Source organism: Cavia porcellus, unplaced genomic scaffold (assembly GCF_034190915.1).
Source record: "Cavia porcellus strain 051 isolate PalLab524CR breed Dunkin Hartley unplaced genomic scaffold, mCavPor4.1 scaffold_4, whole genome shotgun sequence".
NCBI lineage: Eukaryota > Metazoa > Chordata > Mammalia > Rodentia > Caviidae > Cavia > Cavia porcellus.
Genome location: NW_026947487.1, coordinates 75,126,087 through 75,198,175, shown reverse-complemented (window position 1 = coordinate 75,198,175; position 72,089 = coordinate 75,126,087). Strand labels below are relative to the sequence as shown.

General features: G+C 35.4%; 1 long non-coding RNA gene across 1 annotated transcript; it reads left to right on the top strand.

Annotated features, from left to right (window-relative positions):
• The first annotated feature begins 41,194 nt into the window (after positions 1–41,194).
• LOC134475613 (uncharacterized) lies at positions 41,195–43,842 on the top strand. Its single transcript, XR_010046793.1, has 3 exons — positions 41,195–41,658; positions 42,766–42,952; positions 43,119–43,842. It is a non-coding gene; the product is annotated as an uncharacterized LOC134475613 (long non-coding RNA).
• The last annotated feature ends 28,247 nt before the right edge of the window (positions 43,843–72,089 follow it).

Sequence of the window (72,089 nt, the reverse complement as noted above, 5' to 3'; positions counted from 1 at the left end):
TTCCCTAACTCATTCTTGGAGGCAATTATTACTCTGATACCTAAAGCAGTGAAAGACCTAAACAAATAGAATTAATGGGTCAATCTTTTTAAAGAACACAGATACAAATATTCTCAATAAAACACTAGCAAATAGAATGCAGAAAATCATCAAGAAGATTATAAACTACGGCCAAGTGAGATACATCCCAAGAATGCAGGAACTGTTCAACAAGTGCAAGTCAATAAATATTATAAACCATATCAACAGAGACAAAGACAAAAATCACATGATTATCTCAGTACATGCAGAAAAACTTTTGATAAAATCCAACACTCATCCATTAAAAGTCCTACAGAAAATCAGAATAGGTGGTCTTTACCTCAATCTGATAAAAGCCATCTTTGACAAACCAGCAGCCAGCATCTTACTAAATGGACAAACACTGGTCTATGACTGTTGCTGCATGGTGGAAGGTGCCATGCTGAGGAAGCCACCAAGCTCCACCTTCGATCACATGGCTGGGCATGCCTGAGTGCCCCAGTGCTCCTGGCAGTTGCCCTGCCATGGGGAGGAAAAACACCAAGCTCCACCCCAGCTCAGGCAGTTGTGCTGGACTTCCCACATCAGTGCCTTTCCACTGCCACCTCACAGAGGATGACCAATGTGCTCCTTCCTGGTTCAGGCTGCTGAGCCAGACCATACACCCAGCATGCTCCTCCAGTGTGCTGACCCACAGAACCACCACATCCACCCTGGCTCAACCCGCAGCCTTCAGCTACCCTCTCAATCTCTTAGACCAAGTTCTGCTGTGAACATTTGGCTCCCACTCTCCCTTGAACTGTGGTGGACTGGAAGTGCTGGTTTCATGAGAGACTTGGTGGCCCCTCGCCCAGACAGAGGATCCTGATAGGTACTGGTCAATATATACCCAACAATTGGGCTGGCATCAACCACACAGTAGGACCCTGGGACATATGCTGCCTGCAGTTGTGACTGCTTGGATTAAATATTGGCCTAGAAGGTGAAAATGACAAAACAAAAAGCAAAATACAATCTCAGAAATCTAGTCCATCAGGTGCAAGAACAGGCAACAGCAAGTGGAGGCAAATGGAGGACTTTAAAAGTCATACACCAGAAATCTCTGAAAAGACAGAAAATGTAGTAAAGAAACAAATCTATGAGGCTATAGAGGAAATCAAATTAGAAGTAATGTCTTACATAAGGACAGAAATAACAACCTTAGTAAAGGATTTACTCTACATAGCTAGAAAAGAAATAGACAAAAAAAAAAATACGGGAGCATGGGAAATTGCTTGAAACTTTGAATGAACAATGTAGAAAATAAGCAGAATCCATGAAACAAATTCAAAGAGATATCCAAGAAACAACAACAAAAAAATCTATTGAAAGCTGCAAAAATCATTTAAATGAAGCTGGGGATAGAATTTCAGACCTTGAGGACAGATCACAGATAGTGACAATGAAAAGATAGAATTTATAAAAACAACAGGGCAGCATGAAATGACAATCCAACAGCTTCAAGATGACGGCAAGAGAAACAAAGTAAGATTAATAGGCATCAGTGAGGATGTAGGAGACAATGTAAAGGACATAACTAAGCTATTCACAGAAGTAATAGAAGAAAATTTCCCAAACATGGGGAAAATCTAACATACAAATAAGTGAGGCATATGGAATGCCAAACAGTCATAATCAACATAGTTCTATACCCAGACATACAGCATTAAAACAGAATACTAAAAGTTGTTAGAGAAAGGACACAACTCATCTATCAAGGAAAGCCTATTAGAATCATGGCAGACTTCTCAGCACAAAACTTCAGGTTAAGATGAGCCCTAAAAGAAAACAACTTTCAACCCAGACTGATGTACCCAGAAAAACGCTCTTTTAAATTTAATGGAGAAATAAGATACTTCCGTGACAAAGAACAAATGAAGAAATTCATATCTATCAAACCAACCTAGAAAGAGTATTTAAAGACATACTAGAAAGAGATAAAAATGACCACAATCTCTAGAACAACAGAAAGAAACCCCCAGGCTGGACAAGAAATTAAACAAGGGAGGAAAGCAGGAAATCAGCAACAGGAGCATAATATGGCAAGGTCAAGCCAGTATATATCAGTGGTATCCATAAATGTAAATGGGCTCAGTTCACCTGTCAAAACAAGCAAGTTGACAGAATTGATCAAGAAACAGAACTCCACTATGTGCTATATACAAGAAATTCATTTGACTCAAAAAGAAACTCATAGGCCAAAAAAGTTAAAGGATGTAAACAGTATTTCATACAACAAGAACCCAGAAAAAAGCAGGGGTAGCTAATCTGTTTGCAGACAAAGTGAACTTCAAACCTAAAATGAATAAAAGAGACATAGAAGGCCACTACACACTCATAAGTGGAAAACTAGAAGAGGAAGAACTAACAATTATAAATATGTATGCACCAAATACAAGAGCACTCAACTACATAAGACAAACACTAATGGACATGAAAAACCAAGTACATAAAAACACAATTGCAATAGGAGACCTTAACACCCCACTGTCACAAAGAAGTAGATCAACTAGACAAAATGTCACCAAAGAAATAACAGAACTGAATCACACCTATGAATGAATGGACTTAGTGGATGTTTACAGAGTGTTCCACCCAACCACATAAGAATATACATTCTTCTCAGCTGCACATGGGACATTTTCCAAAACAGATCACATATTAACTCATAAAACATTCCTAAGTAAAAGCAAAGGACGTGAAATTATTTTATGCATAATACTGAATCATAGTGCACTAAAACTGGAAATCAATGGCAGAAAACCCCACAAAACCTGCACAAATACATGGAAATTAAATAACAACATTCTGAACAACCAATGGGTTACAGATGAAATTAAATAAGAAATAAAACAATACCTACAATGCAATGAAAATGAAGATAAAACATATTGCAACCTATAGAATGCAATGAAAGCAGTCCTAATAGGAAAATATAGAGCAATAAATTCACATCAAGAAAATGGAATGAGCACAAATAGATAACCTAATTCTGTATCTCAAACTCTTAGAAAAGGAAAACTAAAGCTCATAGAAGAGAGGAAATTGTAAATATTAGAGCAGAAATTAATGCAATTGAGTCCAAAAAAATACAAAGAATTAATGAATCAAAGAGCTGGTTTTTGAGAGGATAAACAAAATTGATAAACCTCTAGCCAACCTTACCAAGAAAAAGAAAGAAAAAACTCAAATCTATACAATAATGACTGAAAAAAGGGAAATTATGACAGATTCCCTGTAAATTCAAAAGGTCATAAACACCTACTTTGAAAATCTCTACCCACATAGGGTGGAGAAAACAGAGGAAATGGACAGATTTTTAGAAACATATGAGCTGCCAAAACTCAATCAAGAAGATACAACAATCTTGAATAACCCAATATCAGCTACTCAAATTGAAAATGTGATTAAAAATTTACCAACAAAGAAAAGCCCAGGTCCTGATGGATTCATGGTTGAATTCTGTGAGAAATTTACAGAAGATTTAATGCCAACTCTCCTTAAACTATTCAATGAAATCAAAAGAAACACAGTCCTCCATAAATCATTCTTGGAGACAAGTATTACCCTGATACCAACCAGAGAAAGACCCAATCAAAAAGGAGAACTACAGATCAATATCACTAATGAACATTGATTCAAAGGTTCTCAATGAAATACTGGTAAATAGAATGTAGCAAATCATCAAGAAGATAATACATCATGACAAAGTGGGATTCATTCCAGGAATGCAGGGATGGTTCAAAATACATAAATCAATAAATCTAATACACCACATAAACAGAGCAAAGAATAAAATCACATGATAATTCCAATAGATGGAGAAAAATCTTTTGATAAAGTCCAACACTTGTTCATGATTAAAAAAAAAAACCTACAGAAACTCAGAATAAATGATATGTACCTCAGTCTCATAAAGGCCATTTGTGACAATCCAACAGCCAACATTATACTAAATGGACAAAAACTGAAAACCTTCACTCTAAAGCAGGAACAAAACAAAGATGTCCACTATCACCACTCCTATTCAATATATTTCTAGAAATATTAGCCAGAGCAATCAGGCAAGAGGGAGAAATAAAAGGAAAAAGAATCAGAAAAGAATTTAGATTATCACTATTTGTAGATGACATGATACTCTACATAGAAGACCCCAAAAACTCCATTAAAAGACTGCTAGAGATTAAAAACCAAATTCAGCAGTGTAGTTGAATACAAAGTCAGTACTCAAAAATCAATAGCATTCCTGTACACAAACAAGAACTGACTGAGAGAGAAATTATGGAAGCATTGCCTTTCACAATAGCATCTAAAAAATCAAATACCTGAGAATTAACCTAACCAAGAATGTAAAAGATCTATATGCTGAAAATTATACTGCTCTACAATATGAGATTAAAGAGGATAATAGAAAGTGGAAGGATATTCCCAGCTCTTGGTTAAGAAGAACCAACCGTGTGAAAATGGCGATCCTCCCAAACTGTTATACAGATTCAATGCAATCCCAATCAAAATACCATCAACATACCTTATAGACCTAAACAAATATTTAGAAAATTTATCTGGAAACAGAAGAAACCTAGAATAGCAAAGGTGATTCTGGACAACAAAGGCAAGACAGGAGGCAACTCAATTCCTGACTTGAAATAATCAGCATGGTACTGGCAAAGAAATAGATCTGGATCAATAGAACAGATTAGAAGATGCAAACACTACTACAAAGACAGTCAGCCACCTTGTATTTGACAAAGGGACCAAACATGTTCACTGGGAGAAGGATAGCCTCTTTAATAAATGGTATTGGAAAAATTGGCTCTCTAAATGCCAAAGACTGAAACTAGACACATGCATATCACCATGCACAAAACTAAAGTCTAAATGGATCAAACACCTAAATATTAAAACATAAATACTAACTTTACTGGAAGACAAGGTAGGTAGAAGTATTGAAGACATAGCGATAGGCAGAGAGCTCACTAACAAAATGCAAGCTGCTTGTGAAACACTTCAAAGAATTAACAACTTGGATACCATATTACTAAAATGGTTTTGCACTTCAAAAGAAATCACCAACTGAGTGAAAAGAAAACCCACATAATGGGAAAGAATTTTCGCTAACAACCCCTCAGACAAGGAGTTATATCCAGAACATATAAAGAATTGAGGCTCAACATCCTGAGCCCAGGGAGAGTATAAGATCGTAGCTCTCTGTGGTCAAGGACACACCCAAGCCTGCAGCCACACTAGACTGGGCTTGGCACAGTTCAGGCCTGCCTGGGCCATGCCCAGTGTCCTTCTTTCAATCTGGAAACTGTGCTGCCTGGAGGAGGGAACTGGGAAATCTGCCAGGTAAGTTTTTGCTCATTATTCCAAGCCCCAGGAGAGTTTAAGATCATCACTCCTCATGGACAAGGATTCTCCCAGCTTGCAGCCACACTAGACTAGGCTCAGAAGGCTTTGAGGCCCGACTAGATTACACTCAGTGACCTTCTTCAACCAGGGGAGTTGAGAGCACGTGAAGTGAGTTCCAGGGCATTGGTCCTTGCCCAGGACCATCATCCACAGTGTCACAGAGCTGAGGGCATAGGAGATGATTTCCAACATGCCCAGGGGAAGCCTTGGACCACCATCTGAAAGGCAGAAATATAGGAAAATGACAAAATGAAAGACCAAAATGCAATCTCAAACCTCCAGCCCATCCCAAGAAAGCCTAGGAACCAAGTACATAGAAGAAAAATATATGCCATATACCTGAAATACCTGGAACAATAGCAACTGAAATAAAGAAGCAACTCCGGGAAGCATCAAAGGAATTTAAATTAGAAATAATCTCCGAGGTAAAAGAAGAAGTGCTAAAAGTACTGAAAGAGATGCTGAACACATTTAAAGAAGACACAGTTAAAAAAAGTAGAGGAACAAAACAAAAGGATAGAATCCCTGGATGAACAATAGAAGAAACAGAGAGAATACATGAAGCAGATTCAGAGACATACAGGAAATCAAAAATTCTATTGAAAGTCGTCAAAACCGCCTCCACAAAAGTGAAGATAGAATTTCAGACCTCGAGAACAAGACTGCAGCTAGTGAACAGGAAAGGAAAGATCTTTTAAAAATAATGAGGAATCTCATGCTCATGTAAAACCTATAAACAGTTAATGAGAACTGATTTTATGACACATGATGAAATGAACAAGTACTTTGAAGGAAAGAAAGGGGCACTGCAGTACCCAGTGCTGATTCCAGAGTGTTATGATGCAAAATCCAGCAATATTATTATTCTTTGTTCAGAAGAATCTTCATCTGTTAAGTTTTTTTTAGGTCTCAACATAAATGAAGATATGGATAAATGCATACATGTCTAAGTGTATAGGATTGATAGCCATATTACTTAGTTTTTGCTGGATAGTTGAACAGAACTGTTTGCAGTCTCCCTGGTTGAATTCCCATTCATATGGCCCACTTTTGTATCTTGAACAACTATTTGTGGGGGAACAATAAGTATACATCAACTGGTGATTTTATTACTATTTATTTCTTTTCTTTGAAAGCATGTATTATTATTGCCTATTTTCTATTTTGTTTTGTGTTTCTTTAAATAATAAAAAACAAGGAATCAGAAATAACAGTTCGACAGCTGTAAGTTGATGCAAAGAAAAACAACATAAGATTGATATGGATAAATGAAAAATAAGAGGATAACACAAATGATATCAAGAGGCTATTTACAGAAGTAATAGCTGAAATTTTCCCAAGCATGAGAATGGAAACTGACATATGGATTAGTGAAGCATATAGAAACCCAAATAGCCATAACCAAAATAAAACTACACCCAGACATATAATAATCACCATCCCAGAAATCCAACATAAGAACAGAAAATTAAAAGCTGTTAGAGAAAAAACACAAATCTCCAATGAAGGAAGGCCAATCAGAATTATATCAGAGTTCTCAGCACAAACAATGAAGTTAAGAAGAGCACGGAGTGAAGTATTTCAGATCCTAAAGGAAAATGATTTCCAACATACCTGATGTACCCTGCAAAACTGTCTTTCAGAATGGATGGAGAAATAAGACACTTCCATGACAAAGAACAGCTGAAGAACTTCATGATCACCAAGCCAACCCTGCAAAGAATACTGAAAGGCGGTTTAGATTCACTTAGGAAAAAAGCACTAAGCAAAGCAGACAATTAAACAGAACAGAAAGATAAAGATGCAACAGCAGAAAGATAACATGTCAACCATAAACCAACATATAACAGTTATAACCATTAATGGAAATGATCTCAGTGCACCAATTAAAAGAAACAGACTGGCAGAATGGAACAAGAAACAACATTCTACCATATGCTGCTTTCAAGAAACACATCTAACCCAAAAGGAAACTCACAGACTGAAAGTCAAAGGATGGACAACAATACTTCATGCAACAGGAACAAAAGAAAAAGCAGGGGTAGCTATCCTGTTTGCAGAAATTATTAAATTCAAACTAAAAATGATCCTAAGAGATAAAGAAGGTTACTACATACTGGTAAGAGGAAAACTTCAAGAGGAAGAGATAACCATCTGAAATATATATGCACCGAATTCCAGAGCAACCAGCTATACAAAGAAAGTATTAACAGAAATTAAAAATCAAATTAGCAATTAAATAATTATAACAGGAGATCTTAACACACGATTGACACCAACGAACAGATCAACCAGACAGAAAATCAGCAAAGAAATAATAGAACTTAATCATATCTGTGAACAAATGGACTTGATAGACATATACAGAGTATTCCATCCAATAACATCAGAATATACATTCTTCTCAGCAGTACACGGGACATTCTCTACAATATACCAAATATTAGCCCACAGAACATATTTAAATAAATGCAAAAGACTAGAAATTATCCCATGCATGTTATCAGATCATAACACCATGAAACTAGAAGTTAATGATAAAAGAAACTATAAAAATCCCACAAACACATGGAAATTGAATAGTACAATCTTATTCAATCAGTGGGTCACAGGGGAAATTAAAGAAGAAATTAAGTAATACCTACAAGCAAATGATAATGCAAATACCTTACCAGAATTTGTGGGATGAAATGAAAGCATTCCACAGAGGAAAATTTATTACACTGATTTCCCACATCAGGAAAACAGAATGAATACAAATAAACAACCTGATGCTACCCCTGAAACATCTAGAAAAAGAAGAGTAAGTCAAGCCCAAAGCTAAAAGAAGGGAGAAATTATAAAAATCAGAGCAGAAATTAACGCAGTTGAGACTAAGAAAACAATCCAAAGAATCAAAGAATCAAAGAGTTGACTCGTTGAAAGAATAAAAAAAAAAATAATTGAAAAGCCCCTAGCCAATCTTATTTTTAAAAAGGAAAGAAAAAGCTCAAATTCATGCAATAAAGAATGAAAAAGACAAAATCAATACAGACTGCGGAAATACAGATCATCGACACCTATTTCAGAAACCTCTACACTCATAACTTCGATAACACAGAAAAAATGGACAGATTTCTAGAAACATATGAAATACCAAAGCTGGGTCAAGAAGATGTAAAACTGCTAAATAATCCAATTTATATTAATGAAATTGAAAATGTAATTAATTCCTTACCTACAAAGAAGAGCCCAGGCCCAGACAGATACACTGCAGTATTCTACAAGATACACAAAGAAGACTTAATGTTGACACTCCTCAAACTCTTCAATGAAATTGAAAGAGAAGCAATTCTTCTTAAGTCATTACACGAAGCAAATATTATACTAGTACCAAAACCCGAGAAAGAGCCAATCAAAAAAAGAACTAAAGGCCAGTCTCCCTAATGAACACAGATGCAAAAATCCTCAATAAAATATTGGCTAATAGGATGCAGCTAATCATCAAAAAGATTATACATCATGACCAAGTGGGTTTAATCCCAGGCAGGCAGGGATGGTTCAACATACCTCAATCAACAAATGTAATCCATCATATCAATAAAGCTAAAAGTAAGAATCACATGATCATTTCTATAGATGCAGAAAAAGCTTTTGATAAGGTCCAAAACTCATTCATGATAAGAACCCTACGGAAAATTGGAATAGTTGGTCTTGACCTCAATATGATAAAAGCCATCTATGACAAACCAATAGCAGCATCATATTAAATGGCCAAAAACTGAAAGCCTTTACCTTAAAATCAGGCACAAGACATGGATGTCTCTTATCACCGCTCCTATTCAATATAGTCCTGGAAATACTACCAGAGCAATTAGACAAGAGAGAGAAATAAAAGGGGTAAAGGTAGGAAAAGTAGAAGTTAAATTATCATTATTTTCAGATGACCCCCAAAACTCCATTGAAAGAATCCTAGATATAATAAATAAATTCATCAATGTAGCTGGATACAAATTCAGTACTCAAAAATCAATAGTATTTCTATATACTAACAACAAAATTATGGAGACAGAATAAGGGAAGCCACACCCTTCACACTAGCATCCAAAAAATGAAATATTTAGGAATTAATCTCACAAAAGCAGTAAAAGAGCTATACAGGGAAAGTTATAAAATGCTGAAAAGAGTAATAGAAAATGATCTCAGAAAATGGAAAGACATTCCTTGTTCATGGATAGGAAGAATAAACATTGTGAAAATGGCCATTCTCCCAAAACTTGTATACAGATTCAATGCAATCCCAATGAAAATACCATCAACATACCTCATAGATTTAGAGAAATTACTCCTAAAATTTATCTGGAACCAGAAAATACTTAGAATAGCAAAGGCAATTCTCAGCAGCAAAGGCAAGTCAGGAGGCATCACAGTCCCTGATTTGAAGTTATAGTACAAAGCTACTGTAATAAAATCAACATGGTACTGGAATAAAAACAGATCTGAAGATCAATGGAATAGATTAGAAGATACAACAACAACTACAAACACACTCAATCACCTTATCTTTGATAAAGGGGCCAAACATGTTCATTGGAAGAATGACAGTCTCTTTAATAAATGGTGCTGAAAAAACTGGCTCTCCATATGCCAAAAACTAAAACTAGACCCATGCCTATTACCATGTACTACTAATCCAAAATCTAAATGGGTCAAAGATCTGAATATTAACAAATTTGTTTAATAAAGTTTGTTTATACTATCACACATAATAAAATCCAGTAATATATAATATGATAGAGCCAATGGAAATAAAACAAAAGCATGGTACGACTTCAAAGTAAGATGGTATTAAATCAGCCCTGGCTGTTAGTATGTCTTGGTTTCTTCAAAATAGCGGTTCATACCATCACAAATGATAACATCAAACAAATCAGGAAAACAAAAACATTCTAACTGATGAATAAAAACATTGTAAGGCTTCAAAGCAATGTAATGGGGAATAATGATTACCATAAACTCTTAAGTACTCTTACCATTTCTTACATTAGGGAGACTATATGATATTTATACATGTGAGTTTGATTTATTTCACTTATGAGTATGGTCTCAAGTTGTGTCCATTTATTTATAAACATCTCAATGTGATCATTCTTTGTAGCTGAGTAGTACTCTACTGTATAAAAATACCACATTTTTAATCCATTCCTCAGTTGATGGATACTTAGGTTGTTTCCAAGATCTGACTATTACAAATTGTGCTGCTATAAACCTGGGTGCACATATACCACTGTGATATGATGTTTTCAGTTCTTCTGGGAATATGCCTAAAAGTGGAATAGCTGGGTTGAATGGGACTTCTGTTACAGCTATTGAGGAGTCTCCAGATTGATATCCACATTGATTGCACCAGGCTAAACTCCCACCAACAGTGCAGGAGAGTTCACTTTTCCCCAAAGACTCTCCAGTGTTTGTTGTTGGTAGTTTTCTTGATCCTGGCCATTCTTTCTGGAGTGAGATGAGATATCAATGTTGTTTTAATTTGCATTTCTCTAATGACCAATGATGATGAACATTTTTTCATGTATTTATTTGCCATTTGTGTTTCTCCATCTGAGAACTGTGTATTCATCTCAGATGCGCATTTTTGGATTGATTCTTTGAATTTTGAGGGTCTGATTTTTTTTAATTCTTTATATGTTTTAGACAAAAGTTCTTTGTCTGAGAGACAGTTCACTAAGATTTTTTCCCAGTTTGTGAGATTTCTTTTCACTATGCTGGAGATTTTTTAAAAATTTTATTTAAAAGGAAAAGAGAAAAACAAAACAAAACAAAGCGGTGTAAGGGTACAAGTAATACAGAACTACAAATAAAAAAAAAACAGTAAGAAATCACCAGTTAATAGATTACACATTATCATCTTAGAGATAGTTGCTCAAGTCACAGTATCAAAGTGTACAAAGTGGACATTCAAACAGTGAGATTGCAAACAGTTGTGTTCAATGATACAACCAAAAACATTAATATGGTCAGCTATTTAACACCCCTAAACACACTTGCAGTTGTATCTTTTAGAGCTCTTTTTTCCCTTCTCTTTTTTACAACAAAATTTACACATTTTGGGTATTATTATTCCTTAGTTATTATTACTTTTTTTTGGAAGAGAATAAAGTCAAATATGGCTAAACAAAGCTGCAAGTCAAAACCAAGGATAGACATAGCACATGATGTAAAAACAGAGTACAAGTTTATCAACAATGGTTACCATAAAGCCTCTTGCTTCCTTAAAAAGAATTGTCTATCTCATTAGATATTATAAAATTGAACAAAACAGTAGAGAACAAGACCAATAAAACCTAAACATTGTAAACATTACAGGATTTCCAAAGGAGATAATAGTCAAACCAGGATAGGCATCATAGTCAATCTTATGCCTTCAAAGTAGTTGTCTATACCCTCAAACTTGATAATATCATACAGAATGGAACAGAGTCTAATCAGTAAAAACAAGATAGTGGGAGTATTACAGGACTTCAAAATAAGTTAATAGGAAATCAAAAAAGTTACTATAATATATCCTGCTAATTTTTTTATTTTACCCCTTAATTAAAAAATCATAAAAAATAGCTAAATAATTTTTTAATGAATAAGGGAAAGATTGAGATAAAAGAGGACATAACAACATAACAATACAGGTCAAATCATGACTGTTTCAGCAACCTAGTGCTTCACCACCAAATAAACTGACTTAATAGTAGTTACCATAGTGTCTTTTACCTTGAAATATTTGAATATAACGTCATATACTATAGCTGCAAATATTTCCATATCAAGTGGCCCAGAATAAAGCCATTCCAATTAATAAGTGAAAACTTGGGGCTGTGGATTTAGCTCAGCAGCATAAGCTCCTGCGTTGCAAGCAGGCAGTCGTGAGTTCTATCCCTGGTACCGATAAAAATGAAAAAGACAAAAAAAAAAAAAAAAAGTGAAAACTTTATAAGGCTTCAAGGCCACATAATGCGGAATCATGATTACCATATACTTTTATATATTTGAATCATTACTTACATTAGGGAAACTATTCAGTATTCACATATGCAAGATTGATTTATTTCACTTATGAGTATGGTCTCCATCTGCATCCATTTATTGATAAATATCTCAATGTGATCCTTCTTTATAGCTGGGTAATACTCCATTGTATAGAAATACCACAACTTTTTTTATCCATTCCTCAGTTGATGGACACTTGAGTTGTTTCCAAAATCTGGTGATTACAAATTGTGCTGCTATAAACATAGGTGCACATACATCACTGTGGTATGATTCTTTCAGTTCTTCTGGGAATATGCCTAGAAGTGGAATAGCTGGAACAAATGGGACTTCCAATCCCAGCTTTTTGAGAAATCTCCAGACTGACCTCCATAAAGATTGTACCAGTCTACACTCCCACCAACAGTGTAGGAGAGTTCCTTTTTCCCCACAGCCTCTCCAGCATTTGTTGTTGTTTTTCTTGATCCTGGCCATTCTTTCTGGAGTGAGATGGAATCTCAGTGTGGTTTTAATTTGCATTTCTCTAATGACCAATGATGATGAACATTTTTTCACGTATTTATTTGTCATTTGTATTTCTTTATCTGAGAAGTGCGTATTCATCTCAGATGCCCATTTTTGGATTGAATCTTTGAATTTTGTGGGTCTGAGTTTTTTTTAATTCTTTATATGTTTTAGACAAAAGTCCCTTGTCTGAGGGGGAGTTCACTAAGATCTTTTCCCAGTTTGTGGGTTTTCTTTTCACTATGCTGGAGATTTCTTTTGACATGCAGAAACTTTTTAATAAGAGGTGGTCCCAGTTATTGATTCTGGGAAGTATTTCCCGTTTGGTTTGAGTCCTGTTCATGAATTCTCTACCTACCCCTATGTCTTCAAGGTTTCTACCCAATTTGTCTTCCAATAGACTTAGTGTTTCTGTTTTAATATTCAGAACTTTGATTCATTTAGATTTTAATTTAGTACATGGTGATAGGCATGGGTCTAGCTTTAATTTTCGGCAAATGGAGAGCCAGTTTTTCCAACACCATTTATTAAGGAGACGGTCGTTCTTCCAGTGAACCTGCTTGGCTCCTTTATCAAAGATAAGGTGGTTGAGTGTGTTTGTAGTTGTGGTTGTATCTTCTAATCTACTGCACTGATCTTCGTCTCTGTTTTTATTCCAGTACCATGTTAATTTTACTACTGTTGCTTTGTACTATAACTTCAAGTCAGGGATTGTGATGCCTCCTGCCTTGCCTTTGCTGCTTAGAATTGCCTTTGCTATTCTAGGTCTCTTCTGGTTCCAGATGAATTTTAGAAGTGATTTCTCTGGTTGGATTTTGTTTCTTGATCCATTCTGCTAGTCTGTTTCTTTTGATTGCTGCATTGAGACTATTTGCATTAATGGTTATAACTGTTATGTGCTGGTTTATTGTTGACATATTATTTCTCTGCTGTTGCATCTTTATCTTTCTGTTCTGTTTAATTATCTGCTTTGCTCAGTGGTTTTTTGTATCTAAACTTTGTGTCTCTAAACTGTCTCTCAGTTTTTGCAGGGTTGGCTTGGTGTTCATGAAGTTCTTTAGCTGTTCTTTGTCATGGAAGTATCGTATTTCACCATCAATTTTGAATGATAGTTTTGCAGGGTACATCAGTCTAGGTTGGAAATCATTTTGCTTTAGGATTTGAAATACTTCACTCCATGCTCTTCTTGACTTTATTGTTTGTGCTGAGAAGTCTGCTGTGATTCTGATAGGTTTTCCTTTATAAGTGATCTGTCTTTTCTCTCTGACAGCTTTTAATAATCTATTCTTGTGTTGGATTTCTTGGATGCTGATTATTATATGTCTGGGTGTAGTTTTATTTTAGTTATGACTCTTTGGAGTTCTATAGGCTTCACTGAACCTCATGTCAGTTTCTGGTCTCATCCTTGGGAAATTTTCAGCTATTAGTTCTCTAAATATCCTCTTGACATCCTTTATGTTGTCCCCTTCTTTTTCATTAATCCCTATCAATCTTATGTTATTTTTCTTTACATCTTCTTGCAGTTTTTGAATTGTTATTTCCTGATTCCTTGTTATTTTTAAAAGATCTTTCCTTTTCTGTTCACTGGCTAGCTGCAATCCTGTCTTCAAGGACTGAAATTCTATCTTCACTTTCATTGAGGTGGTTTTTACAGCTTTCAGTGGAGTTTTTTATTTCCTGTATGTCTCTATGCATCTGCTTTATGTATTCTGTTTGTTTCTTATATTGCTCATCTCGGGATTCTATCTTTTTGTTTAGTTTCTCCAATTTTTTAACTGTGTTTTCTTTAGATATATTCAGAATCTCTTTCATTTCTTTTATCATTTCTTCTTTTACCTGAGAGATTATTTCGAGTTTGAATTCCTTTAAAGCTTCCTGGAGTTGCTTGTTTATTTCAGTAGCTATTATGTCCAATATTTGAGGTGTATGGCATATATTTATTTTTATATGCATTGCTCCTAAGGTTTCTTGAGATGGGCTGGAAGTTTGAGGTTGTAATTTGGTCTTTTGTTTTGTCATATTTCTTTATTTCTGTGTTTCAAATGTTATTCGAAAGCTTCCTCGGTGTCTGTTGGAAATCCAGTTCTATGTTCACAGCTCCTGGGACTCTGGCACCCTGTTACCCCAAGCTGCTGCATCTCTAGAAACAGTGGCCCTCTTCTGCCTGTTTAGAACTCCATCGTTCCAGACAAGCTGGGCTCCAGGAACACTGTGCACCTGCCTGCTTGCTGGAAATTCCACAGTTCTCTGAGAGCAGCCGGTATAGGGAGGCAGATGTAGATGCCTCAGACCCACTTCTGGAGATTTTTTTTGACATGCAGAAGTTTTTTAATAAAACATGATCCCAGTTATTGATTCTGGGAAGTATTTCCAATGCAGTTTGATTCCTGCTCATGAATTCTATGTAGCTCTATGTCTTCAAGATTTTTACCTAATTTGTCTTCCAATAGATTTAGTGTTTCTGTTTTAATATTCAGATCTTTGATCCATTTAGGTTTTAGTTTAATACATGGTGATAGGTATGGGTCTAGTTTTAGTTTTTGACACATGGAGAGCCAATTTTCCCAGCACCATTTATTAAAGAGACTGTCGTTCTTCCAGTGAACATGTTTGGCCCTTTCATTCAGACTTCTTGACAAGGGCATAATTCAAAACTGAAGCTTTGAATCATAATCTGAAATCATCTTGGTGAACTTTGAAAAATTTCAAAGATTTTTTTTCCATTCTTTACCACAATTGTAATGAAACTAGTTTTAACTTTAAAACAGATTTTATATGGCATTGTTTATGTCATAGTAGGGTTATTATAAAGAAAAAACTAATAAACACACAAGTCACAAGTAGCAAAAACAAATCAAGTTCAAATAATGACATTTAGTTGCTACTTAATCTTAGTTATATAAATGTACCTAGAATTTGGGCAAAGTTCCTCCAACTAAATATCCTTTCTGGATGGGTTGAATGCATACATTCTTTTCTTTCTTTCTTTCTTTCTTTCTTTTTTTTTTTTTTTTTTTTTTTTTTTTTTTTTTTTTTTTGTACTGGGAATTGAACTCATGACCTTGCACTTGCCTGGTGGGCCCTTAGTCCTCTGTGCTAAAATCCCTGCCCTTGAATGCATATTTTCGAAGCTTGATTGTTCTTATTATCTGCTTTTAGTGAATGACAATACAAGAGACATTTTGTAGGTGAAGTAATAAAGTCTCACTGGTAACATATTGTTACATTTTTAAAACTCTCTTTTTTTTTAAAGTAATGATATATTCAAGTCTTTAAATAAAAATATGCACATATTTAAAATCAAGCTTTTTTGCTATGTATCTGCTGACTTCATCCCTGAAAGAATGAACTAACATTTTCACTTTGAAGAAAAATTGACAATACCAGTTTAGAAGACCAGTTTCTAGCAGTGGTTGTACTTGTATTGTTGTTAACATGAAAGGTGGGAATGGGTTTGCGTTGGAAGAGAGGCTCCTCTTTTAAGGTGTAACTGTTCTAAAATAATTGTTATTACCAAGGACAGGTTGTGTGTCTCCCACCTCATCTCTTCTTTTACCAAGAAGTTCTCTTATTGAGAGTTCTTTTCATCTGATTTATTGTATTACATCTCTTCTTTTTCTCACTATTTTTTGTCTTTTCTTTTAAACTTTCCATTTTAGCCAATTATGTGCTCTTTTTCTTCCAAGCTTTCTTCTGATCTTAAACTGGATCCTAAAAATTATGTTCACATCTGTAATCCCAGCACTCTGGAAGGCTGAGATAGAATTGTAAAATTAAGCCTGATTTGGACAAATTAGTGATTTATGAGACTGTTCAAAAAAAAAAAAAAGTTAAAAATAGGCTGAGGACATAGCTTAGTGTGAAGTCTTGGTTTTAATTCTTTTTTACCAGAAAAGAAGTTAATGAAAACGAAACTTTGTACACTCATTGGCTCAGATATTAATACGTACAATAAAGTACAGTAATGTGTGTGGTGCCCACATAAATTTAGAAAATATCAAAGCTCAGTGTCCTTTCAATAAGACAGGCAGCTTCTTGTCTGATTACTTGATTCATGATACAGGTATTGCTGTAGTGAAGTGGAAGAAAGATTTTTTCTTTTTCCAATAAATGTTACTTAAAATATTGGCTCTTCATATGAAATAAATCCTGCCTCTATTTTACATAATATGCAAAATATATTTATAGTGTATTACAAATCAGAATGTGGCAAATAAACTGCTGCATTTCTAAGGGAAAATGAAGAAATATTTCTTAATGACATTAGAATTTGGCAAGATTTTGTATGAGCACCCAAAATACAAATAGATGCTAATTGGTACATTTATGAATATTAAACACCCAACACTTTCATTCTTCCAAAGACTTCACTGAAAGAGTGAAAATTCAAGCTCTATTTTGGTGGAAATAATTATAATACACCTAACAAAGATCTCACACCCTATATATTTATTGACAAAACTCCCTTGAATTATAAAGAAGAGAAAACTCAAACATAGCAAAAAATTTTGACTTGATCCTTTATAAATTCATTTATTAAAATGATTAATAAACATTGAAATTAATGGTAACCTGAATCGCTAAGGAGGTTCAGATTAAATTCCCAGTGTGATGCTGCTCTAGCTCCATTAGAATTGTAAAAGTGAAAAAGACTGACACCAAGTGTTGACAAGGATGTGAAGCAAGGCTAGTAGAAGTGCAAATTATTAAAAATATTTTGGAAAACAATTTGGTAATGTCTACTAGTGTTCATATGCATACTTTTTTGAAATAGCATATTCTCCAGTTATAAATGGAACAGAAATGTATAGCTACATGTACTGAAACACACGTTCAAGGATGCCCATAGGGGCACCATTTATAATAGAAACATGGTAAAGATGAGTAGAATTAATAAACACAGTTGTGTTTTGTGATGAACTATTGATAAGCAACCAAAGGCAATAGCTGTTGCCGAGTAGGACAAAACAGAGTAATCACATGCGGTGTTAGGCAGAACAGGGCAGTCACAAAAGAGTTCGTACTGTACACATGTACATAAAATTAAAATGTAGGCAGAACAAAATGACATAGTTTGTATTTGCTAGAAATAGAGCTAAAGACTGCAGGTGGAAAGGCAGAAGCTTCCAGAGTGCAGATGCTAATTTTGTCACTTGAGCTTGAGCTCATTACAGGGATGTATTTACTTTATTTAAATCTTTGACTTTTGACCTGAGCACTATTTTAAACATATAATTCATTAAACATTATGTTTGTTTCTAAAATGTCTTTTAAATTCCTTTGTTTTTCATATGGCCCTTTTTGTGAAATAAAGATGTATGTTTTTTCTAGACTCTCTTTCTAGAAAGATGTTTTTAGATTAATTTTCGTACACTCCTAAGACTTTCCACTTTATTTTGCTATTTAAGTTTATAGTCCTCTTTTCTGAAGATGAATTATATATATATATTAATTCAGGATTTCCATTCCTATTTAAACTGAGTCAGGGGAGGAAATACTACACCCGCAGTGCAGAGAATAGCTGATGCTCCTGCAAACCTTGGCCTAGGATGCATGAACTGCTCCCCAGCCAGTGTTGAGATTTCCCAAAGGCACTCTCAGGAGAGCTTTTCTGTCAGATGAACCCAAATGAGCTGCTTTGTTTCTCCTGAGATAATTAGTTAAATTAATTTTGAACATAATTTTGTTTTTGTCTTGGTTTGCCCAAGATTAATGCTTGGACACTGACTTTTTTCTACTTGTTGAAAGTGAGTGTTGGTCACAGATCTCAGTGCGAGCCACAGGCAAGAGATTCTTGAGGGTTTTTTTTGTTTGTTTATTTGTTTTGTTTTGTTTTTATAGGGACCAGGGATCGAACTCACCACTGCCTGCTTGCAAAACAGGTGCTTATGCCGCTGAGCTAAATCCCCAGCCCAATTCTTGAGTATTTTTGCAATTTATTTCTCAACTGTTAGTCCTACACCATAGCCTTGAACCCAAGCTTGCTGTGCATCCCTGAACCTGTCCAAAATTATTCAAAGCAGAGAGTCCTCTTGCTTGGCTGTCATTTCCCTGTACTTATTTTCATGTGCGAAATCTGCTTTGTTCCTCTGTAGTTACTCTTCTTGCAGTCATGATAGACTCCAAAAAATGCTTGCAATCTTGGAACACTTGATGACATCCCCACATTATATTATTGTCTATTAAGTATTTATTACAATTTTAATTATATCTTTGAAGGGAGGTAGATAAACACATGAATTTAATTTGTAACTACGTATGCATCACAAGGGATGTACTTGATATGATTAAACATGATATGATTTATGATTAAACTTGGTATGACTAAATATGTGCTTGTGTGTATATGTGTATGTGCTATAACAGAAAGAAAACTGTAATTTACATTCCATTACAATCACATCTCAAGGAATTGACCTTAGTCATGCACATAAGAGCTTTTAGCTTCATCTGAAATATAAAGATCTACTGCATGTTAATTTAAGACTAAAAACTCAGGACACAAACTTTGAAATGTTGTACAATTCAGTTTATTTCTTTTGCTTTTATTGAAAACAATGAGTATTGTAGCCTCAATGTATGTAAAAAATCATGTGATATCATTTTAACATTTTACTTCACATTCAATTCAGTAGTAATTTAATAGTTATGTGGGTTCTGTTTTTTCTCATACATGCCACAATTATAATAATGAAGTGGTTCTACCTAATTTCAGTATTCTTCTGAAGCAATTAATAAAATGCATTAAGTATCAGTCTTCATATTTCTGTTCAGCCAATCAGTTGTATTTATGTAGTTTTTTAGTTTAAAACAGTTGCATTTTTAAAACTCAAGACATAGAAAGTATGAGAATTAAAATAATAGACACATATTTTTTACAAGAATTATTTGTTGATTTTTTTTAAGCTACAGTAATGTACCTATACTGAAACTACTTCCAGATTTCTGTATGATTTCATTTTAGGATCATCCACAGGAGAACTCTCTGCAGTGTTTAGGAGGGTGATTTGAAGCCTCAGCCACATATAGGCTTGGTTATTTAAAGCTGGATTAAGAACACTGTCTCTAGTCTGCTGGGTCACTGTGATCAGTGTGGTCAGCAGCTGGACTTGAAGATCTTGCAGTATCATTATAAGCAGCGGAGTTAGGTATAAATATTATAGGCAGTGAGACAGGACTATGTCCTCAAAGGAGCCAGTAGAGAAGCCCAGATACTTTGTAACTGTGGGGAAGACAGATATCTGCTGTGGGCCAAGCCTCAAGATAAAAGATCAAACAAATGCGCCCAGACGGTAAGCAATGATATTTAAATAGGTCTGTATCCCCCTGAGGAGTCAAGAGTCACCATTCCAACCTCCAAGGGAGGAGTCCTGCTCTTTAAGCATGCCTATTTGCTATGCAACATGCATCCTCATTTGTCCTCAATTTAACCAATTTTACCTGAGCAATTAACCTTATTGGTTAATCACAGCTTTGTCCCACCTTGTGAGCTCCCAGATTTTTCCCACCTTGGATCCATGTCACCTCATGGTTTTACTCTATAAAAGTCTCATAAAAAGACAGTTTTTGGCAACTGCTTGGGACTCCTTGAGTCACTCAGACAGAAGCTTTATTTCTGTCAATAAATACATTCTTCTCTTATCCTCCTGAAATTCATTCTTTGATTTTAGAGAACACTAACTCTTACCGGACATCTAGTAGGCTGGGAGATTCATTCCCCTGTATTAGTATCTTACCACTGCCTGTTTTCTCTAAATCCTGGGCTGAGTAGCTGAGTAGTTTCATGGTTAAGTTTTTTAATATTTTTCTTTCTGTTATGTGAAATTGTGCCTGGAGCAATCTCAGACACAGATTTTAATTTGTCTTGTAAGTTTATATCCTTAGAGTTCCTAGGGTTTTGTTTTCCTCTCTTGAGTTTCTCATCCATACTTTGCTGTCTGCTCTGAGGATTTCAAAAGCAGACTCAACACACCTAACTAGACTGCTTAACGTATTCTCACAATCAAATAGGGTCAAAATCCTGTAAAAACACATGCTGTTCATGACATTCATAGTAGCTGTCTTATCTGATTGAAACACAAGTGATAATAAATAATAAGGGGCAATCATCAAGTAGACAGGGCAAGGGACTCCAAACATCTTAGGACACATGACCTAGACAAGAAGAATCAGGAAATTAAAGTGGAAAAAAGTACAGGGAAAGAAATGTCAAAAGTTGCATACATTTTCCTAGTGATAACTAAAATCCATTGTAGGAGGCTGAAATTATTGTTTGATTAAGTTGCCAAAGAACTGTATTTACTAAAATATTATACAAATTGATAGATTGATGACTGTCATACAATGAATAAAACATCATTATTCATATCTGTATAAATTGTAATGTGAGGAACATTGTTCTAAATACTGTAACTGTAGTTACATTTTTGAAGTAATGAAAATATTAGGTTCTTCCAAGTTGTAAAAACAACTGCCTACAATGATCTTATTCACAGCTTTTGTCAGTCATACTCTCATAAGTTCTTTGAGACTGAGTTCACAGAAGATTATCTGGTTTTCATTCCCTAAACCAGGTTCCCTTTCTTATTCTACAGTGCCATATCACTGGTTTTCCCTTGACAGTACAGACATAAAACACACAAAATAATAACAAGAAAGGAAAAGTTTTTGGAAGAAGTATACCAACATTACAAGGAAAATGAACAAAATCACAACAAATTCTCATGTCAGAATGTTAGTTTGCATTTTGTGCTGTAGATGTAGTACTTTGCATGGACTCCATATCACTGAGATGATAGTGAAATTCAGTTTATATATCTATTAGGTTGAAATTATTTATGTAAGTGTAGCTTTCTAATCAAAATTAAATTAACTTACTGCCTATTATCAGCTATAAAGGAATTATAAAAATATGTCCTTAGCATATAAATTTTACTTTAATATCACATCTTTCTCTGTGTACATTTCCAGGTTCCATAATCCAATGCTTTTTAGTAATCTGTGTTTGTGAGTCTCGAATCAATTTCTTACAAAAACAAACCATAAAATTTCTACTAATCTTATTTCTGCCATATGACCCAACATACACTTTGTAATTCCCAAGAATTTATATTAAAATTTGAATTACCATGGTTGCAAATATACGGGGGAAAACTATATTATCACCAACAAGGGTAAAATTTGTAATTTCTAGTTGATAGGTAACAAACCAAGCAAACTAGAAAAATTTTATAGAAGAGTGCCTTGTCTTTCTCAGTGGAAATGTACAAGAAATAACACATAAAATCAGACAAGAGATATTAAGACTGTAACTGTGTTTCTTATAAGAAGTTAATAAATATTCAGATTGTGTAATTCTCACTATTATCCTTTCTATAATTACCTCCTACTTATTAATTAGTGTCTTTGTTAAGGTGTTGATTCAGTGCAATGAATTTCAATGATTGAACAGTAGTAAAGCAAACTTTAATTATGTCCCAATGATGGAAAATATAAAATGAAGCCCATTATTTGTTTGCCAGGGAAGAGTTTGAGGAAATCTAATTATGGAGATGTATATACGCTGTATGGATTTGATAAGTGTTTTTATTGATCAAGAAGTTTGTGAATTAAAGTTTGTTTTGACCAGCAATTGCCCTATAATTTGCTAGTAAGGTTTTTAACTTTTATTAGTACATGTATATAGACGTACATAATGATTACTTCCATTGTAGGGAATTAGTACACATATATAACACATTTCAATTGTTTTTGCCCTTCCCTCCACCTCCCTTTTATTTTGTCAGCATCAAATTCATTTATTTATCTCATAAATCCTTATAAAGATAATTATCGTATATACAGATTAAAACCAGACTAATAGGCCAAGAAACATATAAAACATCGAAGATCATATTAAGTCCAAGAATACTTTTAGATACACTGTCTCCCCTGAATTTCAATAACTTTTTTTCATCTTTCTCTCTTTCCTGTCTAGTAAGTGTTGATATTCTAGCAATGCCATTAGGATGTTGTGGCAACGTAAATACTCCTGCAGTTTAGGCATTCATTCGAGTTTTACTTTTTGAGCAACTACGCTCTATGAAACTGTATTCTAAATTCTGGTCATATAATTCTAAACAAGGCTAAAAAGTATCATTTTACATAATGTCTCCAATGTATTACAAGGACAATCAGGCTAAAAATTGTGAGAAATGTGAAAAACTAAGTGTACATAAAAGGAAAATACATTTTTTTGAAGATGATTCTAAAATCTCCAAATGATTCAAGGTGTTGTTCTTGCAACAATTTTTTCTTCAATTTTAACACAATATATAGTGTTGCAAGGGAGAGTGTCTCATGCCTTTATGTATGTATTTATTACAAAATTATATTAAAATGTAAACTCAGAGGGACTCTGTCATACATTTTTTTTTTGCGTTATTCTCATGCTGCCTTAAATACAAAAAGTGCTCAATAAAATTTGTTGATTTTCATTTAAATACTTCTAGTGATTGGGTCACTGCAGGCCCAGCAGGAAGGTAATTACAAACCTAATTCTGTAGCCAAGTATTACTAAGAGCACTTTGCACACACAGCTATAGATGAATGATACATTCGATCTGAGTCTTTTTTTAAAGAAAATAAAGGGCAAAAATGTCAGTACACAAAACTTAATTTGTAGACGGTAGGTGTAAGGAGACACCCATGAGAAAGGGCGGGGCTGAGCTAGGAAGACAAACACTGGGACAAAGGAGAGAATAGTGCAGGGTCCAGCTGAGAGATAAGAGGTGTGGAAGTGACATTTTCAAGCAAAGGAAAAAAGATACCCAGATTGATGTTGGAAGCCATGTGGTTGTGAGTTTTGGACATTGGCTACCCTTAAAATTTGCTTTTCATAGTCAGTTGAAAGGTAAATAAATACAGGGTCAGCTCCAGGGAAGGAATTATTAGACACACAGGCTTATTGAAATCAACCCATGAGTAATATTCATGGTTTTTAAAATGATGTTTAGAATGGTGATTTCTAAAAGAGTTTGCGAAGAAATTGTTTTGCATGTTTCTTCTGCTAGATATTTAGAGTTTGAACTATTATATTGTGGAGTTATAAATACGTTATTTTTTATAAGCCCTTAAAATATCTTCGGCATACTCTATGATTTTATTAATTTAAAAAAGACGTACAAATAATACCAATTTGAGAAGCAGAATAGCGCTTACCTTTTGAACAGAATGGAAAGATACTGACTTAGAGGTCCTCAAAGGTGACCTCTGAGTGCTAGCTACTTTGTATTTCTTGATTACAATACCTCATACTATGGCAGATGCAGAGAAAGAGATGATGTGAGATATTGGAGAATGTATGCTTCTTGGAATCTATAGACTTGGATTTGAGTTCTTATTTTGCTGTAAGTGCTAAAATCTATGGTGATTGACTTCAGCTTTCTCATTCAAATTTAATATCAAAATTAAATATTTTAATGTTTAAACTTAGTTTTGAATCTGACAGAATGTAAGGACTGTCCTAATATCTTACATGAAATAGTTTAAGTCAGTTGAATAAGCATTTATTGAATGGTTCTTTGTTCTGGAATTTAGTTTAAGCACTGCATAGGTACACAATATTTATTGAGCTGTGTATTTAATTCGTGTGTATAAATTACTGTTTTATTTTTGCACCAATTCTGAGGACATCTCTCCTAATTATTATTCATTATGAGTGTGCCTTACATGTGGTATTTACAGTACATTGTATATAACATACATATTTCTAACTCTCTTTGGACCTAGAGATTATGGAATAATTATAAAAATTATGATTCTAAAAGACCTAAAAGATTTCAGCACTTAAGCATTTTTTGAACAACTTGTACATCAAGATCAATCACATTAAGAAAGAAACTGAAAAAATAATATGAAGGGAGAATAATTCATAATTTAATATAGTAAAAGCATTCTACGATCAGAGCAGAAAATATTGCCTTAATTTAGTTAAATTAAAAATTAAATTAAATTAAATTAAAAATTAAAAATTGAATTCAGTTCTTAATGACATTCATTTAGCTAAATGATTCATTTAGCTAAATGAATGTACAAGTAAGGAAAAATATGTATCCTGTTTGTCAGCCCTTAATAACAAAGAGAGAGACTCCCTATAGAAGAATGATGCTGAATTTGGAGTAAGCCAGGAGGATCAAATTCAGAATACACCTCTCATGGGAACCATGAATACATTAAAAGCAGTGGTGTGAAGGGAAATGTTGAAAGGTGTGGAAAAGAGGATTGCAGAGGTTATTTTGAAGCAATGATCCTTGGTCAGAAAGACTAATAAAGATGTTCAGGGATCAATAGCAAAATTGGTGCCAGACCGAGATGGAATAGATGTTGGACAAATGTCCTTGCTGCAGTATTCCTGTGTATTGGGGTCTGTGTGTATAATTCTGGTTCTTGCAGAATCTGATGATAGTTAATGGATCTCTTCATGTATAAGCTCCATATTTTATTTTATTTTGCTTCATTTCTGTTAAGACTTGGAAGAATAAACTTCATTTTGATTCTGAAAATTTTCGTGTGTATAAATTACTGAAATATGAATTTTCATCCTTATGTTTCTGATACCTTTCCACTTTCTAATCTTTGAAAATTTTGTGAATTTAGTTTTTAATTACAATTTAAAAAATCTTCCTGTCTGAATCACATGGCTTTCTCTTTAAAGATACTCTCTTATATTAAATTAGAATAGCAGTGATCACTATGTTTCTAAAAACAGAATCATTAATTCATTTAAAAAGAAGTAATTTAAAAATGCAACACTCCCTTTATATATTGTTTGCTGGACAAAGTTTTTTTGCCTGAAAATTTCATTTGTTAATCAATTCTGCCTCAGTGATACTGAAAAATTTCATGCTTTCTTTTTGATGTAGATATGGACCAAAAAGGAAAATACTAGTACAGTCACAAGAAATTAAATACTAAAAACAAAGCTTGTTAAATTCCAGAGAAATCTTAGGCCAGATATCTGTTTCATACAATGCCATTTAAAGAATTTATGTTAATTCCAATAAAGTGAAAAGAATTCAATCAACATGTGCAATTCAGAAATATTTGGAATTTAGTTGTATTACCCTAGCACTCTCTCTGACTCTAAAGTATATATATATATGGACAAAACTGACAAGTTAACTATTTAACCTATAATATATGTTACTTTGATGGAGTGAAAGAAGAGTATAAAGGATACAGAATAGTATCAACAAATAGGAAACTTCAATTGACTCTAACTCTGCCACTAAATTGCTTTATATAATTCCATTCACTGGGCCTAAACCTTAATTATCTTCATTTTAAACAAATATCTGATTCTCAAACATGTGTTCTTTGAACCATACTGTTGTAAAGCCTGATACTATTTCCAGAAACTAAAGTTCTATGAATTAACAACATTCAGTAATTGGTAGATGGAATGATAGCCATAACACACCAAGGAAAGCATAGTATGAATTTCACCAGTCATTTTCCTGGAAAAAAATGTCAGCTATTTCCTGGATAATGTTCTTAAACTGTCTACATATAAAATAGGAAAGTAGAATTGAGTTATGTGAACAATTTAGTCAAAAAATACTCTGAAATGCAGGTCCTAAAAAGAAACTACTAAAGTTTTATAGATGAGTAATAACTTTTAGCAGTTAGTTGTATATTAGCATCAATGAGAGATGAATGAGTCAAGTAGAAGAATTGTTGAGATATATAAGATTAAATTTTAATTGATATTCTTTAAAGTATCTCTTTTATTGTGAGATTTTAAAATTTAAAAAAAAATTTCACTTGAAATAGACAAAGATAGAAACTGTTTTGGTTAAAATATTGATATATCTCATAAAGAAAGAAACTTGAACTCATCTTGTGTCTCTTTTCCTTTCTTTTTTTTTTTTTTTTTTGTGCCAGGAATCAAACTCACGACCTCACGCTTGCCAGGCATTTCATATTTCAGTAAATTCTCAGCACCTCCTTACTCTTTTTAAACAGATTTATAAAAAATACCAGTGAAGTTTACATGAAGCTTATTCAATAGTAAACTTTAAACTTTAAAGAAATGTTACACTTTAAACAATAAAAAGAAAGGTAGCAAATGTATAACATTTTACTTAACAACAAACACCATAAATTTTTTGTTTGTTTATATCTTAATTACAAACAGTATTATGATAATTTCTAATTTTGTTATTTTATTTTCCTGAAAAAATTGTGAATTTTCCATACTCTTGTTTCTATATATACACGAGGTAAGAGGAACACAAATACTGGGTTTCTTTTGCCTTGAAACTTTTTGCTGCAATGATAGGCATGTCATAAATCAAGTGTGGTAAATTAAGGGTAGCATGTAGTTGTTTTTTGCAAAAATTTTGGTTTGACATTAAGGCTACATATTTTAAAATAAAACTTTTATTGAAATTTTACAGGTAAGAGAGGAAAGTCTATCAGTAGTTGGTGACACCTAGATGAATTTTCACACTATCCCAGTATTATCCCAGGCCTCACAGCCCTCTCATTCCAGTTCCCAGTCACTGTGGGTCTCAGGGAGCTTTTATTCTCAGATGAGGTTTCCTTGTGCTTCCATTGTACAAATGTGAAGTTCTACATTATGCATACACACAGTGTCATAAAGACGTTCTCTATCAACACTCATGATTTATTGTTTGTTTGAATTGTGATGTGCTGTAATTTGTGTTTTATATTGTTTGCATGTTCATAGTTTCTAGATGACTCATGGATATTTAAAGTGTTGCCTGCTTGAAGCTCCATTAGTTTGCTATTCTAGCTGTCAGGACAAAGCTCACAGCCTAGGTGGTTTCAACCACAGACATTTATTTTCTCACAGTTCTGGAGGCTGGGGGTCCAGCAAGGTGAGAGCCTTTGAAGGCTGAAAGGGAAGAGCTGTCCTATGTCTCTGGTAGCTTAGGATGGTCTGGTCACCATCTTTGGGGTCTCTGTAGATGGCGCTCTCACAGTGGATCCACACAACCTTCCTTTCGATGTGTGTGTTTTTCTTTGTGTGCTGTTCTTTTCATAATCATGCAAGCCATGTAGGATTAACTGTCCACCTTACTCCAGTATGAATCCATCTGAACTAATTATATCTGCTCTATTTCTAAATAAGTTCTCGTTTTTAAATATACTGAACTTAGGGCCTTAGTGTCTGTGTTTTGGGGGAACACACTTCCTAAAAATAGTTATTGTGAACATAGCCCTACTCAACAGTGTTTTATGTTTTATGGTCATGTGAATACTGAGCTGTGAAGGTCCTTGCACAAGGTTTCCCAAGGGAGCTTTATGAATTTTACTTTTTCAGTGGAGAATTCCAATTCTACTATTTTTCCTTATAGTTAGTATTTGCTATTATAAGTCACTTCACAGTTAACCATTCTGCTGTGATAGTATCATACTGAAGTTTCAATTTGTGCTTGATTGAAACTTTAGTCTCAGAGCACCTTTTATTTAAATTGTTTTCAGTTTTGTTTTTGGATGCTTGTTTATGACTTCTGTATGATTGAAAACATCTGTTTTACTCTGTCTGTTATATTTATTTTGAACAAAATCCTATGTCAAATATACCAGGTACAGGGTGAAGCAAAGATGATGGATAGATAAGAGCTGGCTACAGAGGCTTCCTGAGATAGTCAACTTAGAATTCAACATAATACAGCATGGGGAGCCCCAAACAGAGGGGGATGAATTCTCTCATCCCAAGAAGAAACTAAGGCGAGAAGAACCAATCAAATATGCAGTCCTGGTGGTATTATTGGAACACCTAAAAGTTCAGTGTCCTGCCACAGCAGGTGACTTGCTGAGCTGCCCAAGGTCCCGCTGCTTTGACTCGCTGGAGGCGCAGTCACACTGAGGTCAAGGCTTTGCCAGCCAAACTGAGAGCTGAGCTGTCGAGGAGTCTGCATCAAGTTGTGGTGAGTGATGGGAGTGGAGCCCTTCCACAGAAAAGGGGGCTCTGGCAGATGATCTCCTGGGACTGGGCAGGACTGGCAAGTACAAGGGGCAGTAGTGACTTCAGTCAGTTGTTCCCTTCCTGAACGGAACTGGTGGAGTGAGCTAGGTCTGGGTCACACGACCTGGCTGAGACCCAATAGGTTATCCGAAATCAATTCCTAATGGTGGCGACGCACACTAACGTAGTGAAGCCTCAGAAGTTTGACTGACCCAGAGGGGAAGCGGTGCACAGTAATACAGTGTAGGCCTTAGCAGCTTGACTCATGCAGAGGGGAGGGGCCAGCATATGCTGCCACTGTTTGTGACTCACTAGCACACTGTAGTGGGAAGGGTCACCTAGCTAGCATGCTTCAGAAGAATCGTAACCAATGAAGAAAGAAACTGGGGCCTCCTGGAAGAAACAAAAAAGATGGAAAGAGGAAGCAACAAGAAAAAGTCCACAGGTTCTAATCCTGAGAACACTGACCCAGGACAGGCAAATACAAAGGAGAATGAAAACAGCAAAAATGCAATATCAGACACAGCACAAGTGGACATAAAGAGATATCTTTGGCACCCCATAGACAAGTTCAAAAGTGAAATATTTGAAATATTTAGTAAAGCAAGATATGAGAAGATTAATAAAAGAGATGCTAAGCACTCCTCAAGCAGGCACAGACGGAAGGAGGGAGGAACTCAAACAAAGGAGAGAACCATTTGATGAAAAATATAAAGAAAATATAGAATACATGAAGCACATTCAAAGAGATTGCCAGAAAATTAAAAACTCTATGGAAAGAAGGCAAGTCTGCTTGAAAGAAACTAAGGGATAGATTATGCAAACTGGAGGGCAGTTTTGCAATGTGGAATTATGAAAGGAAAAACTTTTTAAAAATAACAAGAAAACAAGCAGTAACAATACAAAGGCTAGAGGATGACCAGAGAGTCTAATTTGAGAATAAAAAATGTGAATGAAGAAGCAGGGGCACAAACAAAGGATTTACAAAGGCTATTCACAGAAATAATTAAGGAAAACTTCCCAAACATAGGAAAATAAATGACATTTTGATGTATGAGGCATACAGAACTCTAGCCACCTACAACCAAAACAGAGCTACACCCAGGCATAGAATAATCAAGATCCCAGAAATTCAATATAAGAACAGAATATTAAAAGCTATAAGAGACAAGAAACAGATCACCTATAAAGGAAGGCCAATCAGAATAATGGTAGACTTCTCGACACAAATGATCAAGTCAAGAAGAGCCTGGGGTGTAATATCCCAAGCCATAAAAGAAAATAACCTCCAACCCAGATTGATATACCCTGCTAAACTGTCTCTATAAATTAATGGAGAAACAAGATGCTTCCAAGACAAAGGAGAACTTGGGAAATTCACAACCACCAATCCAACTCTACAGAGAATACTGCAGGGCATTCTAGAGAGAGAGAAAAGTACTAGGATTCCAGGAACAGTGGCCGCGAGGCCTCAGTGAATGGAGCAGAAAACAGAATGAAGATGATAAGCAGACAACTGATGGCAAAAAAAAGAGCATAATAGAAATGAGGCAAAGAAGGTTGGTTATAACCCCTAATATAGATGGCCTTGATACACTAAATTAAAAAAAAAAAAAAAGAACCACAGATGGAGTAGATCAGGAGGCAGGGTCCACCAAGATGCTATTTATAGGAAATATAATTAATGTGAAAAAGAGTACATTGACTGAAAATCAAATATGAGAAAACAATGCTGTATATGACAGGGAACCAGAGAGTAATAGGGGCAACTAAACCAGTATCTGTGGATAGGTTGGAAAGACAGGCTCTAATAGATAAAGGAATACAATTAGAGATCAAATCCAGGAGAGAGAAGGTTTGGAACCACTTAGGTAAATAGCAGGTTGTGCCCCCCCAACCCCCTACAATTTAAAACCAAGGGTCTTGGTCAGACCCAAAAATGCACAGTGTACCCTGGGGAAGGTGAACGGGGAGGAAGAGTCTTAAAAAAAGATGGCAGAAGATATTATTAATAGTGTATCAGAATTTAAAACCCACATTACTCACACCACTCTGCTTAGACAGATTTTATTCTTTATTTTTTGATACATTTTATTCTGTCCCAGTTTGTCTATTTGCATTAGATTTGAGGGTAGAGACAGCTACTCCAGAAGCATCAGGATATAGCATAGTAATCATCTTTAATTTCCTATTATCTTAATCTAGAGCACTGTATGTCTTATATTGTTTTATCATGACTGATCTTAATTAAATCTGGTTTGTTTGATTGCTGTTTGGTATCGACAGATTTTATTCAAAGCTGATATGATTGATAGTATCAAATCTGAGAGTATAGGCAACTACACTGAAGATGGCAAGACTCTATGATACACGTTTTGGTTTGATGACTGCCTGTTTTTGAAGTTTTATACTGCATACAAAATTGTATTTTTATTAATATTGTTATGTACTGATATATTCAGTTATACTATGCCTGATGATATAGCAAATTCTATTTAAGATAACAAGAGACAACACAGGAACTATGGTAGAACTCCTTGTAGAACGGTCTTTTTTTTTTTCATGTGTTTACAGGAATATGTTTTGTTTTGTCTTGCTTTCTTTTATTTCTCCCTCTAATATAGAAAGGATAGAAATACATGTTAAGACTCATGTATGTAGGGGCTGGGGATTTAGCTCAGCAGCATAAGCACCTGCCTTGCAAGCAGGCGGTCGTGAGTTCGAGCCCCGGTACCGATAAAAATGAAAAAAAAAAAAAAAAAAGACTCATGCATGTGTAGAATCTATAAGCAGTTTGTGAAGACTGATCTTATGACACATGATTAAATGAACACATACTTTGAAGAAAAAGAGACACTAAAGTACTCAGTGTTGATCCTGGGGTGGCATAATGTGAAACCCAGCAATAGTATTATTCTTTGTTCCGAGTGATATTAGTCTGGTTGGGTTTGTTCAGTCTAAACTTAATTGAAGATATGGATAACTGCATGTATGTTTAAGTGTATAGGATTGACAACCATATTTCTAAGTTTTTGTTGGATAGTTGAACAGAACTGGTTGCAGTCTCACTGTTTGAATCCACACTTTATATGATCCACTTTAGTATCTTAAAAAACTATTTGTAAGAGGACAATCTGGAATCATCAACTAGTGATTTCTTAGTTCATTTTTTTTCTTTTAAAGTATGTATTATTTCTACCCATTTTCTGTTTTGTTTAGTTTTTCTTTAAATAAAATTTTAAAAAGATATACCAGGTATAGTAAAAATATATAGTGTTTAAATTATAACATCGTCACATTAAAAATACATTACCATTATGGTCCTCAAAGTACTCCTCTTTGCTTCCAACACACTAATCCCATGAGTCACTGGATCTGGCAGCATGTGGCATCTGGTTCTTTGTCAAAGTCAGAATGATCATGGAAGGGAAACAGTCTGAGTGGATTTAGGATATTGAGGAGCCACAACGGATCATCCAAATACACTCACATTCAAGAACTTCCAGAACTGCTTCTGAAAGTGGGAAGCTCCATGGGGTGAGTGTTTGCAAGGGGCTTTATTTTAAGGGGGATTAATGGCAATGTGTCTTTTACTGACCACAAAAATTTTAAATTTAAACCTTCATTATAGTTTTCAGTAATACCGTATAATGCATTACAAATATCCTCTTCTGGTTTATGATTTGGAATTTTATTCTATATATTAAGTACATTGTATGTATTTCACTTCATTATAGTTTGATCTCATTTTTATAGTTTATATATTTTATTCCTGCTCACAAAATTATTTGCTTATAAGGAAAAGAATATATTTTTCTATTATTTACTAAAAGCTTATGATTTTATTCTTAAGTTTCATGTCTAAAATATAATGACATTGGACTTTTTTGGTGTTGGAAGGGATCAAGTACTACTTTTTTGTATTAATTTACATTTGTTAATTTTATCCAAATTGGTCCAACAAAATTTTGAAGATCCTTCTTTTTCCACTACTCTTCCATGTATGTTTCTTACCATAAATCAAACATTCATACATGTGTTTCAAACTTTATTTTGACCTGTTAGTCCAAATGGGGGCCAGTGCCCACTGCTTTACCTATTAAACTGGTATAATAAAAATATTTATTTTTATTACAGCTCTTTATAGTGTAAAGAGTGCAGCTCTTTAATTTTATTTTAAAACTGTATTAAAAGCTGTTGAACCATTTTATCTTAACATACATTTTAGAACAGCATTGTTAATTAAAATTTTTGTTTGTAATCTGCTATTGATTAAATATGTATAGATAATTTGGGCAAAGTAGTTTATTTACAATATTTAATCTTATCACTCAAACCATTTTAATGTCTTAAATGTTTTTGTTAAATTTATTTCTAGGTATCTAGAATCTTTTTTGTTACTTGTTATTTTAAATAACATCATTCAAGAACTGTATTCTAAGTTTGTTTTAATTGCATAAAAGTATTGAAAATGTAAATTTTTACAAAGAAATTTCTTAATTTTTTCAGAAATAATTTTAGATAAGTCATGGGGACATAGAATTAGACATTTCCTTCTCATTTAAGAATCTGATTTTTAAAGTAAATTTTGAGTTAAATTTTTTTATTTTAAAGATAATAAAATCCAACAAAACAAACCAGAATAAAGCCAATCAAAACAAAGCAACAAAATTGGTATAGAACTCAAAGCAGGATACTAGGAAAACAACAATAGCTACCAGAATACATCTTGTTATCGTCACAATAGTTGTCCATTCCATCAGGTATAGCAAAGTCAAACCAAAACAAAACTGAAAAAAACAAAAAACAAAAAACGGCATATTGTATAAAGTAAAACAATTAATCAGAACAAAACAAAGCATTGAGAACAATATTAGATTTCAAAGCCAAAATTCCCCATACTGTCATAGTCCCAATAGATGCTCAGACCACTGGCCCCAAGCCTGTGAAACTGACCAAACAATACAAGCATTTCCTTGCTTTTTGTACTTAGTTGCTATCAGCTCTGCCTGTGCTCAGAACCACAATGTTGCTTAGGGTGGTGGTCGTGGTGGTGGTGGGAGGGAGGCTGATTCTCAGCCCACGCACTGGTAGGCTCACGGGAGGCTCTATCTGACTTTTCTCTTCCAGGGTTCTGCATGGCTTGTATGGTTTACCAGAAAGGCTGGCTAGTAGGCTTTTTGGCGTGCTCCTTCTAAAGTAAATTTTGGAGTATTAATTATTCTTATTTTTCAAAGACTTTTGTGATTTTATCATAATTTTCAAATTATTGCACATAATTTTTTACAGTACATTAATGTGTGTAAAGTATATGTATGACTTACCTCGCTGTCCCTTTTTTCCTTGTTATTTTTAATTCTTACTTTTCTCAGTTTCTCGTTAGGCTCGTTGCCAGTTCTGAATTTTTTTCTGCTTCTTTCTCTTCCTCTTTCACTTTGTTTTCCTCCTTCTCCTCCTCTTCTTCTTTTCCTCTTAGTCCTCTCCTTCCTCCTTCCCCTGATCCTCTGCCTTCTGTTGTCTTCTCCTTCTCTTTCTTCACCACTGTTCCCCGGCTTCTTCATCCTCTCTTCCTTTTCCCACTTATTCATCTAACCTCTCCTTTTCTTTCTCCTTCCTCCTTAATCTTTGTGGTTTTTCATGTTGTACACTTGTTATTTTAATGGATATTGTTCCTAATTTTGCTTCTTTTTAAATTGCCTGTGATCTTCCCTACGTGTGAGGTATTAGAAACAAAGCAAACTACTTTATATATTCAAAAAAGTCCTTGTGATATTTTTGAGAATCTGCGTAATGCTACTTTTTCTAGGGAGTATTTACATTATGCTAAGGAAATACTTTTAGTTCAAGCTAAGATCGAATTGGTTGGCTGGATGGAATTGGATTGAATGATCTTGCTGATTTTGTTATTTCATTTTTCCCTTAAAACTTGGCCATTCACCTAAGTTCTGTACAAAAATCTGGGACAGTTATTAGGGACTTTACCCAACTATCATGGTTTGTATTTGAACATGCTTGTATTTTCATTCTGGAAGAGACTTCTCCATGCATTTTAACTTCCAGGCTGCTGCATGAAAAATGGCAAGTGTTCAAGGAGACAAATGATCTTGATCTTGGATTTAAATCTTTTCATTTACCTTCTGTCTGGTCTCATGCTTCCCAAGAGAACAGGTTGCCTTCATCAATCTGAAGCATCAAAAATCGGATTTTCAAATATTGTACTCAAAATTGTCATGATCTATGACGTATCAACCCCCATCTTCAGAAACTAAAGTGAACAAGTTTAATATGAATTGCTAGCTATCAGAGGAGGCACAGCCATTTTCAGAATCTTTGGCTTACTGACTTTCTGCACATCGAAAGAAATCTCTAACATAGTGAAAAGAAAACCCACAAACTGAGAAAAAATCCTAGTGAACTGCCCCTCAGACAAAGGACTTTTGTCTAAAACATATAAAGAATTTTAAAAAATCACACCCCCAAAATTCAAAGACCCCATCCAAAAATGGACATCTGAGATGAATAAACAATTTTCAGATGAAGAAATACAAACGGCAAATAGATATATGAAAAAGTGTTCATCATCATTAGTTATTAGAGAAATGAAAATTAAAACCTCATCTCACTCCTGAAAGAATGGCCAAGATCAAGAAAACCATCAAAAATAAATGCTGGAGAGGCTGAGAGCAAAAAGGAACTCTCGTGCATTGTTGGTGAGAGTGTAGACTAGTGCAACCATTGTGGAGGTCAGTCTGGAGATTTCTCAGAAAGCTGGGACTGGAAGCACCATTTGACCTAGCTATTCCACTTCTAGGCATATTCCCAGAAGAACTGAAAGCATCATACCACAGTGATATATGTGCACCCATGTTTATAGCAGCACAATTTGTAATAGCCAGGTCTTGGAAACAACCTAAGTGTCCATCAACTGAGGAATGGATAAAAAAGTTGTGGTATTTTTATACAATGGAGTACTACTCAGCTATAAAGAATGATCACATTGAGACATTTATAAATAACTGGCTTACTGACTTTAAGATACAGTAATTCATTAGGAACTTCAAATCTGAGGGTATTTCTTCATACATTCTTAGTATGTTCTTTTATTTTTGCAAATTTGTTGTCTCTTGCATATTTAATAGTTAAGAAAATTGTATTTACCTCTTGCTATGATGATTATTTCTATTAAAATTTAATAGGTGTTCAGAATGTTAGATTTATAACCTCTCTTTTAAGTTACATACACATATTTTATTGAGAAAAAAGCTATGATCTTTTGAACACAGAAATAAACAGCTCTTACATAGCTTCTGCTTTACTTAGCAATTTCAAAGCTGAAACATAAAAATGCTGCAATTAAAAATACATTTTTAAGTGGAATAAAATTCCCAAAGTCTAAACTTTTGCTTCCCTGTATGTCACATAAGAAACTAAAGCTAGTAAAGGGCAAATCTACATGGTTTTACAGGGAATCTTTATAAAAGTTTATTTCAAGGTACACAACCTCAATCTCAGTACATCAAGAAAGAGACCTAAGTATTGCATCATAGTTTAAATTCTGAGAGCTATGAAACTAATTTAGTTTGTGGGAGTGTGAGATATGATTTATTGTTATTTTATTAATGAAGAAACTGAGAGGTAAATGTTTTTCCTGATATATTACAATGAATAAATGTAGAACAAAGATAAGAACAGAATGTTGTTACTAGATCACTACTGATGTACTCAGGCTTTCTCTAAACCCGTACACTGCATATTGAGAAAAACAAATGTATGCAAACACACACACACACACACACACACACACACACACACACACACTTATAACACTAAATAGAACATTAAAGAGATTTCTTAAAGATTTTAAATGACCAAAAGGGACTTTTGTCTCATGTTCATTGTACGTAGAATTCAGTTTTTGTTTACCAAGAAAAGTCTAATCAGGGCTTTTGGAAGTTTTAGAAGATTGAATCATTCTAAAAGACATATCAAGTGTCTTTCTAGCAAGCTTATCATTTCAAGTTTGTGCTACTATTTAAATAGAACAGATCTTAGATAAAAACAAGTGATTAAAAAATGGTTACCCCACTGTAGTTTAAATATGGACCTTTTTTCTCCACAACATTTCCAAATTCTCAAAAACCATCAGAGAGCTCTAAGTCTGACCTGGAAATTATTAAACTCTGAGTTTAAAGATTCATTGTTGTGATAAAAAGTAATGAATGCATATTTTAAAATGCACTTCATTTCAGGGTCCTTTATTGTAATGGAGATATTAAAACATAAAAATCATTCACTTAAGTAGAATAATGTGATGTTTCAGTACATGTACACAGTGCATAACATTTAAGCTGGGATAAATGTATGTTTCCAAACATTTATCAGTTTCTTTGTATGAAAATAATTTCTTGTAGCTTTTGGAAATATACGATAGGTATTGTGTATGTAGTCATCTTACGGTACCAAAATGCATTAAATTTCTTCCTCTTATCTTACTGTAACTTACTACTAATTGGTCAGCCTTTTCCAGTCTTATTGTTCCTCTCATCTGCTCTTTTCAGGCTGGGTAGACACATTTTACTATGACCTAAACTTTTATAATTCATACACAACTGAGATCATGTGGTAATTATTCTTCTGTGCTTGTATTATTGCGTTTAACATAATTATTCCCAGATTCAGCCATGTGTCTATAGTTGAGTCATTTTCATTTTCCTTTTTTCTTCTAAACTTTTGCAATTCCTTACAGGGTTTTTATATCAGCTTCTTGTCAGATGTATAGTTTGCAGATACTTTTCTATTGTATAGGTTGTCTCTGCACTCTTTTCAGTATCTCTTTTGCTGTGAAGAAATGTTTAATTTGTTGTAATCCTGTTTTCTTCTTTTGCTTTATTCCCCTACACTTTGAGGGATCTTGTCCAAAAATTCTTGTCAATTCGTGTTCTAAAATGTTACTCCATATGTTTGTCTAGCTCTTTCATATTTTGAAAACTTACATTTAAGTCTTTAATTCACTTTGAGTACATTTTTTAAACTGATGAAATATATGGATCTAGTTTTATTCATCTGTAATTGGATTACAATTTAATTAGTTAAGTTTATTGGTACATTTTAGATACACATACTAATCACATTCCTCGTAGGGAATCTGTACCTGTACATGACATATCTTGAATCTCTTTATTTCCCAGTCCCCTTCCCTCCCTCCAACCCAGCTTCTCTTCCTTATTTAAAAAGCTTTGTTTCATTTTTTCCTTCCTGTATCAATGTTTTATTTTTTGTTTCTTCCTTTTCCCCTTCTCCCTCCATAGTTCCCCTTCCTAGCTGAGCATTTTCTTTCTGTTTCATAATATCTATTGTACATTTTGGTCCTTATTTACACTTGCGGCTTCTCACACCAGAAAAGCCAAGGTATTTATACATGTGGTTCTGATTTATTTCACTTAAGAGTATAGCTTTAAGATGTGTCCATTTACCTAAAAATGTCTCAAGTTTATGGCTGAATAGCACCCCATTGTATAAAAACCCTCCACACCTTCTTTATCTGTTCATTTGTTGATGGACATATGAGTTGTTTGCAAGATTTAGCTGTTACAAACTATGCTGCTATGAACATTTATTCCATGGAAGATGGGCATTTGGGTTGTTTCCAAGATCAAGCTATTACAAACTATGTTACTATAAACAAGGATGAGCATATATCACTGTGGTATAATGTTATTAATTCTTTCGGGAAAATACCCAGGAGGGGAATAGCTGGATTGAATGGGACCTCCAATCTTAGTGTTTTGAGGAATCTCCACACTGATTTCCACAGTGGTTATACCAGTCTACACTTGCAACAAAATGGAGAAGGAGTCTTTTCTCCACAGCCCCACTAGCATTAGTTACGTGTTGATTTATTGATGACAGCCATTCTTTCTGGAGTGAGACGGAACTTTAGTGTTTTTTTTTTAATATGCATCTCTTTAATGACCAATGATGTTGAACATTTTTTCATATATTTATTGGTCATTTGTATGTCTTCATCTGAGATGTGTGTGATCATCTCAGATGCCCATTTTTGCATTGGGTCTTTGAATTTGGGGAGCCTGAGTTTTTCAACTCTTTATATATCCTAGATTTAAATCCTCTGTCTGAGGGACAACTGGCTATATTTTTTTCCATTCCATGGATTGTCTTTTCAGTCTGTTGGTGATTTCTTTTGTTGTTCAAAAGATTTTTAGTAAGGTGCGATTCCTTGCATAAATTAATGCACATAAAAAGGTGGCGTTCCTTCAGAGAATCCTAAATAATATATCATCTCTCTCAGTAGGTTTATTAATATTTGCTTTATGTAGTTGGGTGCACCATTAATGGATAGCTCTTCTTTTTTAATTGAACTCTGTATCACTATATAGTGACCTTCTTTATGTCTTTGTATTGTTTTTGATTTAAAACATATTATATGTCATTTAAGCATAACCACTCCTGCTTTCTTTTAGACTGACATGGAGTAACTTATTCCCTCACTTCACTTTTAGTTCATACGTGGCTTTAGAATTGAAGTAAGTTTCTTAATAGCTAGGTTGACTTGCTCTATAAAAATTTAATGTTGAACATTTAAGTCACTCCATAATTTAACTTAAATTAATTAATTTACCTTGTATATATTTAAAGTAATTATCAAGGTGGGATATCTTCCCAGAGCCATTGTGTAATTTGTTATCTAATTTTTATTAAAATTCCTTTGTTCTTTTTCCTCACTGTTTTATGGGCTTCCTTCAAGGTTAGTCAGTTTATTCTAGTGGTATGTTTTGGTCACTTGCTTATTATTTTTTCTTGTCTTTTGCAGATATTTACTCTGCATTTACCATGAGGCTTTCAAAAATCTTTTGACTATAACAAGCTAGTTTGATATGATATCCATATAACATGATCATGAAATATCAATCACATCTAAAAAGTTACAAGATCAGAAAAGAAATAAAAAATAACAATTTAAAACTATCCTTTCTGCTTGTACTCTATTCTTTCACATAGCTTGAATTCTTGATGTTTCTTTAACATCTTTGTCCACTGCCTACTTTTAAAGTATTAATGTAGTTATTAACATCTTTAGTTGTTTTGCTTTTTAGCTACATAATGTAACTATGAAAAGTTTATATGATGTGTTAACAATACTACAACATTTTGAATTTTTATTTAGAGTTATTCTTTACAGTGAATGTATACCTACTAATGTTTTTGTATACTTATTAATGTGCTTTTCATTTTGAAGAACTCTAGCATTTCTCATCTGGTGGGAATATTTTATCTCACATTTTATTTGAGCATGTTTTTATATTTTCTTAATTTCTTAGTTTTGGTAGGTACCATGTTCTCAGACAATGTTTTCTTCAGCTCCATGAGATTTCACTGTTACTTTTTCCTGGCATGGTCATGTTATAATGCCATACCTTATTTTCACTGTTAGAGGAGGACAAAGTTTTCTGAAAGCTCTTATGTCTGTTGTGTGATGCTGTCTGGACATTGAGGATTAGGTGTTTACTCCTGTCTTCATCATCTGGTTTTGTTTGTGTGGTTTTTCCAAACATCCTATGCAGGCTGTTTATTTTTCCCACTGGTTTAGCACAAGGAACCTCTTTATATCCAGATTTTATGATTCTTTTGTTGATGTGTTGTTACTGTTTCTGTACTAAAAGGTGTTCTAATCCCAGGTTTATTCAGATCTAAAATTTGTTTGGTGTTCAACAACATCTGGAAGAATACCGATAAAGAGTCACCCGTCTGCCCCAAGCCTCACTATGAGACTGGGGGTAGATTCAGATGCTTCATTCACAGTCACCAGTTGTGGTCAGGCACTATACAACTCTGTTCAGCTCTGGACAGGATCACTGTGGAAAGCTCAATCCCAGGTATTTATGCCATGGCTGTTGTCCCTCATGTTTCACAACATATGTCACATGCTAAGCTATAGCGTACTATAGCATACTTAAACCCAGTGGTGCATTAGGGCAGGACCAAAGCTCACACTATTGTCATATGCCTAGTGATAAGCTTGACTCATAGTCCAAGACCCACCGAATTATTCACTCATGATGATGAATGGACTAGAAGTCCTATAGACTGGGACAGTGTTTCTCCACGTAGTTAAAGAGGCTTGTACAAAGACACTTCTGTGGAAATGGGAATTGTTGGGAGCCGCGGCCGAGCCCGGTCGCCTTACTTGGCGGACGTGAGGCCTGTAGGAAAGAGCAAAGCCTGAGCTAGATTACCCCTCCCATCGAGTGTGCTAAGATGGCGCCTGCTTCCTGCTTCCTGATTGATCATGCTGCGTAAACAACCCGACCAGCAGAACAGTCTGCCTAGTAACTACTGAAGCTAGCCAACCAGCTTGCATTACCCGCTTTGATCTGATTGGCTGCTGTAATCGCATATATGCTAGCGCCTCTTCCGCCAGAGGGAGAAGCACGGAAGGAGCCGCGGGGAGCGGACCAACAGAGGCTTCGGCCGGGAGGATTCCCGGGGCAGACTGTGAAAGGGAGAGAAAATAAAAGCGCCTTGCCACTGCCAGATCTTGTCGTGTGTTCTTCCTGCCGGCTGGGAGCGACACCGACATCTGGTGGCCCGTACGGGGAACTGATCAGCCCCGAGACGTGGCAGTGGACAGCAGTCTCCAACACAGTGCTGCAGGACAGGTGAGTAGAGGATAAACCTGGGCCCTGGGTGGCGCGCACCTACAGGGTTTTTAGACTCCTCTCGAGCTCACGCGTAAGTGGCCGGTCTCCTAGGCCTCACGAGGTGAGTCAAAATAATAGAACACAACAAGATATAAATATGGGAAACATACCGGACAAAGATGCTTAGCCCTTGGTGTTGGTCCTTCGGAGACTCCTAAAGTCCAAGGACCTCAAGGTGGGGCGTAAGACTTTAGAAAATTTCCTTGCAGAAATTGACAGCTTTGCTCCCTGGTTTCTGCCTACAGGGCATGTAAACCTACCCTCCTGGGAAAAGTTGGGCAGAGACCTTTCCCTAGCAGAACGGGAGGGTAGAGCTTCGGTCTCTGCTCGTCCGTTGTGGGAAATGATACACGCGTGCCTAAAGAGTGAGGGTAGTTACGGGGGGAGCTCTCAAGAACTTGTAGAAGTACGCAAGGTGTTTGAACAGGCACAGTCAGGAAGCTCCCGAGAAGGGTCCGTCAAGGAGGGCAGAGATACAAAAGAGGAAGCCGAGGCTCAAGCCTCGGAGTCGTCCGACACCGAGGACGAGGGGGACTTAGAAGGCGAAGGGGCCGAGAAGGCCGATTGCCAGGAGGCCGAGTCAGATAAAGAGAAGGCGCGGGGCCCTTTTGCCACGTAGCGTCGCGACCTACGCTCTGCTCAGGTAGGCTTACTAAAGAGTAGGGAGCTCCTGAGCGCCCCCTGGCGGGAAAAGGAGACAGAACCATCCGCTCCATCCTGGAACCCATTCCCGGAAGCGGTCCCTCGCCGCGAAGCCGCCGCGTGGGACCTACCCCCTCTTCAGTCAGTGTCGGAAGTGATGCCCAGGCCGCCATTTCTTGCTCGGCCGCGGCTCCCAACATCGTAAGCCAAGGCCTGCCTCCAAAGGCGCGGTTATCTATGGCATTATTCACATACAATTTTTTAAACTTAAACAGTGAAAATTGCTCCCCAGCTATGGCACATTGTACCCCATCCCCAAAAAATAAAGGATGGGTTAGATGGAAAGATGTCCTGACGGGACATTGGATGGGCCCGGATCCAGTGGTTAGCTGGAACCGAGGCGCGGTTTGTGTCTTTCCGCAGGGACCGGGACGAGAACCACTGTGGGTCCCAGAGAGGTTGACGCGTGTGACAAGTCCCTCGACTGAAGATCAGGCCTGTTCCACCAGAGGCCAACCGCAGACCCAACAACAAGATGAGCCCTAAAAGAACTGCAGGACAATCCCTTTTTGGGGGCCTGGAACGGCTTGCTCCCCTATGTGCTACCCTTGTTAGGCCCTTTATGCTCCTTGTTCTTGCTCCTGCTTATAGGACCATGCTTGCTCCGATGGGTCACATCGTTCATTAATGGACGCCTTGCGGCGGCATGTCGTCAGGTCCGCATGGTTGCCCATGCTGCTCTGGCAGCGGTCCAGAACGGGCAAAACGACCCCCAGGCATACGCATGGCTCGCTCGCATGGCCTACGACCGCGTTTAAAAGTGACAGGCTTCCCACATTCTCCTCCCTAGACAACAACATGTAGCAGGGTGGGTGAGTCAATGACGGGTAAGAGCGTGCCTCCCCAGCACGACTCAACCTAAACCAGGCCCTACCCCATGGCGCACGAAAGCCGCTGGATCGCTAGATTCCGCCCCGAATCTAGATGCCTCTCCAAAGGGGATCATAAGGAGAGACGTGAGCGTATGCCTATGTGCACCCAGGTTCCGTCTGACCTATCCCTGGCCCTGGAAAAAAGGACGAGGGCCTCAAGGCCTTGGTGGACCCTGGGACGGCCGCCCGGGTTCCAACCCAAAGGCCTGCAGTGGGCCTCAGATACAGGGCGTAGGCCTCTATGCTCGATCCAGGACGGGCTGCGATGCGCTCGTTCTTGTAAAATAAAATAGGGGGAGATATTGGGAGCCACGGCCGAGCCCGGTCGCCTTACTTGGCGGACATGAGGCCTGTAGGAAAGAGCAAAGCCTGAGCTAGATTACCCCTCCCATCGAGTGTGCTAAGATGGCGCCTGCTTCCTGCTTCCTGATTGATCATGCTGCGTAAACAACCCGACCAGCAGAACAGTCTGCCTAGTAACTACTGAAGCTAGCCAACCAGCTTGCATTACCCGCTTTGATCTGATTGGCTGCTGTAATCGCATATATGCTAGTGCCTCTTCCGCCAGAGGGAGAAGCACGGAAGGAGCCGCGGGGAGCGGACCAACAGAGGCTTCGGCCGGGAGGATTCCCGGGGCAGACTGTGAAAGGGAGAGAAAATAAAAGCGCCTTGCCACCGCCAGATCTTGTCGTGTGTTCTTCCTGCTGGCCGGGAGCGACACCGACAGGGAATCATTGCCGTTTCTGCATTTTCTGCACTGTCTATTCTCCGTGACTCGAATCTTGATACATGCTATGCTACTGAAGGTTGGGATAATGTTGTTGACGGGAGTCCTATTGTCCATATAGGCTAAAGTAGGGTCATGTCTGAGTCTCAGAGTTCCAAAGAGCTGAACAGTCTCAGGAGCACTCCAGCCACCAATGATACTGGCTAAACATCCAGTGTAATAGGGGTCTCCACCTGGTGCTAGGACAAGTACAGATGCTTCATCTCTCAGCCCTGGCCTGGAAATTGCCATATTGCCTGATACTGGGAAATTGGGTGATGGAAATAATCCTTTTGTCACCATAGACAACACCATTTCTGAAAAGGCTAAACTTGTATTTATCCTGAGAGTCACAACGGCAGAGATTTACACAGTGTGATGGTGTGGGTATGAGTACCCAGGACCACTCCAAAGTTGCTAGTAATGCATGCTGAAATTTGAGTTTGTCTCATTAGCTAGCAGATCTCCAGCTGATATCAGGGCATATCTAGAGACTCCATGTATAAAGTCTGTCCTGGGCCTAGGCTTTTTGATTCTGCCTCCTTAATCTCACTGAGTAGCACCAGTACTGAACTCTAAGAATGAAGTCCTTTGTTAAATAACATAGCTTATTTCCTGACTGATGTAATAGAGGAGGGAAGGTGGAGGTGGAAATCTGTGGCCTGGATGATGCTATTGTAGTGGTCCAGTCTTGGAATTGGCACTAACAGTAACAGGCTTAGTGTTTTAGGTTTTAAGTCTAAAACTTGACTTAATTTCCTCCTCCTTGATCAGAAGTTATCTCGTTTCATGATTATAGTTGAAGGAAGGGCTATGAGAGAGGAAAATCTATCCTTTTTGCAATTTTCTTTATTCTTTTTATTATGTTAGAACCAGACACTGTAATCTCTCATCTAGTTTTTTTTTTTTTAAAGGTCTTTTCAAAGTATCTTGGTGCATGATTAACTCTTTAACCTGGTGTTTACCAGAAGCACAGATAATTGCTGGATGATCTTGGTGTCTTAATCTTGAATCCTTTATGTCAATTATGCAAATATATTTTAGATATATTTTTAAGAATTACTGAATTAGAGTGTGTGGTTAAATAAATTATTTAAATAATTATATCCATATGTAAAATAATCAATTTATCAGTAAGAAAATATAAAAGTGTTCCAGATTTGTAAATTAGAGATCATGCTCCATAAGGATAGATTAGTGGATACCTATGAAACCCTGGCCTAACATGTAAAGATGATTTTCCAAATAAGCACAGTCTGTGATAGTATTTTGCCACTGTTGACTTATCACTACCATTTGAGGCTGTTTGGAGGTGGTAATTCAGGCATACAGAGATAAGTATCCAAGCATGCTCCTGTTACTTTACACTGTGTATTGATTGCCTACATAGCCTGAGTTGAAATGGAGTGTGAAAAAAAAAAAAAAAAACCACATAGGCATATTTGCTGTCTGCTTGGATGACTCAGAGTGTGTTCTTCAGCAGAAATACTCTAGTAGGAGAAAAACTTTTAGGTCACTAGATTTAAAAATACAAGAATCCTAAGTGGAAGGTGGCTTAAAGAGAAAAAAGAATGAATAATAAGTTTTAGAAAAATCTCTAATATTCCAATTTTATATAAGGGTTAGGACCTTAAATATGAATATTAATTTAGAATGCATTTATCTATAACAGATGCTATTCCTCCTATGTGTTACCTGTTTTCATCTCCTCATTCATTTCTGTCTGTCTTCCATTCTTCTTTTTTTACCCTTTATTTGGCAAGACTAGGTTTTTGGGAATTCTACCTTATCTTTCAGGTATCCCTGCTACGTCACATCTAAAGAGCATCCCATCTTACCTCAGGAGCAGCATTTTTATTGTCAGTGTAGTCCTGGGACAAAATCAATTCGAACTTTGTCTGGAAATCCCTTCAGTTACAATATTTATCATAGTGTGTGTCTGTAGCAAGCTACCTTTTATGACAAAAATCTCAGTGCCTACATCCTTATCAACTGACCTGTTTCTCCCTTTTAAAAATACACTTAATGTTATACTAAAATAATGGCTGACTTAAGATCTTTACAAAAATCCTATGGTCATTATTGTAGGGAAAAACCTTCAATGACATTTTCATAAACCTGTTGTTTTCCTATGCAGCCTTCTGTAAATGAAGCTGAAGCTTCACAGAGATTGACAGGGCAAACACTTTAATGCACTTGTGGGAGGAAGGATGTTTGAGAGGGTGGCTGGCAGATTGCTCATGCATTGATGGAGCTAATCTGCCTGTGCTTCTATGTGCATGATGAGCCAGGACAGTCAGTGAGTCTGGTCTACTGCTTTGTTGGGGATCAAGATGCTGGTGCTTTTGTCTACAAGTCACTGCTCCTAGCATGGCTCTCATGCCTCATGTAAATTTTCTGTGAATTTGCATCCTATTGTGCTCATGCAAGCGTTGCTTTAAATCTAAATTGATATATTTGAGATTGTTTTACAACAACATTATACATGAGACAGGAACTTAGATTATTTGTTGACTTCTGAAGAACCCTGGCTCAGCACAGCAGAGTACTGCAATTAAGCTGGTGCTGTAAGTATGTCTTCAAAGGGCATGTTCCACCACGCCAGTATCTTCAGGATGGTGGGGTGCATGGTAAGACCAGTGAAATCCTTGAACCTGGTGCCTTTGCTGTACTAATTTTGTGTAAGGGGAGCCTCTTGATCATAACTAATGCTATGTAGAATACAGTGACGATCTTCAAAAGAACATATAAGCATGTCTTGTTCTGTTAGCAAATTTAAACCCCGAATGATCAATGCAACTGTGGCCAAATGATAGCAGACTTGAGATATCAAGCACTTAAAATACAAGTGGATTACATGTAGTCATGTTCTAGAGAATGGTCAGTGTTTGGCTCCATTGAGGTACAAAACAGAACAGAAAAAACAAAACAACACAAGAAAACCCCACAGAGTTCTGTATAATAGTGTTTGCTGATTCCTGTTATGTAAATATTCTTACTGACATTTCAAATATGTGACTTTCTTAGTTACATTTTTGTTGTTGAGGCAAATATCTAGTATCCAAAGTTAACTGAGGAAAGCTTTATTTAGCTTAGAGTTTGTAGAGGTTTCAGTTCATAGTCAGCTGTCTCCAAGGCAGGGTTGCATGGCACAGGGGCATCACAGAGGAGAAATAATTCATGGTGGGTAAAAGGCAGTAAGTAGTGAAGCAGTACAGAAACAAGCAGACTGCCTTCTTTCCGTGTTTTTATATCCATCCAGGTTACCTGGATTTTGGGTGGTGCCACCCACATCCAGGGTGGGCCTTACCATTGTCCATGCCCACAACTGAACTGGACCAATCAGTAGTAACCAAACACCCATCCAGCGTCACACACTTAAATGAACGGAAGTGTAAATGACTCTCAGAAAGTTTGACATCTAACAAATGATCAGTTTTTAGGCTCCCTAGGTAAATATTTAGGTTCTCATATATCACAGGGTATGATAATCTTTGCTTTCACATTTCTTCTTTTTCTTTGCTCTATTTCTTCCTCAGAAATTGTCTTTCCTATGCTCTAACCTTTGGACAAAACAATCACCAGCTGGAAAACAGAGTGGTTCTGAGGCAAGAAATAAAAGTTTCAAGCTGGTTTTTCCAGTAACTCAAAATGAAAACTTGAATAAGATGTGACCTCACCGAAATTCAGTTTACTGAGTAATTAAGAGAGAGCACTCACCTGGGGTCCCTAAACTCCCATGCAGTCTTCATACATGGAGTGATTTGTGTCTCTCCGGATAGTTATTTGCCCAGTCAGACGACTTTGCTCGTTGTCTTAGAAGTTAAACATAGACTATCAATCAGAAGGATTCATGAAGTCTGATTGAAGTGCTTTTCAAAAATTCTTATGGTTTTTTAAATTATGATTATTGTTTTTACAGATCAACTGTATGGGAATCCAGTAAGACATGGTCTTCCCTGGACACAGTTAAGGAAACTAAACATGGCAGTAACACATTAGTCTGCTTCTATTCATCTTGTTTGTAATAATTTCCTTCTCTGTTAATGGCAAGCAAATTTTCCTGATGATCAGTGGAGGATTTGGATGAAATAAGTTTCAAAAATACATCTAAGTGACATTCAACTTTAAAAGCATTTCCTTTCTTCTAGGGTCTCTAACATTAATTAAACACAACATTCCACACCTGCTCATCTAATTCTGGTAAATATTAGAGTAAATCCTTAGTAAATTCCACCAGCGTTTAAGCAAACAAGGAAAAAATTTGTTTCTTAAATCATGATTGGACATAATCTTGAAATATCATACTAGTTTTGAAAATATTCTTTGAAAAGATTAAATATTTTCCATGATTCAAATCAAACCAATGTCATAAAAATACTTTTAAACAATTAGTTGAATCAAATTCTAAGGTTTACCTCCCAAAATAGTCAAACAATACATGTAAGAGCAAGATACAAATGCTGTTTTATAGGAATTGTTAGACTGTTTTCAGTTGCAATGCCTTGGAACAGAAATGAATTGTCTTATATACTGGATTCATTTATGGAAAACTGTTCATTTATGAAGCAGAGTAATTACAAAATTCTCATGTATATCTGTTTTTAACATAGCTATAAAAGGCCAAACTAAATGTAAAGCCAGTTTCAATATTCCCCTGTAAACCCTGTATTATACTGAAGTGAAAAATTAAGATCAGAGCTTCTCTTGGATTGATCATGACTATTTGGGGTTCTATATGCCTCATTTAATTTTGTTTACTTCTTTCTCTGTATTTGGAAAATTTTCGATCATTATTTTTATGACCAGAATTTTTATTCATTAGTATTTTCTTCTAGGATTATTTTCACTTATTCATTTAGTCTTTTTCATTATCTAACAGTTACTAGATCCATTTTTCACATTATCTCTCTCTCTCTCTCTCTCTCTCTCTCTCTCTCTCTCTCTCTCTCTGTGTCTCTCTCTGTGTCTCTGTCTCTCTGTCTCTCTCTCTGTCTCTCTGTCTCTCTCTCTCTCTCTCTCTCTCTCTCTCTGTCTCTCTCTCTCTCTGTCTCTCTCTCTCTCTCTGTTACCAAAGATCAAACTCAGGACCTACTCAGGACCTCCTGCTTGCCCAGGCTTGTGGCACTGAGCTAAGTCCCCAGTCCCACATGTTCTCATTTGTAAGGCTGTCTGAAAATGAAGTATATATACTTCACAGTAACATATGCAGTGCCTTGGGAACTGGCACCTGATTCATGCATAGTTCTCATAGGTCTAGGCCTATATGTATTGCAATCCTTGAAGTTTATTAAGAGACTAGAGAAATTATTAAAACATTACCTTCAAATTTCATAAGATTTCATACTTTTCACCTACAAATATCCTACAAACAAGGGCTTTCCCCTTGCTGACAATGTCCCCAGTTTCATATTTTTAACTTTTAAGAACTGTTTTACCTCTTCATTATGCAGTTTTCACATTCATTCTTCAGTGTTCAGGAGTTTATGACCATGTCCACTTGAATTTTGTTTTTATTTTACAGTGGCATAGTGTACATACTGACCAAATCACCCCTCATGCTCTTCCCAACAGTTTTGCAGTTATCTTTTCTTCTTGTCTTCTACATTTTAATTTAAAGACCACTAATCCAGAAAGATTCAAACATAAAGTAGCTGGTGGTCAGTCTTTCTTACGCCATTTCTATCACATTTTTGTTGGAGAACTGAACTGTTGACTTGATTTATTTTACATAGTATTTATTTTGTTACTTAAAATGGCACACAAATAGTAAGATTAATCAGTTGATAAAACATTGAAACACTTCCAAACAGCTTGATAAATAGTCATTGCTCTGAAATTCAAATACCTCTAAGCCCTGCAAAAAACTTCCTTCCAGTATTGTGACTCCTGCATCCCCACTATTCAGAACAAATGCATTTATTGTGATTCAGCAGACCTCTCTAAGTCTGCCCTTGAACCATGCTAATGTCTAATCTAAATAGCGAGAGTTACTGCTACAGCAGCTTCTGTATATTTGTATTTATTACTGTGTATGTGATATTCTCTTATCTGCTGTCACGATATAGCATCATGTTTCCTTGCTTTGCTATTAGAGGCAAATGAATTATTCTTCCAGAAGAACTTTATGAATCAGATATTTTGGACTTGAACTTTTACAAGCTAAAAGTATGGAAGGTGTTAGTAATCATTCCCTTTCTGAAGATACTATTCTATATTTATACCTCAAAATCTTGCTTTCATATTAAGTCAGTGAACCATTACCTCATCTTTCTCTGTGTCTTTATATCTTAATAACTCTTAACCTCTGCCATGAAAGATGAATTTTTTCAGAGTATTTATACAAAGGTCAAATGCAGATATATATATATATATATATATATATATATATATATATATATATATATTAGAGAGAGAGAGAGAGAGAGAGAGAAGATAATTTCCACCAAAATATTGCCACATGCTGAATAAACTTGGATATGATTTGTACCGCACTAAAAGAAATCCTTTTACATGTAGGGTTACAACTAAGATGAAAATTAGACATCTAAATTATCACCATAAAACAGTTTATGAGCTCAAAATGTATGATAAGTGTTTGACTACTGTATTAAGGCTGATTAAAATTTATAATGCATTTTCATCAATAAAATAGATTTATGGAATTTGACATCAGGCTAAATGGAAATAGAATTCAGTAGATTCTTATGGTAATCAAATGAAAGGAATATATAAACACATATACATATATATATGTATATACTGAAAAAGGTACATATACATATATGTGTATATACATATATATGTATATATGTAAAGGCACATATATACATATGTGCCTTTCATTTGATTCTTATACAAGAACATATATACAAGAAAGATAATTATATTACAAGAAAAGATAATTATATTACTAATCTCTATTAATTCTTAAAAAATAACTATTTTTTTATCATTTATTCCTGCCTATATCTTGTAATCTGAGCAATTGCTCTGAAGTTAGCAATACACAATATATTAACCATTATTACTCTCTTCCTTATTTTGTTTTGAAATTCTGCATCATCATTTTTATTTTTTCCTTATTTAAGAAATTATACTAAAACAAAGAATCAGATAAAAAGCTCTATATAAAAACATGGAGTTTTTCTTGTTGTAATTTAACAGAAACATATTTATACTAAAAAGAAGTGTTTTTTCCGTGGTATTCTTAATACTTGATATATTCCAGGTACACAGTAATAATAGTTCTTTTTTTCTTAAATGTAACCGATGAAGTTTACATTTTTTCTACTACCAAAAAGGTCTTCATACTGAACTATATTCCAAGATCTCTTATTTATTTTGAGGCAAGGTCTAGCTCACTGACTAAGTTACTCAGGCTGGGCCATGACTTGTGATATTCCTGCCTCAGCCTTCCAGATTTGGCTTCAAAGTATTTTAATCTTCCCATGAGGCCTTGTCATTTTTTTTTCTTCTTTAGACAACCTGAGCTTTCTTAAATATATTTTTGTATAAATAATTTTGCCTTTTTGAAATAAAAGAATTGGTATCCACTTGGATTATGTTTTAATGAGGTGCAAAAATTATTTGCCTGAATAGAAGGCATTAATTGAATTTCTTTAGGTAAGAAATAGACATTAACCTTCATTATAAGCTCAGACATTCCCCAAAATCTATAAAGAGAATATCTATCTCCCTATGGCATTACAGGAAAGTTCTTATTTTGGTGTCTGCGAATGGCCCAGCCTGCACAGGACTGCCTGCCTTTGAGTTTTATTTTCCTCCTGTAAACTCAGATTTCCCTGAACTCCTCAGGCAAGTAGTAACCTTTATCACACTTGAGAACCCAAAGTGCTAAAGTCTCCAGGATGATCAGATTATTTTCAGAATGCATGGGATCTCCTGAAGCACTGTCTGGCTGTAGAATCTGATAAAATACAGTATGTATCTGGCATTCCTAAGCATTATTAGGTGATTTCAAAAGGAGTTTGATTTTGATCTCTATTTTCTTAGACATAAAAGAGGTAGTTCTTTTGATTTTAATAACTTACATTTTACTATACATATCTTCAATATAGAAGGATACTACTAACAGAAACAAGTAAATGTTTTTATTAATATAAAATTTTTAATGGTAATCATTCTATACCTTACTTCTATAAGAATTTTAGTGAAGAAAATGAACATGTGAAGAAGAGATTTTTGAAAGTTTGTTTTGCAAATATAGATGACCTGAGAGAAGATTTATCATGTAAGGCTTACCCTTGGACAGAAAGAGTTATAGATTGGCATGAAATGTATAGACTGGCATTTCCTCAGGTGGAGGTTTTATGAGGAAGGAGGAACAGAGAGATTTCCCCCAATTCTCTTTGTTTGCTGCACAGTTAAGGATATTAAGGATGATATTTTTGAAGACTGCTATAGAATGCTCTTCAATTCTGTGCATCTGCCTATCATTTCCTATTGTGCATAACAGCTCAGCAAGCTCTGACTGCTTCCACTCAAATGTTATTGAATATTAAAGACAGCAAGAAAACCAACCATTTGCATATAAAGGATTTATTTGGCATTGACATCTTTTTGTTCTTGATCACTCTTCTCTTCAGTCCTTATGTGCTTTCAGCATCTCCCTCCAAACTTGTGTTGTGGTCACATGCTTGGCAGCTGACTGGGTAGCACCCACATGCCAAGTTCTTGAAGAGATTTTCTAGCAGTCGACGTGGGCTCCATGATAGCTGTCCACAGCCCTCTCCCTACTAGCTGGTTTCTTGGCAGGTTCTTTGATTCATTTGATTTTTGGCAGAGCAACTCCCCTGCGGAGTATGAAATCTCTGAGTCTGTCAAAGGCATTAGTCAGTCTGAACATTTATTCCACTTCCCCTTCATACTATATCTAAAGATTAAAGTTTTCCAAGATGTATGTTTAATGTCATGCAGAACTAAATAAAAAGTGGTTCTACATGGCTGAGTTCTATCTACATGAAGAATGAGGGTAAGCTTTAGCCTAGGGCCAAACCCTCATTGATTTCAGACTCTTTCCAGGAGAGGTTTGTAACACAAAGCAGACCATTTCTTGGCAGCATCTAGTTTTTGTATCTTATAGAGTGGCAACTCACCAATACTTTCAAAATAAACAGCTGGCAAAGCCACAAAACAGTCTCTTTCTCTCTCTCGGTGGTAAAAATCTGGTAAATTATTTCCCTTTAACTACTGCCCTTTACAAAGAACGTTTGTGAATAGATTTTAGAAAAATTCTCTTTAGATACAACTTGGAACTGGTCTTCTGTAACTCATAGACCTGATGAAGCTTTAGAATTTGAAAGTGTGTCATCTGATTCATGCTCTGTTATTCCACACACATTTGAAAAATACATAGGTGGACATGACTCATAATTATATTGGAATTTTAGTCAGGTGGATTTGGGAAGATTCTTACTATGTAGGAAATATATCTTTTTAAGATAATTAACCAACTCTTACCTCAATGTTATACAAAAATTCAGCAAGACAGGAAGAAATACAGATTATATCTTAGGCTAACAGCTAGTAAATGGTTGATTTGGCTCTTCAGGCTGAATGCATATAGATTTATTTCTTGCACTGACAAAACTGATTATAGCAGAGAGAGATTTTCATCCATTTCCTGTATGTGATATATAGCCCAATAATATAAATACTAATTCAAATCTCATCTTGAAATACACTTTGTCTTGATGGGATACTCAGCTAATTGTTTTGACCTGTCCCTGTATTTTTACTATAGCATGACATAGAAGAAAGGGCACATTATTTTGTCCCAAATTCGATCTGCCCATAAAATATTTATCACATGGTTACATAAAGTATGTTATGAGGAATACAAGGATATTGAAGGCACCTTGCTTATAATTCCTGTTTACCACTTACCTTAATTGAAATTGAGTCCTCTACACAAAATTTGATTGAGCAATACAGCTTACACTGGTTTTATACACTGGATTATATTTTTGTAATTTGAGACTCCATAGGATATTTTGCAGTAAGCAAAAAACATTTAAAAATGTGTCCTCAGAGTTTAGTAATGGAATTTTAAGCTAAAAATATTTTGACAAATTACAACTAACCAAGTTATCTAGTCAGTAAGTTAAACTTCTCTCTCCCTTCTCATACATATCATATAAATACATATTTTACTTACATTTTTTTCTTAAACTTTTGTAAATACTTATGGGCTTAGCCCAGGTCTTCACAAAGTACCTTTTTTTCAAGAATGACTTTTAAAATTTTTATTTATTTCTATTAATTTTTAATTTTGAAGATAGTAAAATACAACAGAACAAGACAGAACAAAACCAGTCAAAACAATGCAGTGAAACTGGTACAGAACTTCACAGCAGGATACCAGGATAACAGTAATAGGGAGCATAGTATATCTTGTTATGTTTATAATAGTTGTCCATTCAATCAGCTATAGCAAAATCAAACCAAAAACAGAACATTATAAAACCTATCAAAACAGAATATTGAATAGAGCAAAACAGTTAATCAGAACAAAACAAAACAGTGAAAAAATATTTGTCTTCAAAGAGAAGATAGAAGGAAATCTCCCATATTTGCTATATTGTATATGGTCATCCTCCCCAGAGATGCTCAGACCTCTGGTCTCAGGTCAGCAAAATCAATCCAACAATGTAAGCCTTAATTAAGTGCTTTATGTGCCTTAGTTACTATCAGCTCAGGCTGTCCTCCACACCTTCTAGTTGCTAAACAGGGAGGGGGTTTGGGGGTGGGAAGTTTGATTTTCAGTCTGTGCCCAGCTGCCCAGTAGGCTCCCAAGAGACACTGACTTGTTCTCTTCTGGCCCGCCTGCCACTTGGGCTCTCTGCAACTTACCAGGCGGGAAGCCTTACTGCTTTCTTGTTCAGCCTCCTAAATTCCAGCATGGCTGGATCTCAGAAGATGCCGACTTGTTCTCTCAAGAATGATTTTTATCTCTTTTTATAGAATATTATTCTTTTAAATAATAGCAAATGATACCAGCATAAAATTTATTATTCTTTATTTTCGATATATGAAAATGAGGTATTCTTGATTTCCTTTACTAATGTGATTGGGACAACTTAACTGTACATTTTGTTACATTTTCTATTTTCTCAGTTGTTATGCATAATATATAACTTAAAATTATATCTGTAAATTATCAGCAGATTAGTTCCTACAGGCAAGCATATTCATGTGTATAATTTGATTAATAGGAAACTCAAGGAACAAGTATTTAAGAAAACACATGAAATATGAACAAACTATTTTAGGACATCTAATAAGCAATTATTCCTTGTTAGGAAGAAGGTAGTAAAAATAGATTGAATAAATATCTCATCATTAGACACAGATAAAGCTATGCAACAGTGATACAATTTGAAATGTTTTTGGGAAAACCTACATATTTGAAATAGTAAAAATTAATTAACTCCTTTGTACATTTGATAAAGTCTTGAAAATTTTTTTATCTCTAGAGACAAAGCTGTTAAAGAAAAGTTGGTTAGAACTTGATGAGAAGATGAGTTAAAGACTAGTGTTCTAATGTTCCAAATTTGAAAAAAATAGATTGATTCCTCAAGCAGTATAAAACACACATTAACACAGTTTCCTAAGTAACTAGAAAGTGATAAAAGCAGTTTTACATTGTAGTCAGTTTATTTAAATATGAAATGAAGTCTGTTTCTCCCAAGCAAACATATCAGTGCCAAGTAATACCAGGAGTATGATTTCTGAATTGTTAAGTAGCCCTCAGGAGGAACATTGATCACATAAGGTCAGTGACTTAGAATTGTTATAGATTTCTGCCAGAATTTTCATAGAGAAATGAGTTGGAAGTCTTTGGGGAGAAGCAATCTTAACAGGAAGATATCAAATGATTATTGTGGTTTGAGGATATTTATTATTGGACATTTAATGAAAACCTTTGGACTGTTGAGGTGATTTAATACATGGTGCCATCTCGGAAATGTAATTTGTGTTTCTCCTGGATGCAGTGGGTCCTCTACTGGTTAGGAGAACAGAAACAGAGGCTGGATGGGAGCTCTAAGTCTCCTTCCACGTGTTGCTCTTACGGCCTACAATCCAGCAGCCAGTTCACTTAGCCAGACGGTGACCCCACCTGCACCCCATCGCCATAAGCAGCAGCTACCTTTGGGGAAATCTTCCATACACTGCTTGCTTTTCTATCCCCATCCATCAAGTAAATGAGCAATCCACTTGTGCCATGGGGCACTGCCATCTCAGTGCATCCCTAGACACACTCCACTGTCAGCTTGAACGTCAGCAAACAAATTCACGAATAGATCCAATCTGTCCAGTTTGGTAGGGGAATTTTCAAGTGATATCCAAATATTCAGTTAGTTGTGAGGAAAGGACTTGGTTCTGAAACAGCTTTAGAATAAGTAGTTTAGTGCTGAGGATATCCCCAAAGGATTTATGAGAATACCTGGGACAATTTAATTGGAATGCTGAATTACACATTCTGATGTAATTCAGTTAGGAGAAAAGGTTAATGTTAGAGATGCTGGATAAGAAATTGTGCTTAATGTAAAGCTTACACTGTATCTGTATATTAGTCCAAGAGAATGTCTCACAGATAACAGTGTGTCATCGCAGGAAAAATGAGGCACATGATTACTTCAATATAGTTGATTATCTGAAAATTTTGATATTTGTTTATAGAAACAATTTAATTGGAAAATAAGCATAAATGAATATGAATTATCCTGCATGTTTTTACATTAATATTTTAGTGATGTATCCAATAAATTTTTTGAATACATAAAACTCATTCTGGTTACTTATATATGTAAATTAAGCTTTGGTAATGAATATAAAGTCATTTCTAAAGAATTTTTGAGTGCAAAAATACTATTAAAGTGAGGGGATATTGTCAAAAGCATGTAAAGAAAAGATTTTTACATACTGTATTTTATATTCTAGAACAGCTGTTCTATAATTTTATTATTTAATTATGGCTTTTGTTTTCAGTGCTAGTGATGGAACCAGGGACCTGTACACAGGGGCAGAGCTCTCTGTCACTAACCTTCAGCCTAAGTTCTATGAGTTTTGAAAGAGTTAATATAATTACAGCCACATAAAAATAGAAGCATATTATAGTAAAAGATTCTTAATTTAAAATCTCTGAAGTGTTACTGTCATGGTTTATGTTGGTGGCCCCCAGGCCTCATGCATTTGTATTATGCATTTGTGATTGTTTCATTGTCTAGTGTTTGGATTGATGGTGCCAGTGCTACACCCACGTACATACTATATAATGGCTGGAAGAAGGCGTGTCTTGCTCTTTGGCTGGTTTCTGCTTACTGTTTGCAGCCACCATGAACTGCAGCCCTGCCATGTCATCCTGCCTTGGAGCCAACTGAGTATGGACTGAAACCTCCAAAAACTGTAAGAAATAAACCTTTCCTTTCTCAGCTTTGGGCATCAGGTATTCTGTCTCAGCGACAAGTAAAAAATAACTAAGACACTTACCATGGAGACACTACCTTAGCTGACTTTAGAAAATGTTATCTTTCATTAGAAAGGATTTTTATTGTCATTCAGTCCACTTCATCAGAGAAACTTCCCCATCATAACATAATGCAGAGGAAATTTGAAGGGTGTTTGAGGAGAAAAAGATAAAGGGAGTAAAAAGGAATATTTTTCACATAATAGAGGCTTACCTTGTTCTTTGTAACCTACATTAGTATCTCCAAGTAATAGACGTTAGTTATAAAAATTATTAGCATGCCTCCAGAGGCTAACAGTGAAGTTTCTATGAGGAGAGATAGTGTTCAAGGATACACAAAATCTGGAGTAGCAAGCTTGTAACCATAGAATTGTGAAAATAAGAAGGAAACTGAAACACTAATTTTGTAGGAGGGAATTTTGGTGTGCTGTGTGTCTTGTCAACAGTTACTTATCTCAAAAGGGAAAGTATTTTATGTATCTAATGGGAAAATGCATGGTTCCCATCAGTAGCACATGGGAAATGATCATAAGAAGTCTGAGGGACAAAAATACTTTGTTAAAATGCACTTGAGTTTGAAATATTTGCACCAAAATTGACTTAAAATTATAGTGAGGTGACCAAGCAAAGTGAGTGTTAACTGCCAACTCTCTGGTAGAGTGAGAGCTTGGTTAGTTTGTTGAGAACCAATGAGTTTACAGAAAGTTTACAGAATGTTACCTCCCTGCTGAATTTTTTTTAGTAAAAATAAATAGCAATCACCACTTGCTTCCTGTGATTGTTGATAGATTGTGCCCATTTGAGTGTAAAATACCCAAGTATATTGATTCAGTGTAGTTATGAGCGGGGAAGACCCACTAGCAAGGATCATCTCCAGAATGCTCCATAAAGGGAAGTGAAGAAGAAAGTTCCTGTTTCCAGAAGGCTCCTGTTTCCTTCAGAAGAGCTGCACTCTTCGCTTTCACTTTAGACTTTATCTCTTGACTTCCAGCGCTGAGGCTTCTGCCTCCAGCAGGGACCCTTCAGCCTCCTGACCTTCAGTGTCCTCACAGGGGACACTGTAGAGAGCTCCAGGCCTTCAACTCGACCCTTTGGGCCCCTGGGACACAGAGAGATATTTTGCTGTCTTCCACATCTGATTCTCTGGGTGGTCTTTGTAAGTCAATCGGAAAATTCTCGTATAGCTATACATCTTGCATTATATCTGTTTCTCTAGTATATACTGACTGACACACATGCATTTAAAAATAATGAGGACAATCTAACATTTTATTCAGTAAGTACCTCAAAGTGTAGCAATGTAATTCATTACCTTAGGACTTCAATTAGAGAAGAATAGAAGGAAAGAAAAGAATAAGATCAAGGGTAAGAAATTACTTGTAAAGGAAATGAAATATTAAATAGTGAGCTGCAGAAGTATTCTTTATGTTTGGATAGTCAGCATTAGAATGTCAGTCTTTATTGAAAAACACTTTGATGGTTTATTAGTTGATTAATTACCATTTTCCAATTAAGTCGGTAGTAATTTACTAAAGCCACCATAAGGGAAAAACATTTTTTGAGTAAAGAAGTATTTTTAAGGAATTGTTAAAATCAAGCAGAATTTTTCACTGTTTGATTTTATTTTAGACTTACATGTGTTTTAATAATAAAAACTAGAGTGAAAAGTAAATGCATGTGCTAAAATTACCCCAGATATAAAGTTTTTTCAGAGGGAGTTAATTGAATTAAATTTTTCTAGTTTCATTTTTTTAGAATTAGCTATTACGGTTACAGAGAGAGAGAGAGAGAGAGAGAGAGAGAGTTTTGTTTTGCATTGTTTTGAGTCACATATTGTAGGTATATACTGCTGGGGACAAGTATACCATCATGGCTAGCAAACTGGAACTTGTGCATGCTGTTATTGATAGTATTTATTTTTATTGAATATTCCACATGTTGATACTAAATTATAGTGAAATTATAGATAAGATTAAGCTTTTTGTCAAAAAGACCTAGTTCCAATAATTTATCTGTCACTTATTAGTCTGCATAAGAGTGGTTACTTCACTTGTAAAATGGTCCCTATAGAAGGTTATTTCACGTGCTGTTAAGAAAAATATATCTAGAGAAATAGAGTATGACAAGTTTTAAAGCACATGCCTTACAGCTATCTGTTATCACTGTTGTTATTATTATCATCTTTTATTCAAGTCAGGAGCACTTATAGGTTTAGATATCATGAAGTGAAAAAATGCAGTTGGTAAGAGTCACATGCTCTATCGGGTATTGAATGGTTAAAGTACATTATTATATTTTGGGAAACTTCCTTCAAAAGAAGATACAAAGAAAAGAAAACTCACAAAGCTTAAATTTGAATGCTTTTCAAAGTGGAGAGAGAACGAAACTCCGAGTATAACCTGTAACTACAACACATCTGTGGAAAAAGTCCAGTGAAATTTGAAATAACAAGTGATTACTTTTAAAATGCCTTTAACTTTTAAAAAGTCACCCTCCTAAATATTTATTCCATTCAAATGGAAATTGCAAGTGCAATTGCAGCTTATTTATGTAATGATGCTATTGAGAAATCTTCATATCTAAACATAATTGGGTGTAATAGCTGTCTTTGAAAAAAACTATAACTTTAAGTACTTTCAATCTCAAAGCTAATTAAATCTATTAAGTATTCAATTCAATTATAAAAGGTCACATTGGCAATCCAAAGAAGAGAAGTAGAAAGCTAAGTAAAAAAAAAAAAAAACAAAACAAAACAAAACAAAACAAAAAAAAAAACAAATGGCAAATGTATTATTTTACAATTAAAATTATGTATAATATCTATAAAGTCAACATAATATTAAAGTCAATGTAATGTTAATTTAATAAACATTCTAATCTTTTTGGGGGGTATCAGGAATCAAACTCACAACCTTGCATTTGCTAAGGAGTTGCTCATGCCACTGAGCTATACCCCTGGCCCCTATAATGTTGTTTTACAATCTTTCTCCTTACAGAATGAATAATATCACTCTCTAAGACTTTTGGATTGGATAATATGAACTTAATTTCTGACTCTTGAAATCAAATATCTTAAAGCAATTCAAATTTTTCATATCTATAATTTTATAGATACTACATATCACTGTTTTCTTAGTATTTATACTAGTATCAATGGCTAAAGTAACCATTTTTTTTACATGTTGGTGTATGCTTTCTAGATTACACGCTTTTAATCTCCACAAGAAATTGGCTAAATTACCCACTTCTGTTATTCTCTTTCAGCAGTCAGAGGCATAGAAAAGCCATGCAAACCATATTCTTCGGTTAGTAACTGTATTTGTTTTTGCTTTTGCTTTTTTGTTTTTGAGCAGAGCCTGGAGTGAGGACTTGGAAGACGCTTCTAGGTAGGCTTTTCCTGCTAGCACATTGGTCTGCAGTGTGACAGGAGAACGAGGAGGGCAGGGTGGCTGCTGCTCAGAACTGTGAGCAGTTTTCTCTGTATTCTCTGACTGATACCAGTGCAGTATCCCAATAAGTACAGGCATCTCGCTTTGCTTTTTAACACTGAGAAATGTAACTGTAAAAGATATTGAAAAATAGAAATATAATTACTTAAGAAAACTTTTTATGAAAATAAACATTAAAAGTAACAAGGATGGGGGTAAAATGGGAGGATAAAGAACAATCCAGTATTACAAAAATATTTCTCTCAAATATAGTAGTTAAAGGTAAATCTTTGTATTTTTAAATGTAAATGTTCATCTAAATGTAAACAATATGATGAAGACAAACTTGGATAAATTAATATAAAAATTATTAATAAATGAAATGAAATAAGCACAAGAACAAATAAACCATAGAAATTATAAAAGTAGATATAGGTTTATATAAACACAATATTTTCACATGCATATATACACACAATTATTTAAAACTGCATTAAAGTTCAATCTGAAAATTAAAGACAAATGTTTTTCTTGATGCAAGGAAGCTTAAGACTAAAATTAATGTTACAAATAAAACAGAAATTTGGATAAAGAGATAAATGATTAGAAATGGAATCATGAAACTACGAGAGCCATATAAAGGTTGAATATTTAAATAATCATAAGTAAAGGGAATATTTCAACCTTCCTAAAGGTAAAGCCTAATAGAAAATAGTGACAGACTTGAAGGAAAATAATTTGATATACTAAATTCATCACAGAAACAACAGAAGCCAAACCAAGCAGAGATGAATGACAAGGGTAAAAAAATTGAAACTATATTAAAAGAAATGTGGCCTTACTAAAGAGTAATGTTCTGAATTGATAAAAAGCATTTCAAATGTGTGCAAAATTTAGCTTTATAGATGTTTCAGTGTTCAATCCAAGAGAAAATCTTGTATAATTTTCTGATTTTAGTTATTTAATGCACAAACAAATATTTACCACTTCCAATAATGTATGTTGTGTTCACTATGAAAAAAATATATAACAACCCTGCAAAAAGAACTAAGAAAAAAATTTAAACATTTTTTCTGTCTAGTCAAGGGAACAAGAAAGCAATGATAAGAGAAACAGATGGACCATGAATCCACTGACTAAGAAACTGGAGTTTCTCTTTAAAGTCTCACATAACCTAAACCACACTGACAGGTAAGGAATGAGCACAAACTATGCTCTATTCGGACACAGAAAAGGAAGGACCAAGATGCAGCATATGAAACAGACAAGGAGCAAAACACACTAAATGTAGACCACAGAACTACAAAAGTGTCATCCCAGGTGAAAATGTAAAATTTTCTTTGATAGTAAAGTTCTTCAAATAGAATGAGCGTCCTCTGACTCTTTCGGGTCCACATAAAAGAAGTGGAACATGAGATCATCAGTAAACCTGCAGTGCAATCATCAAAAGAAGTAGATAAAATGAGCAGAAGCAGAACGTAGAATGAACTAGAATTAATACTCAAGTTTATCCTATAGAAGGACTGTAAGAAGCACTTCATTGATTCTTATGACATGCCCACCTGTGCGGTGTTTTTAATATGCTAGTAATGAGACACTGAGGCCCAGAGAGGGACTTTTAGGAAGAACTGGGTGTCCCAGAGTGCACAGAGCCTGGACACAAAGGACCTGACTTTAGAATCCAAGCCTGTCTGATGAAGAGCCTGATACCTGCCACCATAATCTTGTGTGGAGGGACTGGACCACCGTGAGACTCTGAATTTTAGGAGTGCTGCAGTCACCCTTGTATTAACAAACAAGCACCCCCTCAGAGGGTGCCCACATGATCTTAGTACAGATGAGGTCTGAGTTAAACATGAAGGCTGAGGCAAGAGGATTGCAAGTTGGAATCCAGCACAGGCAACTTTATTACTTCATGAGAATCTATTTCAAAATAAAAACAAAAATATCTGGGAATGAAACTCAGTGTAATCGCCTTTGATTCAGTTCCTAATACAAAAAAATTCTATTTTTTGACATCTATAATTATGACTTTTTATTAGGCAAAATATGAACAAAGAATTGTGAGGTTAGAGAGGAATAGATTGGAAAATACTGAAAAATATTTTGTGATATCCAATTGAGACAATAAACAATATGAAATTTATAATCAGTTTTACTTATGAGGTCTCCTAAGAATTCAACAGAATTCAACAGTGACTTTTACTTCAAGTATCTAACAGTAAGATTTTAAAACTGACACATTTTCCTTAAAAGCTTGCAAAATGGTATTTGGGTCTTTGCTTATTGAGCATCAAAAAACCATTTGTGAACCATTTATCAAACAAATGTCCTCCACTGCTTTATTTTCATGTTTCACTGGGACTCAAATCTAACACGTTCCTCATTCTGCACATCTTAATTGATCTTTTTACACCCTTTGAAAAACTGCACTTCTGTGAGAGTTACTTAGGCTACTAAAAATGGGAAATATATTTTATAAAATGCTCTTCCAAAATACATGTTTGGAAGATCTAAAGACTTGTGCAGCATAAAGTGATTACTAAATAAGTAACTGCTGAGATTATTAATTTCTGGATTATCAATATACCTATTAATATTAAGTGTTAATGATCCATCTCAGTGACTTATAATCTCCTGAAAATTGTGTCATTGAAATAAAATGTAATTGCCATCACAGTTGATGCGGAACACATATCAATTAAATAGTTCATATAAATTTATTTTTCTTCTTCATAGAATATTCTAGTTTTTCTCACATTGCTAAAAGCAAAAGCATAAAATTAGTACTACCGTCAATTATTTGGTCCCATTCCCTACCCCTTTCTCTTCCCTTTTCTCTTTCCCTTCCCTTCCCTCTCTCTTTTCCTTTGCCGCTATTTTTCTCTTTTTTCTCTCTCTCTCTCTCCCCTATCTCTCCCTAGCTCTCTTCCTCTTCCTCCTCCTCCCTGTTTATTTCATTTCTCTTTGCAATCTGGACTTTGTCTAGATGCTTGTAAAAGAAATATTCTGCATGAATACTGAGTACATTATTATGAGCAAAGAATACATTAAGTGAATAACTCATTTATGATCAAAGTAGAAAGCTTATTTTAAGTCTTACACTTGAAACCACTGGTGTCATTATTACCAGTATCCAAAATGCATGTATCTATATTCTTGTCTTGCTGTCAAGGACAGCCAAAATATTTTGAACTCTCAAGCAATGGTAAAAGCATTGGAAGAAGTTACTTTTCCAGCATAATACCAATGGAATTTTGTAAGACTCAGGAGGATGCTCAGAAAATGTCTGTGTATGGCCTGTGAGTAGTCCAAGGGCTCTGTAATCATGTTTTATTAAAAATCTAGAGGTACTAGAAAGACTGTGCCACGGTTGTAAGTATTTACATGTAACAACTAAAAAGGTCACCATGAAAATATGCACTAACTTGAAGAAAACTGTTAATAGAAGTCATGTTCTCAATCATTTATTTCATGAGTATGCCTGAGTTTTTATCTGAATCATTTTTATAAATGCATATACAAAATTGATTAATGAACTCTTCTGTGAAAAGTAGGTAAATCCTCATTATGCAGTACCCAATTGAAGCAGGCTTCTCTGAATTATTTACAGAGAAATTAAAGGAATATTCTGGAATATTTGGGATTGACCTATGAAAACACTCCATAGATGAAGCATTCATAGAAGAATTCTTCTGAGATATTTCCAAATCTCTTTATATTATGGCTCATTTTAAAGATGAAAGGAGTGCTTTGTTTCTTTTTTTTTTAATTTTAAAGAGAAAAGATAAAATTTCAAAACAAGATAATAGGAGGGTAACAATGGTTAATACAAGATATTGGTTAGTACAAGGTATTGATATTTAAATGTCCAATCATGTTTCTTAACTCTTATATGTAACATGAATGGAATATTTCATGTTGATAAAGAATCTCAGGCAAAATAAAGAAAATCCAAGCATGATGCTATTGAATTGGTGTTTTTGTCTCTAATTAGGATGTTGAAATCCTGACTCATGATGTGACAGTCATAGGAAGCCAACTTTGGGAGGGGAAAACTCTCCTATAGAGAATGAGATTAGTGTCTTTATTGAAGGGATTATGGAAAGATAATTCACCTCTGATGTCATGTGCCACTATAGGAAAAACAGCAGAAAGAGGAGCTGGGTTTCACCAGACATGAAATCAGTCCCTGCCTTGACTTTGGACTCACTAGTCTCCAGAACTGTCAGAAAGAATCTATTGTTATACACAACCCAATCTTGTGATATTTTGCTATAACAGCTCAAATGGACTAAGAGAATCATATAACAATAGGACTCTTTGATGTATACTTTCACAACCCAATTTCAATTCAGAGAAGTGGCATCCTTCATTAAGAAGTACCAAAGATATATTTATTTTGATAAGACTAGCATATAGACACCACAAAATCTGTTTTTCTCAGAATAATTCAGAGAACATATTTTCTAAACAGATAGGCTAATGCATTATTAGAAGGTCATAAATACCTTTTCTATTACTCTGGTTTGGAGAATGTTAAAAGACATATGAACAAGAAACTTGCCAACTCTTATGCTCAGGGAATTGGAAACATTAAATGAAATGTTTCCTTGAGGAGCATGGCAGGTTGACTTCTGTTTTCCATAAGCACATTTGATATATTCTTCTACAAAAGAGGAATCCTCCCCCTTGCCCTATTTTTGGAAAGTGGACTTCACTGTCAGGATTACAGAGTAAATCATTATCTAATTACTGTATATATATATGTATGTATAATTTTTATCCCTTATTTTTTGTCTTTTTCGTTTTTATCAGTACCAGGGATCAAACTCAGGACTGCCTGCTTGTAAGGCAGGCGCTTATGCCGCTGAGCTAAATCCCCAGCCACTATCCCTTTTTTAAAGAAAATAAACCTAATTAAAGTAGCTGTAGGGAACCCAAAGGAAATACACATCATGTGAAAGAATATACATCTTCTATGATAAAGCATTGTGTTGTACAGTTGGATAGGTGGGAGGGAGACTTGTCTTTTCATAACACTCCATGCTGTTCATTTTATCTTATTCACACACAGTTTAAATATATTTCCTAAATGCTTGGACATGCCAGCCAATGGACTGTGAACGTGAATTAAATGTGTCATTTTCATATCTAGCTGTAGTATCTTATTCTAGCTCCTTTGCTTTTTTTAAAATCCCGGCTTGAATTCTTCCATGCCCATATATTCTAGGGTGATCTTTGTAAAGATGCTCTCCTTACAGCAGTTTCTGTAGGACTGATCTTGAAGACAGTATGGAGACTGACCCTGTGGCCTGTTTACATATCTAGCATGATACCTTAGCAAGAAATAAATTTTGTTTTTTTTTAAATGGGTCGAACTATGTTCCTCAAAAGTGACATGTTGAAACAATAAACACTAATATCCCAGAATGTTACTTATTTGGACACAGGGTTTTCCCACATGTAATTATTTAACATGAAGTTACACTGGAACATGGTTTCACTTAAAATTTAGTCACTTGAGGTTATCTTGGAAGGTGATGATTAGTCCAGTACTGTTGACGCCCTTGTGAGAGTGTGAAATTGGAACACAGACACAGAGAGATAATGTGATGTGATGATTCAGAGACAGATGTGCACAGACAGAAGAAGGTGTGAGCAGAGATTGGTGTCACCTTGCCACAAACCAGAAAGTGGAAAAGGAAAGAAGGGTTATTCTCCACAGCTCTGAAGGGAAAATGGTCTTCATTCCATTTTGCTCTCAGACTTCTCACCTGGAAAACTGTGAGAGAATTCATGTCCTTTGTTTTAAACCACCCAGTCTGGGAACTTTACTAAACCAGTCCTGAGAAAGCAATACAATATTTCAGTCAGTGTGGATTTTTCCTGGTCTGTTCAGTACAACAGTTAATGTCACCTCAAACAGAAGCAAGAGCAAGAGCTCTGAAAGAGTACAATTTTTAAAAATCGTCATCTTCAGAATAAGATGGACAAATGTAGAAACTGGAAATAAAATAGCCATGGGCCACCAGTGCATGATCAAATCCCGTTTTGCAGTTGGAGCATTGTTACTCTCCTAGATTGTGTATGGGTATTTCCTGGCAATAAATGGCTAGAACTTTTTTGTTTCCTCTCAGAATCAAATAGTTGTTGCAAAAGGAAAATATTATTAAATACTCTGGGTGACTTAATGGCAATTCTCCATTTACGTATGCAAAAGATCCTGCTTAGTAACTATGCTTAAGTAAAAGGGAAGTACCCAGTTATTTTGAAAATTTCATTACTCTTTGAAACATCAGGAACAGAAGCTTTAAGTAAGTCCAAAAGTGGTCACTAACTTTTCCTTGTGCAAATGTTTATCGTGTGTGCTGTTGCTTTCGTCTCCCATTACTGCACTCTCATTTTAACTAAATGAATTCTGAGAGAGACTCACCTATTAGGAAGGGATAAAAAAGACACCTATTTATAAAGTGTTAATTAAAGACATTTATTCAGACAGAAAAAAATATCTCTAGTGCATTTGAGTAACCTGTGATGATGAATGTGTTTAAAACAATAGTTTAACAACCATTTATGAAAAAACTTGTGGCTAGAATGGATTTGCATCGTCATTTAAAAAAAACCTGAAAATACGAGAATAAATTTTAGGCAGGATAGAGAACATCTTTTGACCACATTCGGCATTTGTCCGGGAACAAGGCATCAAGTGTAACTAAATATCTGAGGCATATCACCACATTTTGTATTTATTGACCACTGAGAACATAACAAAAGTGTTTGCGATCTACTAAGTGGATCAATGATGGCAACACTGATGACATCAACAACAAAAACAAACCCTTAGGAGCAATGGGATCTATTCTGATCACCACTTAGGCATTCTACAAGGAGGAACAGTGTCTAACTCAGGGGTTGAAGCCCCAGGAACTGCTTTGGAGAACAGCTAGCACATGGCGGCCAGCAGCGAAGGCTCAGCCAGCTCCCTGACAGGGAAACATGCCTTATCTGCAGGTTACAGAATAAACACAGATGCAGCAAAACGAGTCACCAGAGGAAAACAAACATCTAAATGGAAGGTAAATGAAGCTTTGTGCACATGCATGACAAGAAATCCATTGAGCAAGACTAATTTTATATCTGTGCCAGAATGGCTGCCTTATGTGTTGGAAATAGGGAACAAAAGGGAAAGGAAATTGTCACATAATAGCAGAACTTGAAACGTACTAAAATACAGGATGTCTTCTGTATTGGCAAAGCAAAAAGAAACACACACACACACACACACACACACACACACATATATATATATATATATATATATATATATATTCTGTGAGGTAAAATTCATCCTGGTGATATCAAAATGAAATAAACACTGAAACATAAGAGAGAGAAAAATGATGTATAAAATTATTGATAATAAGAAGAATGTCCAATGAGAGATGGACTTTTTTTAAAATTACCATATTCTTATAATTTGTCTACACTAACATAGATTTTTTCCAGTCATTCAAAACATAAAGCCCACAAACCTTCTCTTGTTGCTTCCACAGAATATCTGTACATTTATACACAGCTAGGATGTGATTAATAGACATTTCTTGAGACAGAGACTTTAGATTGGCTTGGCTTGGAAAAATGACAAGCTATAGCCTTTTCATTTAAGGTTAATTGCAGAGTTTTGGGGATCAATTTCTTATAAGAGAAAAAAATAAACATTCATTCTTTCTTACGAATTAGGTTTAGTTAGTAACCTTGATGTGAATTTACTGTAGCTGTCTCGTTTGTTTGTTTGTATGTTTTACTGAAGGAGTATGACTGAATGAATTTAAGGATTTCAGAATCCTTTTCCAAGTGTGTTGACAGCTTGAGGTGACCTTGGGAAGGACCTTGCCTCACACTCCACAGTGTTTTGGGAGAAAGCCATTTGGTTGGGAGAGGGGTGGTGGCTTTGCCCATCCTGCACTTTGGCATGGACTCACTGCTCCACCAAACCATCGCCAGCTACAGCACTGAGTATTGGCTGCCACGAACAAAGAGAGAAGGAGAGTAGAAACCACTCTCTTCTCACACTGATTCATTTTGGGACCAAGTCAATTTTAGCAGCTATTATAGTCATGTAAGTGAGCATCACTCTATAAATCTCTTGTTCTATACCCTTCCCACTTATTCTGAGGGAAGCACTTTGCCCTAAAGGTTTTGCTATTTTACTATTCTGTGACTACATTAAGCCCACTTATAAAGTATCATTCTTCATTTTACATTTTATTGCTACAATTCCCTTACTCAGAAGAATATAGCTTAAGTTTTGAGTTTCTATAATATTAAAGAAGAAAATGATTTGCAAGTAAGAAATTAGTAGTGCCGTTGCCAGCTAAGACTCTTGTTTTCTCCTTCAGAAACTTGGTGTCCAGTGGTTCCATCTTTTGCCAGAATGAATGAGTGGAGTAGAGAGAAACAAAATAAATAAGTTAAAAAATTTCCGTTAAAAAAGAATGAAACATCAGAAGTTGCGATATCCATTTTTGTTTTCATTTTTTCTTAAGATCCTTTCAAAAAGTGAATGCTTGTTGCTATTTGCTGAAGTATTTTACTTAATTAGAGTGACAATTCTGGCAATGGCTCATTAATGATAATCTGGGATGATCATCTAGATATGAATTAACAATATTTATTAGAAAATTTCACTTAAACACAAAAAGTTCAACTTCTGAAATTTGTAGTTTCATGAAATGATATTTTTGACTTAGTTTAAGGTGACAATTTATTATTTTCTTTTCCCCTTTAATTGATTCTTGTTTTAACTTGTAGTTTCAATTAATGATAACTTCCTTTTTTATTTATCTCAACTATATAAGATATAGCAGAACTCTGGTAAACAGTTTTTAAAATACAGCACCCTTTTTCTGTATCAAAATTTCTTGGTTCAAATGTGACTAAAATGGAATAAGAGAGTGTGTATGAAGAGCTGTAGGGACTGTCTTAAGTGCCCTAATTCTAGGTTTACTTAGTTACTGATAGAGATTTTAAGGAGAGTAAATTGAGTAGTTTCTCAAGGTAACAACTGATGCGCTTTCGCAAGGGAATTAGGCAATTTGTCATATTTGAAATAAATTTTCAAGTGGAAAAAATGTTAACAAATAGTCAGCCATAACCAGTATGTAATTTATGGCCAACAGTCATAAAAACAAACTACCAGCATTAAATTTCTTACCCTCATTTTGTGGTAAGAGGATGCTAACAGCTGGCAATTTGTATTTGCTGGAAATTAAATATTACTGGATAAGGTTAAAGGAAAAAAAAAACCTGTCTCTGCATGATTAAATTCTTTTTTTAGCACAGACTATGTAATTCAGAAGGTTCTGGATCTATAATAAGCCCAGCTGGTTTCTTATGTATTAGCTATGTTTAAAAATACATTAGAGGCTAAAATCTAATTTTCTAATTTCAATGGCACATACATCTAGCTTTTTTGGCTGCCAGAATGATGCTCGGTGTTTAATTGCATTTGCTTTCAATGTATGTGTGTGTTTCTCTGTGTGTGTGTTTATTTCTGCATTAGAATGCTGGTGAAAATTTAGACAGATCCACATCCCGAAATGACAATATGCTATTCCTCCTTTCATCCTTTGATGACTGCATACTAAGATATTATAATTGGAACAAAACATAAATATTTTACAAATTATTGATGTGGAATTTTAAAATTGTTATCTGTGATCCAAAGTGAGGCTTTCTTAAGTCATGAGGTAGAAAAAATTAGTCACTCTTAGAAATGTATTTGGTGGGATGCTAGCGAATGTTACTGCTTTTCAAGGACAGTGCTGAATAAAGCATTTTTTTCTCTGATATCTGCCATTCTATATCTTATGGAATATCTATCAGGAAGGCTGAGGGCAGAGTCCTCCATAAGTAATGATTTCACAGTGCAGGTCACTGACCTTCAAGAGATGAGTTTTAATGACCTTGCAGTCTCTTTTGATAAGTAGGGATATACCCACATGCATGAGAAGCAGGAGAAAATAAAGAGCCTACCAAGCTAAAAAGAGATGAAAATGAGTAATATTAACATCACAACCACTTCAGCTTTTTGTTTCCTCTACAAGACACTTTGTCACCAGCTGACCACATGGGCATAAGAGGAGGTACAGTGGGGAGTATATCACGGAGCTTTCCCTCACCTTAAGGAAGAGGATTCACTGAAGCAAAACACATTCTTAGGAAGAAAGGAGTTCACTTCTGCCCCTTTTCTCTAGCCCTAGAACACTAAGTAAGCAAGAATTCAAGCAGTCCAAGCTGATCCTAAACTTCAGAGATAGGAACTCCACTCTCAAAGGGGCCATCTGCTGCCGGCTCTCTGGAAAAGTTTTCAGTCAACCACAAGCAGTTCCTCTTAGAATCACTGCATACCCTTCACAGTATCACAGTGTCAGCTGAGCCGAGCTCACACATGGACACACATGGACACTTGGCCTCGGGGTACAGGCCAGTGCTTCTGTGTGGTTCCACCTTTCTCCATCCATATCCTCTTTGGCAAAACTTCCATCACCCAGCAGTGCTTTCAGTTTACCTACAGTAGGGGCCTAGGCTGCAGCTCACTCTGAAACAGGAGTTCCAGACAACATAAAAGGGAACAAGACAGCATTTCTCCACTCCATTTGGGCTCCAGGGTCACTTTCCAAAGCATAATTAGTTCAATATTTTCTTAGCAAAATGTAAAAAGGAGTGGAATATGACAGCTTCAGAATTGTATGTTGAAAGTTTCCAAGTGGAAAAACTATAAAGGAAGGGAATGCTCCAACCTTTCCTGTTCTCCAGTATTCTTTTCTTTATCTGATAATTTATTTTAAGTCTCTGTCATAAATATGAAGAGGTTTGTGTTAATATGAATGCATACATGTGCTAGGGACAATGCAGCATGAAGAGTGGTTGCACATTTTAAATCAAAGATTGAAACAGAGGAGGGGACACACCAATATTTAAGTATACTTCATCTTTCCTTGCATATAGCAGTAGAGTAAAACCTATTAAACAAGTATGAAGTTCCCCTCAGCCTTCTTTAATGTAGGGCTCATAGCATCTGAGATTGGTGCTGATCACCTCTCCATAAAGGAAGGCTTCTGCAT